At 30.3% G+C, this 69,622-nt stretch overlaps 8 protein-coding genes across 10 annotated transcripts; 4 read left to right on the forward strand and 4 right to left on the reverse strand.

Moving 5' to 3' along the window:
* The first annotated feature begins 5,065 nt into the window (after positions 1 to 5,065).
* Positions 5,066 to 7,174, forward strand: LOC129878049 (transcription factor JAMYB-like). The gene is made up of 3 exons (XM_055953434.1): positions 5,066 to 5,369; positions 6,040 to 6,169; positions 6,385 to 7,174. Exons 1-3 carry the CDS (start codon positions 5,162 to 5,164, stop codon positions 7,010 to 7,012), a joined length of 966 nt encoding a protein of 321 aa, XP_055809409.1. The 5' UTR covers positions 5,066 to 5,161; the 3' UTR covers positions 7,013 to 7,174.
* Positions 7,175 to 15,544: 8,370 nt separating this feature from the next.
* Positions 15,545 to 22,659, reverse strand: LOC129878065 (gibberellin 2-beta-dioxygenase 2-like). Its single transcript, XM_055953435.1, has 3 exons — positions 22,229 to 22,659; positions 18,329 to 18,707; positions 15,545 to 15,861 (listed from the first exon to the last, which is right to left on the reverse strand). The coding sequence occupies exons 1-3, from the start codon at positions 22,588 to 22,590 to the stop codon at positions 15,571 to 15,573; spliced, it is 1,032 nt and encodes a 343-aa protein (XP_055809410.1). The 5' UTR covers positions 22,591 to 22,659; the 3' UTR covers positions 15,545 to 15,570.
* Positions 22,660 to 30,849: 8,190 nt separating this feature from the next.
* Positions 30,850 to 33,757, forward strand: LOC129878081 (desiccation-related protein PCC13-62). Its single transcript, XM_055953436.1, has 4 exons — positions 30,850 to 31,172; positions 32,689 to 32,914; positions 33,193 to 33,424; positions 33,536 to 33,757. The coding sequence occupies exons 1-4, from the start codon at positions 30,850 to 30,852 to the stop codon at positions 33,670 to 33,672; spliced, it is 918 nt and encodes a 305-aa protein (XP_055809411.1). The 3' UTR covers positions 33,673 to 33,757.
* A 1,758-nt stretch (positions 33,758 to 35,515) lies between these two features.
* Positions 35,516 to 36,314, forward strand: LOC129880938 (cell wall / vacuolar inhibitor of fructosidase 1-like). Its single transcript, XM_055955211.1, has one exon. The coding sequence runs from the start codon at positions 35,646 to 35,648 to the stop codon at positions 36,153 to 36,155; it is 510 nt and encodes a 169-aa protein (XP_055811186.1). The 5' UTR covers positions 35,516 to 35,645; the 3' UTR covers positions 36,156 to 36,314.
* On the reverse strand, positions 35,764 to 40,593 carry LOC129880937 (uncharacterized). 3 transcript variants are annotated; one of them, XR_008765509.1, is made up of 5 exons: positions 40,486 to 40,593; positions 39,015 to 39,655; positions 38,663 to 38,804; positions 38,416 to 38,555; positions 35,764 to 35,898 (listed from the first exon to the last, which is right to left on the reverse strand). XR_008765509.1 is itself a non-coding variant. In XM_055955210.1 (4 exons), exons 2-4 carry the CDS (start codon positions 39,547 to 39,549, stop codon positions 38,517 to 38,519), a joined length of 711 nt encoding a protein of 236 aa, XP_055811185.1. In that variant the 5' UTR covers positions 39,550 to 39,655; positions 40,486 to 40,593; the 3' UTR covers positions 38,132 to 38,516. The 3 variants fall into 3 exon arrangements, 2 of the variants coding, with proteins under 2 accessions (XP_055811185.1, XP_055811184.1); XM_055955210.1 differs by lacking the exon at positions 35,764 to 35,898 and having other exon boundaries at positions 38,132 to 38,550; XM_055955209.1 differs by lacking the exon at positions 35,764 to 35,898 and having other exon boundaries at positions 38,132 to 38,555.
* Positions 40,594 to 47,892: 7,299 nt separating this feature from the next.
* Positions 47,893 to 50,272, forward strand: LOC129878092 (zinc transporter 6, chloroplastic). The gene is made up of 2 exons (XM_055953437.1): positions 47,893 to 48,888; positions 49,774 to 50,272. Exons 1-2 carry the CDS (start codon positions 48,217 to 48,219, stop codon positions 50,086 to 50,088), a joined length of 987 nt encoding a protein of 328 aa, XP_055809412.1. The 5' UTR covers positions 47,893 to 48,216; the 3' UTR covers positions 50,089 to 50,272.
* Positions 50,273 to 51,768: 1,496 nt separating this feature from the next.
* Positions 51,769 to 54,428, reverse strand: LOC129878108 (probable WRKY transcription factor 48). Its single transcript, XM_055953438.1, has 3 exons — positions 54,045 to 54,428; positions 53,052 to 53,195; positions 51,769 to 52,293 (listed from the first exon to the last, which is right to left on the reverse strand). The coding sequence occupies exons 1-3, from the start codon at positions 54,395 to 54,397 to the stop codon at positions 51,996 to 51,998; spliced, it is 795 nt and encodes a 264-aa protein (XP_055809413.1). The 5' UTR covers positions 54,398 to 54,428; the 3' UTR covers positions 51,769 to 51,995.
* Positions 54,429 to 58,867: 4,439 nt separating this feature from the next.
* On the reverse strand, positions 58,868 to 65,546 carry LOC129880939 (prefoldin subunit 3-like). The gene is made up of 6 exons (XM_055955212.1): positions 65,307 to 65,546; positions 63,457 to 63,514; positions 61,467 to 61,538; positions 60,716 to 60,835; positions 60,528 to 60,629; positions 58,868 to 59,290 (listed from the first exon to the last, which is right to left on the reverse strand). The coding sequence occupies exons 1-6, from the start codon at positions 65,441 to 65,443 to the stop codon at positions 59,213 to 59,215; spliced, it is 567 nt and encodes a 188-aa protein (XP_055811187.1). The 5' UTR covers positions 65,444 to 65,546; the 3' UTR covers positions 58,868 to 59,212.
* Between the last annotated feature and the right edge of the window lie 4,076 nt (positions 65,547 to 69,622).

Below are 69,622 nucleotides of genomic sequence, written 5' to 3' on the forward strand. Positions count from 1 at the left end.
GTTGATGTATGAGATTTGCTTTGATGGGATTGTGAGTGTTTCTGTATCCAGATTTGTGGGTTTGAAAAGATTGGCATATGTTTGGTTTTGTGTATTGGTCTTGAAATTTTCAGTATGTAATACTGTAGGTTGTGTGCTTAGTTTGTTGATTGTATTTTGGGTTACCGGAGGAGGTGGTCCTCCGGTTGGTTCGGCCATTCCGGCCAGTGGCTATTTTGTAGTATTGTTTAAGAGGGGGGAGAGAATATGTGACGGCTAGGGTTTAAATAAACTACACATTTGACCGCTCGATTGAAATTATTTATATCCACTTGTCAATACATAATATATATGTTATACATCTGTCTGCTAATCTATTTTTGGGCGAGTAATTATTTATGTCAATATTATTGATTTTATGCTATAATATCGAGTTGTGGCTAAAAATTTGATTCATAAAGTTATCAAAATATGGCTAGAATTTTATAGTTAAAGATTCTTGCAAATTTTGCATCATATAGCATTATATGAATAGTAAAACTTGATAGAATTAAATATAAGAATCTTCAATATATTTATAACTATTGAATAAAATCAGTGGGCGCACATATCCTTTATGGATAGCAGTGAGCAGATTCAACATATATAGTATAAGATAAAGTAAGGTAATTACATACTTGACCGATCGAGTATAATAATTATATTCGCTGATTAAATATATATAAAAAATATATTTATATATACTATTTTTTGTATATTATATATTAATATACAAAAAAAGTTACATTTAACTGTCTGTTATTTTGATGGAAGATTATTTATTTTAATTACTGTCTAATTATTATATTTTAGGGGGTAGTTTAGAGTTCAAGACAAAAAAGGGTCTACCTAGCTAGCTAGCTAGATAGTGTAATGAGTATTAATCAAGTTGATCCAAATCACACTAATTGAGAGACTTATAATTTAATAAAAATAAAATTCAAAGCGGTAAAGAACAAATAGAATTCACTATAAAAGCCGATAGAATAAAGACACGATGCTAACTAATGATGTTCAAAGTTCAAACTAATGGCTAAAGAAAGAAGAAAATTGGAAGATATATGGAATCATGGAGGGTTCCCTTCTCTTTCGTAGTATAAAGGCATTTGATACTTCGACTAATTAATATTTTATTTATTTTAATTTACGTGATATTATTTCTTTATTGATTCTATTTTTAAAAAGGAATTATAAAGTTTTATATATAGAAATGATGGATTTTACACATATTTCATTTTATTTTTAACAAGAACTTTTTATATTCAGACAAATCAATAATAAAAAAGATCTTGCTAATTTTTAACTTTGAATTGAGAATGATCACAAAGAAAGAAAAAGAAGAAGAATATGTTAATTAAGGAATGTCTAAAGCTATAAGATTCAAAAACTTTATAATCACATAAAGTCAAAGGTCTTATGATATGTTTGAAATTATATAAATATCAAAAATCTTTTTTTTTCTTTGTAAATTTATATGTCGATTCAAACTATATCACTACACTCCCAAATTAAGGTGAGACGTGATTGGCATACAACTTGTACCTACTCATCGAGTGAATCTTATTTTAATCGTCTGGTGGCTTATAGCATAACAATTGATCACACAATTAATATTTTTCTGAGCTATATATATAAATATGGATAGTAATCAACTCTATATTTTTGAAGTATTTCCTCCTTTATAACAAATGCTTTCGTTAGATGCTGCTGAAACTATATCATTGGATCGATTTCTCTTTGTATGGATGAACCATAAAATATATAAATAAAATTCTCCTGTTCCAAGCAACAACAAAAAAAGTATACTTCACTCAATTAAATTCTTTATACAATTTCAAGTAATTCTATAACATTTTAAAGAGACCAAAAGCTCCTCCAAATTATAGTCGGATTCTCAACTACATACTCATATTTCACGAGAGTTCTATTACCCCCCTGAACTTTTTAAAAGTATAATATATACCCCCTAAAAAACTCACATCCAGATTTGTATTAAAAAGTGATCTGCACATGCCCTGCCACGTAATATTATATTATTTTTTATAAAAAAATTATTATTTGTTGTCTTTATTCTATTTTTTCCTTTTATATATCCCTTTTTCGTTTTTTCTTTCTTTTTTTTTCTTTTCTTTCACAAGTTTTTTTTCTCCATTGATATGAAACCGGGGAGCACATTACCTTCTTCTCATCACTCCTTCTTTTTCTTTTTTTTCTTCTATTTTTTTTATTTACTTTTATATAATTTTAGTGAAGTTTCATCCAACAGGTAATGATAATATTGCTAAATCGAATTTGAGGCTGCCCAAAATGAATTTTTGATTTGCAGTATTGGTCACCGTCTACAAGAGGTGTTTTTTAGAATGAAACTAATTTGTCGGTCTCAATTTTAAATACTTCTTAATCTACTACTACTCAAAATTCAATAACAACAGACAATGATAGTTGGAGAATTTTTAGATCTGGGAAAAGAAGGTGAAGGTTTCGGCCTAGCAACGACAAAAATGGTGGTGTGAAAATGAAAAATAAATTTATTTTGAAAAAAGAAAGGAAGGAGATAACATTAGTGATAACTGAACGGTGAAGTGAGTTCGTCGTATTTTCGGCAACTTAAATTCGGCGAAGTGTTGAAGAGAAAAGAAAGAAGAGAAAGACAATAAAAAAGAAAATATAAATAAAAGTAAAATTTAACATAATCTTAAAAAAATCAGAAACTTAATATGAAAAGGAAAAATACTTATAAAGTTAAAGTTTGATAAAAATAAAATTGTCTCTCACTCTCTTTGAGAAAGTGAATACACTACACTCTCTTTGATGGATAAAGGAGTAACAGGACCCCCGTAAAATATTGATGGATAATTAAAAATTCGATAATAATAGTCATAAAGTAATAACTTTTTAAAAAAACTATCAGTGTAAATAACTTAAATTTGACTTTTATTAATGTAGCCTCTGCATGCTCTTATAGTCTTATTAATATGAATTAATGAAGGAAAAGTAGATAATTGTTGGCGCAAAGTGTCCTTGATAAATATTAGAGCATGTCAATATCGCAATGTTATTAGTGTGGTCGATTATTTATTTTCTATATTAGTAGGAGCCATCCCCTATATATATTAGCAATTAATAAAACCATAGAAAGAAATGTCATTCAATTTATGGCACAACTCAAATGAATGTAGGGATTTTTCAACAAAAAATCATCGAAAACGTTATCAATGAATCAAATTTAGACGAATTCTGTTTCGTTGGGAATTAGCAATTTTTTAGTAATGTAAGTGCAGTTGATAAGGATGTGGGCTTCGTCGCATTCATCGGTGAATTCACTAAATATTTATAAATATTTAACTCTGAATTCAATTGTTTTAATGTATATTAATTTAAGATTATTATAGAAATTAATAAACTTTAAATTTCAGATCAGTCTGTAATTTAGTCTCATATATTTCATATCTTTTCAAATTTCTTGATAGTTTTTTTAAATCAAATTCCAAAGGTTTTTTTTTGTTCTTTTTTAAAGGGCATAAAGTTGATCAACTTGCACATTTTTCAGTAACTATGTATTTACATTTTAAACTCCTATTTTATTTGTATTTTACTTCTTGCCAATGATCATAATTAATTCTAAGGCCTTAGACTAGAATAATTTGGGGTCAGACTATGCATAGAGTGAAATTTAATCAATTTATTGAACTATAAATATTCCACACTGGAAGGGGGATAAAGTACATTATTTTTGAGTACTTAAATTAATTTCCAAAGTCTTTATACTTCAATAGCATAGGCCTATTCAGATATCTCTTAAAATTAATTTGGAAGGTACACAAATAATAGTGGGCTAAACCTTTTAGTTCATTAATTAAAAACAAATTTAGTAAAGGGACTATTATTTTTGCTGGTAATATGACATTATTATATTTGATTAATATATAACAGTATTATAATATTATATATTTTTTCTATTTATTGGAAAATCATTTTGTGAATGTACATGGGTTGTCAATTTTTTCTATTTTAATTTGAAGGAGAAGATAGAAAGTCAAAAATTACGAGACAATTTGCATAAAAGAAAAGAAATGAAAATAAAGTATAGTTAAAGGAAAATTATGGAACAAGATTTATACTTCCTCCCTTCCATTTTAACGATCATTTAAGCTTTTTGGGGGGTCTATTTAAAAAAATTAGTATAATTTACTAAATTGATTTTTCTTCTTAAATATTATGTATGCACTTTAACATTAATGATATAATTGAATACAATTGTTAATATTAGTTTTGAATTTCTAAAGTAACAATTAGTTCCTTCGTTTTATTTTACTTAGCCTATGATAACTTGGTACACCCTTTAGGAAAATTGTTTATGAGGGGGTTATTTTACTAAATTTAGAAATTTAAATTTGAAAAATAATATTTTATATAGTTATTTAATGATAATGATAGTATTGAAATAAAATAAAGTTCTCTTGATTCGCTAAAATGGAGAAGTAAAATAAAAAGTTATTTTTTTATATAAGGATCAAGCAAAATGGAATGAAAAGAATATTTGGGATAATTTATTTTGAGATAAAAGTAACTATTAATTTGAAACGAGAAAGTACTCCCTCGGTTTACTTTTACTGTATTTCAAAATAAATTTTCACTTTTAATTTCATGTTCTATTCTCAACATTACTTACTTATTCTTCAAATTATTTTTCAATATCTTAGATTATACGTCAATTAAATAAATATTATAATAAAATTGTTATATAATTATTATTTTTTTAAAAGTGCGTAAAGTTTAAAATAAACAAGTAAAAAATAAATGAGCAGGTATTAAATATGGTGATGAAGTAGAAGTAAGAAAGTCAAAATCAAAGTGAAGCTTTAATTACTTTAATTGAACTTTGGAATTAAAAAGTTGAAAATTGAAGTGTTTCTCCTTATTGCGGCTTTGTGGTATACAACAGTTTTTTCAAACTTCTCCCCACTTTTTTTTTGTTTTTGGTATCTTTATAAAGTCCCATCAACTTCTATGTCCTCTTGTATTAATCCAATATTCATCTCTCTTCTTATATCATATCTCTCTCTCTCTTTCTCTATTTGTACCCTTTTGTATCAAATCAATTAGTTTCTCTATTTTGAGTTAAAAAATTAAATAAAATTAGATGGATCATCATCAGAAAATTGAAGTTGATTCAGGACGAGGACGAGGAAGAGGAGAAGGAGATTGTACAAAAATTAAAGAAATTAAGGAGGAAGATATTGGTATGGATCTTCGAAGGGGTCCATGGACCGTTGAAGAAGACTTTACACTTATTAATTTTATTGCTCATCATGGTGAAGGTCGTTGGAATTCCCTTGCACGTTGTGCTGGTAATTAACTCTATTTTTTATTTTTGTAGATTTTCTTTTGTTATCTTCACATGATATTTAAAATTTACTAGCATCTTTTTTTATTTGATCACTCGTGCGAGGTCAAACAATTTTTTAATAACATAAAGTCATTCAACTAATATATGTTCGCACTTGTGTAAGGCCTATTAACGGATAAGTGTTCACTATTGTTAACTTTTTTATTCTTAAAGTTTAAACTCCAAATTTCTAATAAAGGGATGATGTTCATCGAGTTAGTTGAATCAATAATCTTTCTTGAGAAAACTTTTTTTCTTTATTCCAACATATATTCCTTTTCTTTTTCTTTTGTATAATAAGACTATTTCTTCACGTAGATAAATATTCGTATGGATATGTTTGTTGTATAATTTCTTTCCGTACAAGGTAATTTCTTAAATGCTAAGCACTTGTCCATTCTGATAAATATAAAAGGAAAAAAAAAGTGTTTTTTTCTGGGGTGGGGTTTGGGTAGAAGTAGTAGTAATATTAAAATAGTATTTGTATGTTTTGAATATTTCGTGCATTATACTGTATTTTATTGGTATTTTTCTTTTTGAAACATGTTTGTTGAACTTAATTTAGTGTTAATTAGTTATAAGAAATTAAATTAATGCATAATTGAATTGCTTGGAATCAATTAATTAAACAGGTTTGAAGAGAACAGGAAAAAGTTGTCGATTACGATGGCTTAATTATCTTCGACCAGATGTTCGACGTGGCAATATTACTCTTGAAGAACAACTCTTGATTCTTGAATTGCATTCTCGCTGGGGCAATCGGTATGTTCACAATCTCAATGGTTTTATAGATAATTACGACTTTATTTTACATATGATCATTACACTTTATTTACTATATTATTAAGGACATCAAACTATTTGTCAAAACAAGTAACAATGAACTTTTACCATATTAAAACAACTAAACTATGTGTTAATTGCTACTAATAAATAATTACTATAGTATTTAATATGATTTTCATTTTTTTTTGTAGCTGGTCTAAAATTGCTCAACATCTACCCGGAAGAACAGACAACGAAATCAAGAATTACTGGCGAACTAGAGTGCAAAAACATGCAAAACAGCTCAAATGTGACGTGAACAGCAAGCAATTCAAAGATACCATGAAATATCTTTGGATGCCAAGGTTAGCCGAAAAAATTCAAGCCGCCGCCGCTACTTCCAACCCGATGGTGGCTTCTTCCTCCGGCCCCACTACAACCACTTACATCCAAAATCAAGAAATTCAACATCCACTACTAAATATGAATCATCATGTACCCGAATATATGCCTATTCAACTAATGAATATCGAAAAAACAAACAATCTTAATTATTCAGCAACTTCGGCTTCATCGGATAATTACTCATCCGACCTCACTGATGGTTGCTACAATTTCTCAATTAACCAAAGCAGTAATCAAGATTATTCTCAAGTTAATGAAAGTACTAATCAATTGTGCCATGGAGAATCCACAATTAACCCCATAGGTTATAATTTTCACCCTGGATTTCAAGGGTTCCAAGAAGTGGATCAACAAAACAGTACACAATGGATGGACAATGCATGGAATATTGAAGATGTGTGCTTCTTACAACAACAATTGAACAATGACATGTGATAAAAACATAGTATCCAAGGGTACCAAAAAAAAAAAGTTGGAGATTCATGGAGAAATATAGAGTCATCATTAGTCACCATAAAAGCATCTACATTTTTTTAAATTCTTATGCAACACAATTGTAGCTTTTGTATACCAAATTTCTATTTACTTAGTTTTATGTTTTTCTTTAAAAAATATATTTAGTACATTTATTTTATATTTTTTTCGATGAGTCTCTTAATATTATTGTTGTTGATTTTATGTGCTAGTAGAAAATGTAGAACTTCTAATGCTAGTAAAAGAAACTGAATTTTATAATATTGGATGGAGATGAGATTAAATGGAGTGCGACTCATGCGAGGATTGTGTGTTAAGAGTCATTGCCAGTTGTGGATGGGGTCTTTGATTTATTTATATATAGTCTTGGACAATTCTCACATCGTGAGTTAGCTGTTGAGGTTGAGTTAGACCCAAAGTCAATTTTTTTTTGCATATTATGTTATCAGAATTAGACTCATATCAACTCTTGTTTTATTTTATATTGGGCTCCCATATTATATTGTTCACGCTTCAGATGTCCAGATAATGAGAATGCATGTTAAAGTCCCAGATTGGTGTGGATGGGGTCCTTGGTCTTTTTCTATATGATTTTAGATAATTCTTTTCTCGTGAACTAACTTCTGAGATTGAATTAAATTCAAATTTCATTTCTTATATATCATAGTATTAGAGCCATATCAATCTCAACTATTGATTTACCCAATGTCCCGCTCTTATCTTATATTGTTCACGGTCCAGATATTTTATTGTGGTTGTGCAAATTCGTGTTAAACTCCCACATCGATTGTGGATAGAGTTTTTGGTCTTTTATATAATCTTGGACAATTATCTTCTATCTCATAATCTAGATTTTAAAATTAAGTTTACAAAGTCCAATTTTTATCACAAATTCACAATACTAAAAATTCAATTACAATCATACACAAATTATTCTTTGTTTTTTTTTGTTGCCTTTTCCTATATATGGAGTAATTTAACATACTTATGATGGAATTCTAAAAGGGAAACGTATTTTATAATGAGAGAGGGGAGTGCATAATTGGCTCCAATATTTTTAATAGTAAAACGTCTTTGTTGCTTGTTAATATAATAATCTTAGACCAAAGTCATGGAATTATTAAGAAAACAGTCTATGGGGTCTGAACCAAATTAAAAGACCATATTCCTCATTCTAGATTACTTAAATGGGAAAAAATACGTGGCATATTTTTAGTAACATGTATTTGTATATAGTTTAAACCTAGTTGCTGCAATTCTCTCTGTGTAAAGTTTCTCAATTCTATGACCAAATAATCATATAATAAAAAATATTTCGAGATGCATTTTTATGAAACTTCCTTTTCTTTTGTGAGAGCCGATAAATAAATTCTATTTTCGCTTTTGATATTAGCGCAAAATTAATCGTTTTAAGTTTAATGAAAAATAAATTAGGCTTGAATAGTCTTAAGTCTTAAATCGAGCGATAGAGGTGAAAAGAAGACGTCGATAAGGGAAATCAAATCGACGAATTATGGCATGCAAGTCATAATAGACAAATCAAGAGCCTGTTTGGATGAACTTATTTTAAGCAGTTTATAAGTTAAACAAAATAAGTTGGTGCAGCCCAACTTTTTTTGTTTGGACTTATAAGTTGTTTTCAATTTATAAGTTGTTTAAAATAAGTCCATCCAAAAAAGTCTAATTATTTATTGGGGTTTATTTTAAGCACAAAATAACTTTAAGTTGGCAATTCTAAACACTCAAAAAGTTGAAAATACCTTATAAGTCAATCTAAACGGACTCTTAAAGTCTTTAGACAACTTTTATTAGAATCGTATTTTGATCATAATAAAATTGTGTGCGATAGACAAAATACCTTACAAATCTTATAAAATACCTTTAGTTTTATTATAATTTTTTTTTAAAACAAATTAAAAAGATGATTAAATTAAAACGAGGGATAGAGTATGTGGAATGGAATACTTACGATGTGAAAGAGAGCGTGTGTATGGTGTTTTTGGTTGGAGCCATCACAAGTGGTCCAAAAGTTCAAAGTGTGTTAGTTAGTTTCCACGTGCCCCTTTGAAAGTTGTAAGTATTAGACTATTTAGTAATAGCCTTGTAGACTTCTTAGACTTGGAGCAATCCAAAGACTAATAAATTTCATTTTATGCCATATGTAATTGTTAAATTGTGTAATTATGTTAAGAATATCTTTTTCTGACTGTTTTAGTCAAAAATTGGTATCAGAATCAATGATTCGATAAAAATGAATATTATAGATATGACAGATATTTTCAGAATTTCTGAGAATATCTTCCGTTTTGAGTTGATCGTCTGATTAAAACAACTTTGCTACCTTGTAAAGATAGAGGTAAGATATGCATACGTCTTACATTCCTTTAACCCTATTTGGGTGACAACAATGAATATATGTTATTGTTGACGTGTTTTAAGTTGTTCACTATGAAAGAACATTTAAGATCATGAACATAGAAAAGTTTTTTTTCAATTATGACCTGAAAGTGTAATAGACATATTTTATTGTGTGTTCAAGAGCCTAATCGAAATAAATTATAGTTTGAATTTCTAAATAAATTGTTTTAATAAATTTAAAGCATTGTGTATATATTGTGTCTATTTTAAATAATTAACTTATCTATGCAATATACGTTTAAGAAACATGTTAAGCTTATTCAAAATTTGAGGCAAAAATATATAATAAAAAAGTTTAACCATGTATTTAGAGAATCAATAAAAATAAGTTAATCATTGATTAACTTTTATCATTATTAATTAACATATACTTTATTTTATTAAATTATTTAACTATAGTAAATTTACATGATTTGATTTACGTACATTCGATAGGAGTAAATATTTATCGATGGACTCCCTCCTAAATAGTAGCAAGCATCTAGCAGGACCACACAGCTGTAATGACTTTATTGGTCGGTTATCATATATCAAAAATTTCAACAAAATATTTTTGCAGCAGACTTTTCTACAAATCATAAGCATAATTGAACAGTTGTATTTTATTTTACCTTTTAATAGATTTTTTCTATTATAAAAAATTTGGCGTAAATTATTAATTTCGTTTTCAAATATTGATAAGTTTAAAAATAATTTTTTTCTTGACTAAATAAACTTAGATTCATCCCCGATCTGCCATAGACATAACAAGTGTTTTTTCAAACTCTTGTAGGACCATGAGATTCTTAATAAAAAGGTGAGAGAAGTGTTGAAAACACCTTAAACTTAGAGAGAATTTAGGTGTGTATTTCACTGTTGCAAGATCAGAAATATATTTAAGTTCAGTTAACCAAGTAAAGGGGCATTTTAAAGATGATTAATAGTTCGGGGAATGAAATTAATATTAATTTGCATCGAGTTTATGGGTGTTTTCAATACTTTTCTCCTCATTATATATGGGATCGGGAAAGGGAGAGGGACAACCAAAGATTGTGGTGGGATAATACGTAACCCTTCAACTTATTCTTTTTTTTTATATGCTAAATGATGAGTAAAAATAGAAATATATTTTTAATATAGTAGATAAATAAAAAATTATTTTTGAATTTGAATACATTTTTAGTTTTCGTATTAATTCTATTTCAAATGAGGTTCTCATAAATCATTACGTGAAGGTGTTTGTTAAAAGAGAGGTTAATTCGTTAAACATTAATTTAATTATTATTAAAACTCTCTAATCCACAAATTTGTCATCATATTCGAATTTTGGAAACTTTTATCACCACTCTTGTTCAACAGAAAATACTTTTCCAACACGTAATAAAGAAAGAATATGTGATTATCCTTGTATCCAACATTTTTATATTGGAAAAAAAAAAAGGAAACAGAAAACATTTTAATCAAACTTTTTCATGCTATTAAGCACTTCATAACTATTTCCTCCGTTCTTTTTTATTTCTTTATTATAAAAAAAATAGATGCTCATTTTACTTATTCAATTTTAAAAAATTAAGAAATTATTTACTATTTTATACCTATGTTACCTTTAGTATTACGACATTTCCAACATTAGATAACTTATAATAATTAAGATTGGTATAATAAAATTATTATTTTAAAAATATATCAAGTCAAATATAAACAAGTAAACGTCGGAGAGAGTAAAACATTTGCACATAAGAAGAATTATATGATGCAACTTAATTTTCTACTTCCATCAGGGAGGGTATTTTTCTTATTTTTTTTTATAAAAAAATATTTTCTTAAAAAAAATATTTTAAAAAAAACATTAATAAACCTATCATGAAAATTTTGGAAAATAATTTATACCAAACACAACCCTGTATAATATTTTGCAATTTAGGGTACTTAATTTGCGTGTGCTTAATTATCAAGTCTAAATACAATATTGGACCAAATATATTGATTGAGTATGTGCATTTATTTGTTACTTATAATAAAGTTTGTAATTAACTTCACTTTCCATTAGGAGCGAACATGTTGGATGCATTAAGTAAAAACGTGTTTAAATAAAATTAAAATGAATTAATTAGTTGAAAACTTATGTTAATGAGAATGGAATGAGGGAATTAAAAAAATAAAATTATATCGCCATATTGACCATAAGTTATTAAGCAAGAACAAAACAAAATTGATCAATGCTTTTAAATTGAAACTTAAAAGCCACCTTTACAAGTAGAAACATGAATGGTCGTGATAAAATGATAAATACTTTTTATTTTTAGCTAGAAGTTTGGCGCATGAGTTCTAAGAATGGAGTCTCCTTTAATAATAAGCGTTTTATTTTCACTAAAAAATTTTAACATGAATTTAAATTAGTCGGCCTCAAAACAATTGCCGAAATACCAAATATAAAATAAAAGAATTCCAATTTCCAAGAGCTAATAATAATAATAAATAACTAAATAACCGCTCACTCAATTGCTAAAATTATAAGTAACTGGTGAATACAGGATATGTTAATGACTATTTATAATTAATATATAATCTAAATATATCAGTTCGAAGAAGTAAATAATGAAATAAAGATCCCTCTCAAAATTTGGTGTTTGGAAACAAAAGTTTTAACAAAATACAATATAATTAGCAGCCTGAGATTACGATGTAACTTACATGACAAATCGTGTGAAATACACTCATCATACATGATAACTAATTTATTTTATGTCACGTAATTTTATATCCGTCACTAAGATAAATAAATCAAGACGGATGAAGTATTATTATTTTCAAATGGCTCATTATTTGTAAAATAATGAAAAAACATGGGTCAAATAACACATTTTAATTTATTATTATGACTAGAGTTTGGGAAATTTGGATGATATAAAATCATGGCTTACGTAATTTACTGAAATTGCTGTTCAACGTCTAGCCAAGCAATTACAAATATTCTTTAATTCTGTCAATTTGTTTGGTATCTTTTAAGCTGTAAAATTGCAAGTTGCAGAGCTTCTTCTATTTATTTTTTTCTTCTTCTTGCAATTCTCACATGGCATATTAATTAAGTTTCCACATTACATCCGTCACTCCAAAATACTTTCCCGTTTCAATTTATAAGTTATCGTAAACGCTAAACTATAATTTAATATTTTATCTATAAGACTGAGCAGTATTGTTAGACTGGAATCTAATATTATTTGAAAGAATAATTTTCCAAGCCAATATATAATTTTAAATTATGATTTTATGTCATAGGTCCAGACGTACCCTAAATAACGAACATTTGCGTAAATCATCCATATCCATCAACAACACACAAATGTAGATCCGACGTTATGTTAGACCGTGGGCTATTTCAACCCGACCCGTTAGTTGGGGGTAGTTGGGCTAGATATAGCCCATGCCAACTTGTACTGAGTTGGGCTTGCATTTTGCTGGCCTTTCAAATGATGGACTGGGTTAGGGTGGGTAATAAATTGGGCTGGGCCAGCCTATTTTGCAGGCCTACAATACTCTCGAGAATTGCAGCCCATATATATTGTATTTGATTGAAGAGCAAAACGTCTTGCTATACTTGGTTATTTACGATTCAAATACTACAATTAGTATAAAATATCTCCATTCTTTTATTAATCTTCGTGTAAAGTTAAACTAGGACAGATAAATTGAAACTGACGATGTATTAGGTATGGTTTATTCACATTTTTCATAAAAAAGTGAAAATACTTCTTGAGGTGTTCTCCAAAATCTCAAATACAACTTCAAGTTGTATTTGGTATATTTATGGCCAAACAAGAACTCCAAAATAAAGTGAAATTTTTTTATGACTAAACAATATCTAAAGTTCCTTAAAAATAAAAAAAATAAAAACACGTCCATCGTAAAAGTAAAAAAAACAAATTGAATAATATTGATATTGATTACGTCCTACTATCCTTAACACACCTCAACTTTACCCCAATTCCCGTATCTCTATCCCCACCACCCCTTCCCCTACCCTAACCCCTACCTCTCCTATTTGTCTAGATCATATACAGGTGTATTTTGAATAATATGTTTTGCTTACATACCGAGCATAAAAAAAAGAAAAAATAACTCATTTATTTTTCTAAGAAAAATATCATTATTTTATGTTAGAGATTTATTTTAAGTAGTTATTTTCATCCAAAGGATCCTTTCCTAGATATATAGGCTGTTCACCAGCTTAATTAATGTGTTGGCCAACTATAGTACTGTGTCAGGTACTACAGTTCAGTATATTATTATTGAAGTATAGAATTGGAATAGAAGATAAAGTTAAATTTAATTATAATTTTTATAAAAAATATTTAAAATAATATTCATGTTTTGAATGCTTTTAAATACGATTTCAAAAAATGAAAAATAATGAGTTGTTTTTAAATAAATCTCTAACATAAATGGAATTTAGATTTTTCATGATCACACATTAATTTTTAAATAAAATAAAAAAAATACTTCAATAATTTTAAAATAATTTTTATAATCAAACGGCTCCTTGGCAGGTACAGTCACTATTATTATACCATGTACCTTTTAATTCGTAGCATTTAAATGAAAATGAAATCTGAAGCTGTCCGACGCAGATATGTAATCCCAATAGAATATTAATGATATTGATATTTTCATAAACTCTTTTATTTTCATTTGATATATATAGTTTATCTTTTGAATGAAGCCTTGGAAAAATAATAAAATTATTTTTGTGTGATTTATATGTCATGGCCTTATGATTTTGAATGGTGAATATAATTATATTGCTTCTATTAGAGTAAGTTGTATACATCACACCTTGCTCTAATTTTATATAAACACAAAATATTTTTTTTACGAGACTATTTTTTAAAATAGTTTATGTTTTATGCATTAAAATGTCAGACGAGAACTATACATAGCAAGGAAAATAATATATAGTATTAGCTTTCATGGACCACACGTCCCAATATGATACTCCATTTCATATTCATCGTTCATTTTCATCTTTATACATCTTTTAATTAAGAAAATATACATAAAAAGATAATTTTACTAATTTATTTTTTAAGAATTTTTTTTGGAACTTTACAAAATTATTTGCACTTATAAAAAAGAAAAATTTCTATCTTAATTTTGTAAATTATCAAATAATTTGGGATAAATATTCTTAATAATGTGAACAATTAATATAAGGCAACAACAACAACAAACCTAGTATAATCCCACAATGTGGAGTTTGGGGAGGGTAGAGTGTACGCAGATCTAATCCTTACCTTGAAAGGTAAGGCGGCTATTTCCGGAAGACTCTCGGCAACTAATATAAGGCAAATGAACTAATATATATATATATATATATATATACAATTGCTTGTAATTGACCTCAAATATCCTATGGGAGAATCCAGACATGCATGGCATCTATCTAGAGTATTTTCTAGATTTTTATTAAGCTATTTACTTATGAGTTAATAGTTCATATGAAAGTATTATTTTTTTTTGCAAGGTTTACGGTCCAACTATTAATTATTTTCTCTTCTTTATCTGATTTATCACTATTTATCAAAGCACATTTCGAAGTTGATTAGGACAACTATCATTTAATTCCTTTTTCTATCTAAACTATTATCATCTACTCAAATAAATATATTTTAATACGTGATTTATAGGTAGTAAAAAGAAATAACTGATAGTTTAAATGTGAAAATGATAGTTCATATAGATTTTGACCATTATTTGTTTATTTATTTTCTAATTAACTTGCATGATATGCTAGTTATACTAGGATAATAATGGAAAAAATTATTCTTTCTAGAGTGAAACAAATAATATTCTGAAATGAATTGTTATAGACTTATAGCATACATTACTAAAGAAGATAAATATCCAAATATATGGTGAAATACTTAGACCATGTATTTGTATTAAGGGATCTCTAAAATATGTATAAAAATTTAATTGTGAACGCAAGAACTAAAATGAGCTATGAGTTCAATAACAAATTTCCACCAGTTGTTCAATATTCACACTGCATAACCTATTTTTGATGGTGACATCCGAAACAATATTTTTTTTCATTTTCAAAGTCTCGAACTCGAAACCTCTGATTATTCAATAGTTGTTGTTTCATCATTTTCTGATTGTATTCTGAAAAACTGATCAAGACGAGTGTCCCCAAGTCTCTTGGAATAAGTAGCTTTCTTGTACTCAGCCCAAGTGAATGGCCTATAGAGACGATAAGGTTTATGTGGTGTTGTTGTAGTGACCAATAATTCTGAGGGACAACAAATTCTAGCATAGGGTGATGGGGCACCAAAATACACCATTGACATCCTAGTTTTGCACGAATTCACCATTGCTCTATGTCTCACACTCTTAAACCTTCCATTTGTCAGAGCCTGCGTCAGTCAGACCTCGTTATAATAGTCATTCTTTATCACAATATTTCATAATAATGATCAAGTTTTTTTGTGGATTCTAATACTGATCATGTCAAATCAAAAATATCTAGACAAACGAAGTTATTATAAACGGACGACTCCAATGGTACAATGTACAATAATGTTAGTAGTAGTCCTTTTGCTCTTTGGAATATTTAGAGCATCAATATGCTCATTCGTATTTCTTTAACCCATAACATTGCAGTAATATACTGCTCAAAATACACAAACCGTGGTTCTTAGCAATTAGCTTAGTGTTTTTCCTTAATTAGCAATAAGTTATTTAGAGCATCAATAGATCTAAATACTGCTGAAATTTCCCTAATTGAATCCCTTGTTTGGTAAGTGTGTTCAACCAATATATAAGTTATAATTGTATTATTTATACATTCAATTCAATACTATTCTTTTTACTTAATAAATCATGACATTAGCAGTAAAAGGATTATTAATGCATAGATAAGCATGCATGATTAAGCACATAACTGTCCTTGAAATCTCTCAAAAAGTATATAAAGTTAAAAAATGTGGACAATATAAAAATAGTACTAAATAAAATGATGTAGTAATATTGGATTTCGTAATAATATAATTAATTATGTTGAGATTATTTTCACAATTTTATCTTTATAATGCTTATGCATGTATTGTTAATATATCATGGTTTGATATGTATTACAATAATATGTATAACTAACCATCCCACGTAATAATTATACATAAGCAAAAAAAATTCATGACTAATATATATATTAGATTTATATTATAATAACTAATATATGTATAGATTCTCTAATACAATGTACCTACCAAACGACGATCCTAACATTGAAAGTGATGAGCTATTATCAAGTCAATCTTAAATAGCAGCCAGTGGTTGGGCATCTAAAACCCAAAAGAACTGATACTGAACATTTGCAGTCAATCAGTTCAATTTTTAGCTCCCCAAAGCACCTGTAGCTTTCACTCATGTCTACTCAGATACTCCAGCATCTCTGTCCATTTCTTGCTTTTATTTTTGATTGAGAGGGTTGGGGTTATGATAACTATGCATGACTACTACTTCTACCTACTAGTACTAGCGTACCTTTCGTCTTAATTCATGTGACATCGTTTAAATTAATATAAAATTTAAAAAATAAGAAAGAACTTTTTAATATATATATAACTCTATTTGTATGATTATAAATTATTTCATTGAAACAAAGAGAGTATATTAAATGTCATATTGCTATTTAACTTTAAACGGAATCTAAAAATAAATAATGGGTACCACTCTAAATTCAACTTTGATTTGGTTGATTAAGGGGTCCGATTAGCTATGCTAGTTGGCTTTGTCGCTATCAAAACATAACATTCTATGAATTCCTTCTCACAACTAGAATTGATATGCCAACTAATGAGGATGAAGTTCAAATAAAACTACCTTAAGTGAAAATTTGAAACGATTGATGTTAATAAATAAGTGGATGAGTTGTGGACATGGCCAAAATGATGCTCGAACCTAAATCAACATTTTTTTTTAAAGAAAACTTAATGTTTTTTGATTTTACGATTTAGCAAAACCTAGAAAAAAATAAGAAAAGAATGATGTGAGTCAAACATACAAAATTATCCTTTTAAATTTCTCAAAAACATGATGTCATTAAAGATAAAATATTGTATTTAAATAAAAAAAAATTGAAATAAAAATAAATGACATAAATTAGGATGAAGGAGTATTATTAAACAAAATAGAAAGTGATAGGCATTATTTGAAGAAAGTATGGGCTCAACACCCTTGAAGAGTTGTGGAATCAGGACCACATTGTGTTACCTCAAATAAGTCAAGAATTATTATGATGTTGATAGGTTTATTTATTCGAGTTTTTTCTAGCACATTCTTAATACCAAAGTTCATTTAACAATATAAATTTTTAAATAAAATAATTATTTAATATAACATGATAGATAGCATAGTATTTCTATAGAGGAGCTAATAAAATTCTATAAAACAATTGAAGTCTTATTGAATTAATTATTAAAAAAAGATTAAATACTTGATCTCTATTTTACTCAAAAGGATTAATAACACTACTGATCTCTCAATTATTGATTGTGTCTTTATAATGCCTCACTAAATATATTTAATTTGATCTATGTGCATTTTGCATATATAAAAAGAATCAAATTATCCATTTCAATTAATTAAATATTAAATATGCTCAATCATATATTATAAGGATCAAAATCCAAATTAATCCATTACTGAGAAATAAAAAAAAAACACTATAATTCCTACTCAAAAAGTTTCATAAATATCATGGTATTTGTACCTAAACTTATAAAATACATTATTTTTGAAGAATTCAACATTTATTCAGCGATAATTTTGACATCTTGATTAAAAATAATTAAGATAGTATGGAGAAGAGAAATTACTGACCTGTAAAGTGTCGCCAACAAAGACGGAAAAAGCAGTATTCGGGTGAGGTGATACGGGGATCCATAATCCCTTTTGAGGTGATATTTGGAGGCCAGGAGCATCGTTTGATCTTAAGATGGTCAAGATCTGAGGGTCCGTATGCTCTCCGAATCCAATTTTACTTAAAGAGGTAGGTGACGTGTCACAATCCTGATGGAGATGATGTGGGGTCCAGTTGAATGGAGGGTAGTGATTGATGCGAAGTAGAGAATCAGAATGAAGGTCCATGAGAAGGTTACTGAAGACTGAAGTATGTGGGACCCTTAATCCTTGTGCCATCAATTCCAATATATTAGCTGCCAACTCCCTCAAGGATTCTACGTATCCCTTCACTGCACAACTGTCCCAATACAACATTTGTCATGTTAGCTTATTAGTGGTTGGGGAAAACCTATCATCTTAATTACGAGTTTGACAGAATTCAGTAATCAAATTTTATAATTTAGAATGCTAGTTCAAAGTCTTAAAGAGATCGTTTCGTAAGGCATACAAGAATAATGCTAAAATGTATTAATAATGTTGACACTAGTAATAGTATTGAGATTAGCTATGTCGATATTAGTATACTGAGATTAATTTTTATGCATTGTTTGATTTCAAGTATAAAAAATAACATACATTATATAAATCTATTATTTATGATTTTAAATATGTCATATGAAACTTTAAAATTAAAAAATTATTCGTTTTAAAACAAATTGGAAAAAATATGAAACAAATTATATCATAGGAAGAGTCCTACATACATAAATTAAGATAGAGGTAACCGTAGGCAACAGAGTTTGGTGTCAAACAATATTAGAGAGAGGTGATTAAACATGATATGACATAATTATAACTTATTAAAAACATGATCTTAGGTAGGAAATTAAAGACAAGAATTAAGGTAGAAGATTAGTAGATAAAAGTGTGGCCATACTAATAGATAGGAGTGCGTTGTCTTGTTGTCCTTGCTAGTAATCGTAGTATTACTCTTATAGTTTCTGTTTCTTCGACTCTTATTATAATCTATTATTTCATGTAGCTCGATTATAGTACTATCATTTTGTTGTACTATTATTATGTTATTATCTTTTGTCTCTTGTACTTCATTATTTTTTTTCTAGATTGATTTTGTATTGAGCTGAAACTCTATCGAAAATAATTTCTTTACTTCTAACGTAGAAGTAAGGTTTGCGTTACTTTATTCTCCCAAAATCCCATTTTATCAAACTACACTAAATATGTTATTATTATTGTACATGACATGCTTTAAGATAACATGATTAAAATGCATTTTGATATAAATAAATTGAAATAAAGAATAATATTGTTAATCAGATGAGTGATGTGATTGGATTTGAATTTGTTGATGGATGTGTAGTGAGTACTTGTCAATCATAATTAATAAAATGTTGTTTTCATGAGTACATTTTTTTACTGTGTAAATAGGGTATCATGCTATCACAGGCACATCATATCAATTTTATGATCTAGATTTTGCAGTTATGATTCTGTACTGCTATCTTATGGATAAACACCATATTATGCTCCTATATGCTAGGAGCCCAATTCACCAAATTACATTTTCATTTCTCTCTCCTTCTCATGGTTATTTTGGGGTGGCCATAGTAAGTTGATATATGGGATAAATTAAATTTGAGATAAAATTTATATTAAATTAATGGTATAAGTTTACTATTGAGATAATTTATATCCCAAGAAGTTTTTTGAAATTTGTATCTAAAACATGCAATAGACATTTCTGCTACTATAAAAATGTCATGTTTGACCCGTGCCCCGACCTATCATTTGGGCCTTGCCATAAGGCATAATTTTGGAGTTACTCAATAATAATTGACTCATGATGATCTTGACTCTGATATTGGTGAGAATCATGTGCTCATTACTATTCCAGAAGTTATATATGATAGCAAGTTAATTTTATTTTTTAACTAAATTCATCAATTAATCGTCATATTCAACTATGATTCAGACCTGTTCATCACCTTCAAAGACGCATTAGTATTTAAGTTTTATGAATTCAACCTTTAGGAGTTTTGGGTATACGGTATTAGAGAAAATAATGCATATATATTAACTTCGTTCTTATTTTATTCTTTATTTGATAGTGTTTTCAACCAATGTATAACTAATATATACATATAAATCCACTTTATTCAATATTTCTTTTATACATAGTAACCATGCCATGTACAGTACATGGTATTATTCTTATTCTAATTCACCCTATTCAGTACCAATTCTATTCTAATACACCCTGTTCATTTTAATACAACAAATTAAATTGTCGATAAAAAATAATGTTAGCAACTTAGGGTAACTAATTAGGGATAGCTAATCTTAAATCATTACTAATACACCCTATTCAATACTAATATACTCTAACTAATTCAACATGAAAAAATATGTTGTCTTTCCACATAACATGTTTAATTAAAACCAAAAGATTGAATGATGTTTTAATATACATTCTACATATCTTTGATTAAAGGCCACAAGATTCAAAAGTTCTCTTCACTCTCTTAAACTCCATATAAATTCACAATCAAACAAACAAATTAAAACAGATAGAGTAATTTTTTTTAACTTACCTACTGAATACAAGAAAATAAATATAAATCAAAACCTGTTTTTTTTTCCCTTTCTAAAGAACATTTCCCCCCTACCAAAAGACTTATATATTTCCTTAACATATGTTTAGATTTTTAAAGTAATATCATTGGAAATCCAGGTAGACTAGAGAGATGGAAGACAAGATTTATATGATGTTTTTGAAATTGAAGTGGATGTGTACCTAGTAGGATTCCCTTAAAAAGATCAAACATGAGGAGGCAGGTTCAAAGTTCTTACAGCTGGAACAACTATACAATTTCCAAACACAAACTAGAAGAAATTGACATATATATGTACTACTTACTATTCCATCCGTTCATTTTTATTCGTAAATATTGATAAATAATAGAGTTGATAATTCTGAAATAATTAATAACTATAAAGTGAGTGACTATCTGAAATATCGACTCACAAACAACATGAAACAAGTTAATGATCTTCACATCCTAATTCCCTTAAATTGCACAAGTAGCAACAATTTACCTTTGTTACGAAAGTTTATGAGTTAACTAGCGGACAATCAATCACACACAAACAGATAATAAAAATACAAAAAATTTAATCAGATTCAGCCAAGTATATATCATGGGAACAAAGACAGAGAGTTTTCCACTATGAATTAAAAAAGAATTAATATAAAAAATATCTAATTTAAGGTTCATGACAAGTACAAATAAAGCTTATGGCTAATTAGTTTACAAATCTGCTAATATCATACAATAGAAGTCTCATATACATGATCCACCTAAACCATATATTATATTACTTACATAATATCTTTGCAAAACATATATCTGTCTCTAACTCACATACATGAGATTTTACTCCAACCATATATGATGCTATTTGATTGCGCAGGATATTTTAGAAAGAAAAATTTTAAGACACATGTAAAACTTACATGATTTTCTTTTTAGAACAGACTACATAGAAAAAAAATGAAAAGTATAATATCAAAGAGTTCTCAATATGAAAAACGTGTTATTCTTTTTAGAACCGACTATATAGGAAGAAAAATAACTCTCATATTTTGGTTATTTAAGTTACATACATTATTAGTGCAAAAAAATTTCACACTATCAGGCCGTTATTTTTACTTGTTATATCATGTAACATGTCTTATTCTTAAATTACGAATCTCACAGTTTAATTAGGAAGATAGTATATATAAAATTTGTTATACTGATAGTATATATAACTTAAAACTCAAAATAAAACTGGAGTAATAACAAGTTAAGAAGGTACCTGAACATGAGTGGATCACTTGAAATATTTTTTGATGTTTGAGAGATAGACAAATTAGGATTGGCATGAAGTAACAAATATTCAACTTCTCCATTATCTCCATTGAATCCTATGTTTTTGCAACCATAGCCATATGGATTTGCTGGACCAGCACATTGTTTTTGGGAAAAAGGTTTGGAAAAAAAACTATAACTTTCATCTTCCATTCTTTTAATAACATTTGTGTCAACACCATGGTTAATAACTTTGAAGAAACCAACTTCTTCAGAGGCTTTCACTATGAGTTTTAATATTTGTGATTTCTCTAATGAAAGGTCAATGATTGGAAGCTTAATATTTTCTTGAATTTTTTCAGAGACCATGTTGAAAGTTGAGGAATTATAATTATGACAAGATGAAAGAGAAGAGGGACAAAAAGAGAATTATGAAGACCAAGGTGTTAAGGATGAGGAACAAATCATTATATATTTATATTATATATGGTACTAAATATATATGAGAAGAGAAGAGGGAACCTATATCTATATATATGAGAAGGGAAGATGATAGGCATTAAATAGGACAAGAGTTGTGTGTTCACTCATATCATTGTTTAGTCCATCTAGACTTAGCTCATCTTCATGATTTCAAATAATATTTGGATGGATTAGTGATCCACTTAATTATTTATTGATGGGTAATTTATAAGGTATTTGAACTTTTGATATCATTTGTTTTGTGGGTAAAATTTTAAATTTAAAAAGTTTCGACTTTTGATCTTAAAGATTTATTCATGGGTTCATAAGTTGCACCACTCATAGACAAAGTCTTTAAATGCGATTTTCTATTTAAATTATTAACTCAGTACATTTTAATATATTCAAATTCAGCTTAATCCATTTATTTGATATTCAAAAGTATATGGAGATAAATATTTTTGTGGGGGTGGGGGGCTCTAGCTATTCATTTCACTTAAAAAGAGGTTGACTTTTAACTTTCTAACTTGGTTGACCCTTTTAAAAAATATATATATCTTGGCTTTTTGCGAGTGATCTTTTATACTTTTCTTTTCTTTTATTGTTTTAGGTATTTGGCAATCTAAAATCCATATATCCAACATGTGATGTTTTCACTCGACATGAAATGATTTGTAATTTGTTTTATATAAAAATAAAATTAAGTTAAATGCATTGTCGATGTAAGAATTTTTTATATTATCAAGTCATTTTGACATGTTATAGCAGGCTTATATCTTCTTCTTTTTTTGTATCATTTCCTTTTTAATTTATTTTTAAAAAAGTATACTTTCTAGATTTAGCGAATTTTAATTCCAATATCCATGTGACTTTTTAAAATTGCAAAATTTAAAAATATTTTAATATATTACACAGTTCTTTATTAAGTCTATAATTAAGATTTAAAGTTTTTTTACTTTCTTAAACTACATGTAAAAATTAGACTAAGACAGGATAAAATGAAATGGACGAACTACAAGTTTTGTTCTTCAATTTAAAACTTTCACAAATGAGCATAAATATTTGGAAGAATTAACACAAGAGGGTCGAGACAATTACCAAATGGTGCATGTGTGCGACCTCTTTCGAACAATTTGATTGAGTCGTTTTTTTTAAAAAAAAATAGAATTGTCATTTATCTAGATATTTTTGATAAATATAAATTTATTCCAAAAAAATAACTTAGAGTGTGTTTGGTACGAAGGAATACATTTTTCAGAAAATGTTTTCCAATTTTCTCATGTTTTGTTGGTTTAAATGTTTTCAAAAATATTTTTCAAATCAACTTATTTTTCTCAAATTTAAGGAAAATGACTTCCCTCCAAAAATTAAGGAAAACATTTTCTATAACTCTCCTCTAACCTCAAATTACAATATTTTCTTCTTATCCCACCCCTACTACGACCTCTTCCCAAAAAAAAAATTAAAATTTCTTTTTAAAGAAAAAATTAAGAATTTATTTTTGAAAAATATTTCAAAATTGAAAATTTTCATTTTTTTTTACCCCACCCGCCCTCCCCCCTACCAGCCCTCATCCTCACCACTCCACAAAAGAAAATTTAAAAATTTATTTTTAAAAATATTTTAAATTTTAAATTTTTCTTTTTTTATTCCACCCTACCCCGACGCCCCCCCCCCCCCCCCAAAAAAAAAATATTTTTTTTTAAAATCAAATTATTTGAAAGTTAGGTTTGGAGTCAGGTGTGGTCAGATTTTAATTTAAAAATCGGGATCGAATCTAAATTTGAAAGTCGAATTTTGGGTTGAAAGTCGAGTTGGGTCCCACATCAGGTGTCGGGGTCAGATTCTGAGTCAATTATTAGGGTTGATTTTCATATCAGAAACTATTTTTCTAATAAATATTTTTTCACTAACCAAATAACAGAAAATATTTTCCGAAAGATATTTGTCACTCACCAATCAAACATGAAAAAATAAGTTAGAAACCAACTTATTTTTTTAAGAAAACATTTTCTAGAAAAATATTTTCCATGAAAAACATTTTTCTTCATACCAAACACACCCTTAATCGTTTCAATAGAATATTGAGAAGTATTGAGATAGTGGTTGGTTGTTAAAAAATGTCTGATTATCTATACTACCTTAAATGTATGATGTCCAAAACTTAAAAGTTAAATTACTAGAATACCCTTATTACTATTTACTTCAATTTTCTATTTATTTATTTATTTATTTTTGCAATACAATTGGAGTAACCGATAAAGTTGTTGTCATGTGACAGGATGTCACGGGTTCAAATCTTGAAAACAGCCTCTGGCAGAAATGCAAGGTAAGACTGCTTACAATAGACCCTTGTGGTCGGGCCCTTCTCCGAACCATGCGCATAGCGGGAACGTTAGTCCATCGGGCTGCCCTTTTACACTTGTTCAAACGCGTGACAAAATTGCTTCGTGTCGATTCTTAGAATTATAGCACTGTTGATTTTCTACTCATGAATCCAACATTCTTTCAGAATTTGGGGTTAACGACATTGTTGATCTTCTTGTTTCATTGACATGTGAGACTTCCTTTTTATGGTTTTATGCATCATTTTGCTTAATTAGTAAAAGAATTAAAAACTTTATACATTCAGTCTAAATCAATTAAGTTAATTAACACTCCATTTGTTTATTTTTACTTGTCTACTATTTCAAAATAGATTTTCACTTTTATTTATTATTTTTAATATATCAAGAAAAGACAATTTGTTTTCTTCATATTTTAACCCTAGCACTAATTGCTTGATTTCTAAATTATTTTTCAATATCTAATACTAAACATTAATTAATAAAGAGATTGTGATAAAATAGTTATGTCAACTATTATCGCTCATTTGTTCCGTCATCTTTCTCGACTAAGGTATGTTTTTGTCATTTTAAATTGTTTGATATTTATTTTTAATTATTTTTTTTCAAAGTCATAATTTATATTATGATGTGGTTTTTTTTTCTTGTTTTATTTATTACAAATTTTATTTTCTGATTTAGTTTAATGAATTTAATTTTTGATTTGATTGTATTCATTGTCAGAGGTACAAAAACATATAGTATTCTATTGGCACATTCATTTAAGGACTATTTTTGCTACATTATTTTCTTATTAGTTTTTAAAACTTATTGAAAAGTTGTCGGATGGAAATTATCGTAAAGAATTCACCAGGCACCAGCATTTATATTTCTTTGAATTTCCTTATAATCCTTTAAAGCAATCTAGGCAGCCAATTGTTTTTTAAATCCATCTTATGAATAATTAAGGGGTCATTTGATAGGGTGTACAAGAATATGATGAATAAAGTGTATTATTAATACTGAAATTATAATGTCGGTATTAGTTATACTGACATTATGTATGCTAAGATTATTTCTAATCACTATTTGATTTGATATATTAAAACTAACATGCATTATATAGTATTTAAAGAAAAAAAATTATTTACACAAATATCATCCACAATTATGATGAAAAGAATGTGAAAAAGATTTTGACAAGCAATTGTGCTTTAATCATGTTAATGTTGTTAAGTAACAAAAACATATAATTAATATAAGGCGTATTACATAACAAGACCTAACCTATCCAATCACCTTGACTTTGAGACATAAGTCATCACTTCATGCTTAACAATAATGATTCAAAGAAATTTGTATTTTATTTTAAGGTAAAATTATTTATCCAAAATTATATTTAATGATATTAATATTAGTTTACAATATCATATATTCTCCATTTCGTTTTAGTTGTCATACTTTTCTTTTGGAGAATCAACAAATATGAAATTTGACTATTATTTTAAGATGTTTTTTTTAAATTATATTGGTATAAAAAAATTTACAACTTAGAGTACTTTTCTTATAATTTTTGAATATTTAATTTTTTGATTTGAAAATATTAAATTAATGTAATTTAATTTAGTTTTGAAAGTTAGTCAAATTGACTCTCAAAAAGCGCAACATGATAAATAAAAAGGAATGGAGGGAGTACTACAGAACTCATAATTCACGTGCAACGCATGTGCCCGAAGAACTAATAGAAAGAGTGTATTCTCCATATAATGGCCAATAATTGCATACTAAAAATGTTTCCCTAATTGTTCTAAGGCACAATTATAGACGGGTTACATTATTACTCATTTTCACATCGCTCAAATTTAATTCAATCCGTTCATTTATACATAATGCTACCAGTGGGCATTTGCCAGGCTGATACACTTATACCTTTATTCTAATTGTAGAAATAATAGAAAGAGTCTTATGGTATTTCCTCCTTGCAGCTGGCGTTTTTTGCTTTTTTTGTTAGTATATCAGCATGAATTCCAGCTGAGCAAATTACACAATCGTAGGGGTGTCAAATAGACGGATTAAATTAAATTTGAACGAGTTAAAATTTTAGAAATTACACTATAATAAGATACATAGAATGAGGTTAGTATCAGCATACCAATCCAACATCAAAGGCGAAGATAAAATTTGAAGTTTATGGGTTCTGAACTTGTAATCAAAATCATAGTTCGTTTTAGTAACTGAGTTGTCAACTAAACGTTTTTACATATATAATGAATTTATTAATGTAAAATACGTGATTTAATCAAAGCTATTAAATTCTTCTGAACCTGTAGATAATGTATTGGCCCCGCCCCCTGTTAAATACTACTTTCGAATAATTTAATAAGACAAATACAATAAAGATAATACAAAGCCTTGCCAATCGTGAAAAAAATTGTGAATAATTGAACAACCCAACAAGTATTCTCATCACAATAGGGTGGGCTAGCTCAATATATTCTTACGGGCTATAGAATACAATAGCCAGCCTAAGGATGATCGTTAAGCGGATTGGGTTAAATTTGAATGGATCGAGACAATAAATGGATCAAGATTCATTCCTATCACAATTTGTTTGGGTTAAAACAAGTTAGGTAGTGGGTCATAATCCAATCCGTCAATTTTTATTAAGTTTTAATTATTTTATTGCCGTAATGACCTCGGATGCCCTTATACTTGGCTCCATTTGTCACATAGATTCTTCTACTCACGTGAACCCTCAAACCTACTGAAACACAACATTTTAAACACTTTTTTGAACCACTATGTGGTGCGTGACTTACAAACGAGTACACTTAAATTTCCACATCATTTAAAATTTCCACATAGGAAATGACAGTTTAAAACTTTATAATTTCCTTTCTCTTTCAAACCTTTCATTTTTCGTTTCCTTTCTTTTTCAATAAGACCTTCTTACTCCTCTATAGTTCTGATTTTCCATCTTGAGCACCTCTATTTTTTTTTGATTTTCAGAGCTTTTGAGTTCATATTTCACTTTGTAGTTGTAAGTTTGTCAATTTATATTCTTTGTTTCTTTGCTTTGAAGTTGTTCTTGGTGTTTGATTTTGGATTTTGTTGTATATTAGGTTTTAGATACTTAGCAGAAGTTATGACCTTGAATTTGATCTAGGACCCGATCTTCAACTTTTGATTCGGGACCCAACTTTTGAATCAGGACCCGATCATAAAATTTGACTTTCGAACTAGGATCTGATCCCGTTATTTGACCCCGACGATCGATTAAGGACCCATTTCGATACTTGATCTGGGACTCGACCTCGACTCTCTATCTGAAACCCAACACGAAACTCCATCCTGACACCTAACTCGGGGCCCAATCCTGACACCCTGAAATTTTACCTCAATTTCTAACTCGGAATCCGACACTCAAATTAAGATCCGACCCGATCCGACGCGGGATCCAAGAGTTGGTCTTGAATTATCTTGAATTTAGGAAAAAAGATTAATGACGGAAGGTTGTATCTCATTAAATTGTTGATTGAACATTGCTTTTAATGAAAGACTATTATAGATAAAATTATCATTTACTATTTTTCTACAATAAATAAAATTGTCATTTACTATTTTCTTTAAATTATTGTTATTTAATTATTATGTAAATATGTAGGACTTTAAAATTAATTAAAGTTATAACTATTAAATATGTACTCCTTAAGGATATAAAAGTCGTTCAAAATTTAATGGATATTTTGGTCGACCAATATTATTAAACGTTTTCTACTCATAGTTTATTTGAAATAGATTTAATGTTAAGCTCTTAGTATTAATAGGATAATATGTATCCTACAATAAACTTAATTCTAATAGAAATATGTTCTATTTAGTCCTAGTACAAAATTACATTTATAACCATTACTAATTTTTTAGATGGAGAAAATTTTAATTCGTGCTTTTATAATAACTAGTATCTATGAACGTGATTTGCACGTTATTCCCTATAAATTATCATACAAAAAATATTTCGATGACCAATCTAGAGTCCCATCTTGACACCTAACTTGGGCTCGACCCCGACATCCGACACCTGAATCGGGACTCAATTTTCGAATCAAGAGTCGATCTCGACTCCCGATCCAAGATTTGATTCAATACTTGTCCTAGGACACGATCCAAGATCCGGCTTCTGATCCGAAATTCAATCTCGACATTCAATCCTGGATCCGACTCAAAACTCGACACCAACATTCGACCTTTACACATGACACCCGACATGGTTCAGGACCCGATTTTTGACACCAACTCACGACCTAGGACTAGATCTGAATCCCGGATCGGGATCTGACTTACTACCCGAGATTCGACCCTGCACCTGACTTCTAAATCGAAATTTGACCTCACCCGATTCTGACATCCGACACAAGACCCGACCCAAATTTTCGACTCTTGATCTAGCCCAACTTTCAATTCGAGACCCAACTCTGACATCATCCGATCTCGAATTAGGACACCTAGCTAATACTTTTTATTTGAATTTCAAACCTCTAGCCTGCCCATTTTGGAGATTGTTGTTTACTTAAGTATTTAAATTTTTCTTATTATTGAGTCTAACGATGATGAGAGCAATAACAGGCTATATATTATTATATTCTATAGAAAAAACAATTACCGAACGAAAAAAGAAAGAACTATATAATTTACTTAAGAGGTATTGTTGGTACACACATATTCTAAACTTAAAAGAAAATAAGTCATAATTAGTGGCAAAAACTTTTTATAAGTTTTAACGTTAATCTGTAGCTTTTATTCAGCTTAAAAATAATAATAATCGGTTATCTTAGAATATATATGGCATATTGCACATAGAAGTATTATAAAACGTGTAAAAATTTTCTATTCATAATTTACTTGAAATAGATTTAATGTTTAGCTCCTAATATTAATAGTAAAATATGTATCCTGCAATAAATTTAGTCCTAATAAAAATATGATTTGTTTAGTCCTAGTACAAAATTACATTTATACCTATTAGTAATTTTTTAGATAGCGAAAATTTTAACTTAAAAGGGCAAATAAGTAAATAATCTTTTAGAGGATAGTTTGGTCAACCAACATTTATATTCATGCTTTTATAATAATATAGATATAGATATAGATAGATATATTTTTAAACTAGAGTTAATTTCGTTGAAACTTTTATCATGATTTAGTTTATATTTTATGTTTGGACATCTATTGATATACAGATCTATTGATATACTTTTAAATTTTATTTTATTTTTTAAAAATTACGACTTAAATTAAAAAGTATATTTAAGAGATTCAATTCCTTGTATATAATATTTATTTTTTAGCATATAAATATAACTTTGATTATTTTACTAATTATATACATAACTGAATAATCGAACCTGAAAAAACCAAAGCAAACCATTTTTTTAATTCGAATTGAGTTACACTTTTCAAAATCAAAAAATAAATAAAAAACACATTAAAATATTAAATGCACACCCCTAAATTTAACTAAAACAACGCAAATTGTACAGTAGCTCCGCCCCTAGAAATAGCGGTATCGGTAGAAGTCGGCATGGCTTACATTTGTAATTACGTAAACAAAACAAAAGGATAAAAATAGAACAGAAAACTCCAAATTATAAAATTAACTTTTGACCCAAAACTTTCTAACTAACTCTTTCCCATCTAGATTTTTTTTAGAAACTTTAATTTAAAACTCTCTCTATTCTTTCTCCATCTGTCAATTAACACATTACACGTATGACTAATAAAATTTCATCATAAAGAAATAAATAGTTTCCTTTCTTCTTCTTTCATTAATTAAGCTTCAAAAATGATGCTTGTTTATTTCGTACTACTTATTTTGCATCTATTCAGTTCAAGTTGTGATGGTTATTTTATAAATGATACTAACAATTATGTTGGTCATCCTAACTTGTCTAAATTGGATGTGGATTTAATAGAATTTCCACTGAATTTAGAGTATATGGAAGCTGAATATTTCTTATGGGGTTCTTTTGGGCATGGTTTGGATAAGTTTGCACCTGAACTTGCTGATGGTGGGCCAAAGCCTATTGGTGTTAGAATTGCAAAACTTAGCCCTCTTATAAGAGATGTCATTGCTCAATTTGGGTATCAAGAAGTTGGTCATGTTAGGTGAATTTCCATATACTTAACCTTATTATAGTAGTCTATTTCTTTATGTTACTTTAATCGGTTTCAATTTATTTGTCTGATTTTGATTTGATTCAAAATTTAAGAAAGTTGAGAAAAGAGACTTTTGAATCTTGTGGTCTTAAACTAAAGATATGTTAGATGTACTACTGAGAAAACTTTCATCTTCTGATCTTAAACATGTCGTAAGGAAAAAAATATTCTTTTTGAAATAGATTTTTTTTAAAAAAAAAACAAGACAAACAGACAGAAACGAAGGAAGTATATAAATTGAGTGAAAAATAGTCATTGGTATTCTTTAAGGGATTTAATTGAATTTACAAAGCTTTGTGTTTCTTGTAGTTGATCCGTCATGTTTCTCTTCATTTGTTTGCCTCTTTTCTGCTCAGAATGTCTAATGTCTATTATTTAGTTCTAGAAGCTAACATTCATAAGCTCACCCTTAAAAGCTTTAGCGTTGCGCAGGAGGTGTTTTGAATGGGTGCAAATTTTGGAAAAGAAAATAGTTCCATCACGGGCATTTCGCGCTGATTGTCTCCTTCCTATCCCCAATATTCCACTAGGGAGGACAATGGGGCGGGGCAGATTTAGAGTTATGCGGGCCTGAGCGGATGTGGAGCGGGTTAAAGTAATTATTATCAAAATTAATGTAGGGCGGGGCAGGTTGCATAGTTATGCGAGTTTTAAGGTATCAAATAGGAACTCGAAGAAAATTAAATCTTGTAATTAGTAAAAATCAAAGATATAATTTTTTTATATTAAACTTTGACTTTAATTTTAACTTTTTTAAAAAAAAAATTAAACTAGACAAATGTTAATTAGAGTTAATTAACGATTAATAAACAATTGTTGAAATGTTAACTAGAAACAATTAATTAGTTGTTAAGATGTTAATTAGTGAAAACTGAAAAAAATAATATGAATTTTATTTTTCATATTAAATTCAATTAAAAAAAACATAAAAATTTATGCGGGATGGGTTGAAAACGAAAATAATTGTTATGCGGGGCGGGGTGGGGTGGGGCAGAGCGGTTTAAAGAATTTGTGGGTCGAGCTCAACTCGCCCCACCCACCCCATTGCCAACCCTATATCCCACCCCATCCCTTCACCCTTACCCTTACCCTTACTCCTCGTCCCACCCCACATTCTAAGTCCGATAATATTTTCTTAAATTATATATTTTTGGAATAATATATGGCTTTATTATTTATTAAATATTAAAAAATAAGTAAGACTATCACTTATTTTTCGCTCATCTCTCTCATACGCCGTGCTTATGTTATAGGAATTGTTCATTCCATCAACTAATCTTGTCTATTTCTTATGGTATACTCCATTCGTCTCATTTTATATGAAAGTGTTTGACTGATCACAAAAAATTGTTTCATCATCTAAAACATATCATATTTTTGTAACTATAAAATTATATCATTAAGGGTGGAACAATAATATATATGGTTCTTATTAAAACAGACTAAAACAAACAATTTGATGCAGGGCAATCAAGGATACAGTAAGAGGATTTCCAAGGCCACTCCTAAATCTAAGCAGAGAATCATTTGCAACAGTGATGAATGATGCATTTGGACATCCATTAGAACCACTTTTTGATCCTTATGCTAATGACATCAACTATCTCCTTGCCTCTTATGTCATTCCTTATGTTGGACTCACTGGATATGTTGGAGCCAACCCTAAACTCCACAGCCCTACTGCCAAAAGAGTAATGTTTTTTATTTTCAAGATTTCAAATTTCGCATTTTAAAAATATTTATTTGATAGATAGTTTGTGGATGACTTGATAGATTAAGAAATTGTTTACACTGATGGTATATAAAACTTAAACTCTTTCTTATTTGAGTTTAAGTTATTATATACACTCACAAAAATTATAGGAAGTTTGTTATCATTTTGACTAGATTATTTATAATATTTTTCAAGAAATTTATCGATAATCGTGTAATGATAAATGATCTAATTGTATAAATATTTCAATGACAGCTAGTAGCAGGATTACTAGGAGTAGAATCAGGTCAAGATGCAGTTCTAAGAGCTTTGTTGTATGAGCGAGGAAGAGAGAATGTGGAACCTTATGGGATAACGGTAACAGAGTTCACGAACCAAATATCAGAGCTGAGGAACAAGTTGGGACGCCATGGAATTAAAGATGAAGGACTTAGAGTGAAACCAAAAATAGGTGCTGAAGGGAGTATAAGGGGGAACATACTTGCAGGTAGTAACGAACCTAGAAATTTTATTTTATATATATATATATATATACACGATATGTTCTTTTAAATAAAAAATGTTCAACTGATCATTCATCCATCGTAACTACTTGCAGGGGACAAGTACTCGCTTTCCTATGACAGAACACCGGAGGAAATACTCCGGATAGTGTACGGGAGCGGGCAGGAGAGTAAACCGGGTGGGTTTTACCCGAATGGAGCGGAAGGTCGGATAGCCAAATCATATCTTTGAGTTCAATGGCAGTAGCTAATAATCAGAAATATGTAATAATATTGCTTCGTACCTAATGAACGTGTAATAATAAAGTGGGTAAAAGTGATGTTGGGTACTATAATTTTTGTGTTTTAATGTTAATTTATCCCCCATTTTTTCCTTCATTTTACTAGTTAAGTTTAAAATTTCATAATAATAAATAAATTTTAATTATAAAAATGTTAATGGAAAAAGGATCTGATATATCTCTCAACTTTGTCATTTAGAGCTAATTTATTTCTCGTTATAAAAATAACTCATATATACATCTACTGTTACACAAATGACACACATGTACTTTTTTTCTCTAACGTAAGTGAAACAATTAATTTTCAATTTTTTTACTAAAAATATAATTCTTGTAGAGATATATTTGATCCATCTCATACATGTTTTTTTAACTTCTTTGTTTCAACGATTAATTTGGATTTATTATTTTGATGGTCAAATTAATTTTTTCACTAATTTTCTTGTAAAACTAATTATAGATGCCATAATTATTTTTTTTACAGATACAAAAACTAAATTACAATATAGCCACAAAAAAAAAAATTTTTTTGCTTTTTTTTTTCTCTTTTTCCATTTACACTTATTTCATTTTATTTCTCATATTTTTACTCTAAATAATGAAAGTAAGAATAAGAAACTCAAAAAATAATTCATGAGTGAAAAGAATCAAATATACCTCTAATTTTCCTAGAAGAATCATATATACCCCTACATAAATATTTTAAAAATTAAAAATCAAAAAAAATAATTTAAAATTATTTTTTTTCACTTCAAATAGATGAAAAAGATATATGTCAGTCACTTTTATAATTGTAGAAATATGTATGAACTATTTTTATAACGACGAAGGTATATATAAGTCACTTGAAATTGAGGGATATATTAAGCCTTCTCTCCAATTTTTAAAAAGTAATTACCCCACTAAATTAGTCATTTCATATAGAAAATGAAATATGCATATGTCTAACTCATGGAATATTCTCGTCTATCCCATTTCGATAATGTCGAAAACAGAAAAATAACGCCTACCAGCCTATAGTATACGTAAGCCTTTACTCAATCAATTTCATTTTATATTAACCTAAGAATATAATAAAAATTGTAAGTACATATCAAAACTATTGTTATTGAACTTGTGATCTTGAACGTTCCATGACATTTATGTTTAGCATTAAACGTAAATATGTGTGTCAAGTGCCATATAAAAAAAAAAGTTTGTGTTCTTGCTTTTTTGAGCCAAGGTATTCCAGAAACATCATCGGCCAAGGTAGAGATAAGGTGTGTACACTCTATCAATTTTAGACCTCACTTATGAAATTATACTAAGTATGACAATAATATACCCAATAAAACCCCACCGATGGGGTCTAGATAGAATAGAATGTACACAGACTATATCCCTTCCTTGTGGAGGTAAGAAAACTGTTTTCGAAGGATCCTCGGCTCGAATATAACATATCAAAATAATTAAAAAAAACAAAGCAACTAATAAGAAAATAATAATAACCACACAATAATGTGATAACCTAGACAGAGTCAACAACAAGTGATGGTGGAATCAAAAGCAAAACACTATTCTCTCTAGTCTATATTAACCGAATTTTTGGGACTATTTTCATAGTTCAAAATAAGTGAATTGTTCGAGGTTCAAGATAAGTGTTTGAACTTTTTTCATTTTTGCACTTCATATACATTTTGTAGGTGATTAATTCAAGAGAGTTAATTGCTCATACTTACGATTTTACTTTGAATTATTTCTATTTTCAAGAATAGTTTGAGAATAACTAAAAGTGATAGTTCAATTTTATGTCCTTAATAGGTGTGCATTTGCCGACAATTAGACAGAGTATAAGAAAACGACTAAACCCCTGGAAAATCAACAGCTCCATTCAACATATGAACTTGCCAACCTCTCAGATTTCAGCTTCTTTTTGAACTCCAAAATGAAGATTGTTGTGATATATCTAGTTATGCTATTGACCTCAACACAGAAAACAAGCAGCAGCAGCAACAATCTAGTAGAGACTACATGCAAGAACACACCAAACTACAATCTCTGTATAAAAACTCTGCGCCATGACGAACGCAGCGCCAGCAGCGACATCACGACGTTGGCGCTGATCGTGGTGGACGCCATTAAAGCGAAGGCAAATCAAGGAGCAGAAATCATCTCGACACTCCTTGCTTCGAATCCTCCTGAAGAATGGAGAGTTCCATTAAAAGAGTGTGCTTTCTCATATAAGGTAATTTTGACAATAAGTTTGCCTGAAGCAATTGAAGCCTTAACTAAAGGGAACCCAAAATTTGCTGAAGATAGCATGGTTGTATGTTTTGGAGATTCTCAGGATTGTGAGGAGAATTTCAAGAGTAGTATTTCACCTCTTACTGGTTTGAACAATGCAGTACATGAGCTTTCTGGTGTGGGCAGAGCAATTATTAGAAATTTATTATGATGTAATTTTCGTTTTCACTTTGTTTTCTTGTATTTTAGTGCTATTATTTTGCGAATCGAAAGTCTTATCTCTCCAGCTCATGAATAAATCAACCGCCAGCCGAATAGCCAGAATTAGAATGAAGGAATGATTCAATCCTCACGCTCCTCCTTTTTTGTCTTTCTATCTATACTTATTTTTTCTTTTGGGAATTAGGGATTGCAAGGCTCAAAAATAATACTTGAAGGGCTTGTTTGGTTGGAACAAGTTATTCCACGATTTTATCCCAATCAAACATGGGATAACCTCATCCTAATCAGTCATCCCTTCTCCCTTGTATCAAACGAGCCCGAAGCATATAAATTATCCAGAAAAAATTTCAGTAGAAGGTGAATAAGACAGTAAGGGGTCGTTTGGTATGGGGGATAAGGGTTAATAATTTGGCGATAAATGCAGGATTATTTTATCCTGCGTTTGGTTAGAGACAATAATTAGTCTTGAGATTATTTATTTCGCCATTTTTAATAAAATGATGGGATTGATAACGAATCTCATAAGATATCCCAATCCATAATATAACTTTTTAAAGATATTCAAAAAAAAAAAAGACTTTATTCAAACAAGGAAACAAAGGACAAATTTATACCTGGATTATCTGAAATAGAGCAACTTTGCCCTCCATTTAACTTTTGATCTTATATTATATCTGTTAGGGAATAATATATTTCGGAAACAACCTTTCTACCTCCACGAGGTAGTGATAAGGTCCGCGTACACCAGATCCCACTTAGTGGGATTTCACTCGGTATGTTGTGGATGTTGTATTATATCTATTAGGAACAAGTCTCATTTTTGCCTTTAATCCCTAATAGAGCTTGCATCCAAAGGTAGTTTTAAACCATAGCCAAAAGAGAGGTAAATGCGAGCCTTCTTTCTCGAAGATTATGGACGCATATAGTGCTGGAGCTCCGTTAGTGATAAGGGCAAATATGAGATGATTTGTTGATTACAAAGGCATAAGTAGACCAAAAGTGTAACGGAGGGCAAACTTGAGCCATTACTGAATACTAAAAGGTTAAATTTGGATGTTTTACCTTCGCACAGTTACTTTTTCGTAAGAAGCAGAAAACTGCAAGCTCCAAATTCAATAGAAAATTGTAAGGGAAAAGTGTCCAACATGCCAACCATAACACTCCCAAGTCTCAACCTTGCCTTGTCTTTGTGAATTGTGATAACTGATATATAACATTACTTATTTTAAAGAAAGAGCAGCAACCTTTTCTTAAGAGAAGAGTCACTACTTTCAAATTCTCCAGTTATATTTATTGTTTTTTGGCCTAAGAAAGAGTTTTTTTTCTTTTTTGGATGACCGGGAAATTTGTCTGAGGCCAACACTTAGGACCTACCATAGCCTTCTGAAGTCGGGGATAATGGACTTTCTACCTCTACCCTTCATCACTTAAATGCTAGGCTTAGTTTGCATGGCGCAAAGCTCCTAGAACCTTTGACCTAAGTCACAAGTCTCTCAACCTTTGCTACTTGAACTAAGCCCCGGGGCAGTATTTCCAAAAGATACTTGAGTCATGAATCCTGATAATCTTAAAAGTTATTAACCATTAAATTTTAGGCTTTGGAGCATGGTAATGCAGCAAGTACAGTGTGTCTTTATTTAAATTCCAGGCTAGTTTGCAAGGCACAAGGCTCCTCAAACCTCTGACGTAAGTAAGAGGTCCCTCAACCTTTGCCACTTGAACTAAGCCCCAGGGGCAGTATTTCCGAAAGATACTTAAGTCATGAATCCCGATGATACTAAAGGTTATTTACCGTTAACTTTAGGCTTTGGAGCATGCTAATGCAGCAAAGTACAGTAAGTCTTTAAATCAGAAAACAAAAGCATATTCAATTCCATGAAAATGCAAACAAGTCTGATCTTAGGCACTTCTCAAGCGCAGTTCTAGGCAATCAATACATAACTAATGCAAGCAAGTCAAACGAGATACGGTTAGTAAACAAGTTAAAATGGTTGATCCGAAATTACAGGGTTCTTGTTGTGAGTGTACTATGCACTATTTAACTAGTCCAGATATCATAACATTTGTCTTCTCAGAACATTCATGGAAATTATGCTTAGAAAGTTATTTTACAATATGAGGCTCTCTAGTGAATTGGCAATTTCGAGTCATCCTTAGAGTGCTATGCCAGTGGTTATTCATCTCAATCAACCAGTATCAATCACTGTACAGGTATACAAATTAGGCAAGTCATGTGCCGAGTCACTTACATAGATGATAGAACTCCTTCAGGCAAAACATAGAGGCAATCGTGGTCATATTTGAATAGTTCCACCCTGTTACTGAATTTCAGCTTGTGATACTTTTCAGACTATTTCCATGAATTAAACCAGAAGCTTGCTCCACTTTACTATGAATTAAGAAGCAAATGAAAACTTAGCCGACTAGAATCATCTATAAGCACAGAATGTAAAGCAGCATTTTCAGATGATTATAGATTTATAGGATAGTACATACTCAGAAGAGCCAGAGCCCACGACGATGGCAGTACTGGTGGATAAATTAGAGTCTTCCTGTACAATAATGAACCTATTCTCCCTTACCCTGCCAGATTGGACTGAATCATAAAAGTTCATAGTTGAACTTCTATAAGATATCCCTGCATACAATATTGTAAACACCAAATCATCAGAAACTTTGCACCTTGAAACAAAATCTTGGTTCAACAGTACGAAAAAAAGGGGAGGGGGGAGAAAATAAAAGGAGAAGAAAGAGAACAAAGGGTTGAGTCAATTGCAAAAATGTGCTGATATATTTCCACTCAAAAATAGGACATAGGAAACCCAAACTAACAAATCGAGATCTTTACCTTGAAACAATAGCACAAAAAAGAAGAAAATAGTAAAGAGCAACGCAAGGGAACTGCCATTCAATGCTGATGATGGCGGCGATGCTTTTGCTGCTTTCATTTTCTTCAAAGCCTTCATTCTCTCAGTCCGTGCACGTTTAATCATAGCGAGTTCCGCAATCTCTTTAATCAATTTATGGTCAGCAGCATCCAATGACAATCCTCTGGGAGGTCTAGGAGGTTTGGGAGGCTTCTTAGCACTCGTGGATTTACGTTTTTCTTTGCTCTTCTTCTTCTCTGCTAAACTTGCCTCGTCTATAAATACACTAACACTCCCCCGAGTAAGCTCATCCCCATCCTGTGTATAGCTGTTCATATTCAATCCATTTTCAGCTTTAGAAAGTTCTTCACCATCACCATTAAAGACACTAGTGAAAAGTACATTCCCTGCTTTAGCATCCAAAGTAGAATTATTATTTCCGGCTTCTCCACTCGTACTCCTAGAGCTCTCAAGATCAACCTCAAAATCGCTCTCTCTAGATAAGATATGATCCATAAAAACTTCACTCAAAAAATCTCAATCTTGTTACACTTAAACTAAACCAAACTCTTAATCGAGGGATGCAGCCAGCAAATATCCGCTATCTTCTTCAAAATACCATCTGAAGTGAAAATAAATGAATTCTCAAATGGTGTTAAATTCCAAAGGTTAGTAACAAATGCACCAAATTTACGATTTGAAAAATATCCTATGAGCTTCTACTGCTAAATAGGCAGGGCAAGTGTATCAATTCTCTAATGTTCTTTCTTTTTTATTGAAGTGCAATCTACTCAGTCTAGGTACTAGTCAGGGGCGTAGCAAGTAACCGTGGTGTTTGAACTAATACCACGGGATACCTGCCACTTCCTTTCAACAACAGGTATCAAGTAACACTAACCACTAAGGCTAGGACAAATGGAAAGAAATCACCTAGTGCTGTTCGTCTCCGCTAGAATTTAAACCTAATCTCATGATTCTCAACCAACCTCATTAACCACTAAGCCACAACCTTGGTTGCTCAAACTCCATATCTATATTAAGAAATTCACTAAATATATACAAAAATTAAGTCCTAAAACCAGTTACTACTAACACTTAATGTTGCTATTCTAGAATTTAGAACCCATAAAGTTCAAATCTTGGTTTCGCCTCTAGTACTAGTACTTCAGAATTCAGTACAATTAACAACTCATAGATTCACTACTGTAGGTTAAAAAAAAGAGTACTAAATTGCAAAAGAAACAGGTAAAAATTTAAACTTTATACACAAATGAATCCAACAAAAGTAGCTCAATATAAACAAATCATGAAGAAAAACAAACCCCAACAGCTAAAGAATGAACAAAACAAACTTATCTATCAAATCAAATCAAATCATCATCATTCTAAATCCTCTTCAATGAATGAAGAAAAAAATTATTGCTTGACACCCACTAGGAAAAAAGAGAGTACCTTGAAGACAGAATGAGAAAAAGAAGACAAGAGGCAGATAGTGAAGGGGCATGGAACAACTTTAAAATACTTAGAGGAGCCTTTGTGTGTACTACTAAAATATATGAGATCTCAAATAGTACAGGTTACATTAAAGTGGGTGCTTTGATTCTTTAATGAATGATAGGTGACAACAAAATAATGTTTTTTTCTTTTATTCAAATGGGGGGGGGGGGGGGGGGGTAAAAAAAAAAAAAAAAAAAATTATAAAATATTGATATCTCATTTGCTTCAAATATTTTTTTTTTTGGAAAACGCTTAAATATGTCATTAAACTTTGAGAAAAAACTTATCTATGTTATCCGTTAAAAGTTTGGCTCATTTATGTTATTTTCGTTTGAGAAAAAGTTCATTCGTATTAACTTAAATGGCATAAATGAATCAAACTTTTAACGGATGACATAAATGACCCTTTTCTCAAAGTTTGATGGCATATGTGAACCTTTTCCATTTTAAACAATAATTTAATTAATGACATGGCCGAATCATAATTGACCACGTGTACAAAATAATTTTGCAAAACGGAAAATATTTTCAGTTTACAAATAATGGCATAGATACCCTTTTCTCAGACGGAAATGACATAAATAAATCAAACTTTTAATGGATGACATAAATAAATCTTTTTTCAAAGTTCAATAACATATTTGAGTCTTTTTTCTTTTTTTTTATTTGAATAATAATGATATTTCCGATAGCAAAAAAACATTTCATAGTGGAAATGTATCTTTTTTATTTGAATAATAATAATTATAATCTATTTTTTCCGTCTTTTTATGGTACAGCTATGTCCTAAAAATCTTAGAAAATCTTACAATAAGGAAGACAAGAAGAAGAAACTGAATATTAACTTGTTTGGCTAAACTTCTCTAAAGCCTCTAAAGAAGAGATAAATGAAGAACGTTAAAGCTTATAAAAATGCATTCAAAATCAATTGTTAAAGCCTTTTTTTGGATTAAAAATCAAAGGACAAATTTATGTGAGCGCAGGACTAAACAGATAATAACTTAACAGTTAGATTAACAAGAATACTTTACAAAAATACACTTAGAAATTATTTTTAAAAAGCTAGTTCAAACATTAATTGTTGATCAAAAGTATTTTTCAAATTGATAAGTCAAACACAAAACTGATCAAAATACATTTTTTGATAAAGCAATTTTCAAAATTAATTAATTTTAGAAGTTTGGTCAAATATCCATAACCCCTTAAACTTGCCTTTAAATTTCATTTAGACTATTGAATTATAGTTTGTTTCAATTAAATATGAACGTATGATAAATTATTTCTATTAGGCATTTTCGCTTTAATTTTAAAAAAATGAGTATGTTCTCAAATATCCATTACGCAGTCACATAAATATTACTTGCTTAAACTATACACATTATCAAGTGGAACATGTTGAAGCTTTATTACGGCTTATTGAAGTTTTTTTTTTTATATATATATATATATATATATATATATATATTTGAAAAATATAAAATATTTCAAATGATTAACTTATCTATATGATGAATAATTAAAAACACAAAAGAAAAACTTTTAAAATTTTTAATTGACAATATCTAATAGAAATATTTTTATCTTGTTCAAATATAATTTGCTGATGAATTTAAATCACAATCACTACCAATTTAAGTTATTCTTTAACAATCTATATGAGATTTGAGAAACGTTTTAACGCTAATTATTTGATTAGTGAAATGAATTTCAACGTTTAAGGAACATATTAATGAATCATTACCTTAATTACAATGGTTTCAAATTTCACTTAATATGGAATAGTACCATTCCTAGCGGTAGACAGCCTAATTAACGTTGAACCAATTAACTAAATAATTCTCAAATTATAATTAAGGAGTTTCTTAATTATTTAGTTTAAGTTAATTAAACTAAATAATTTCTTAGAGATATTAAACATATTCTAGCCAAATAAGTACTTTTTAAGATTATAATTATATGAGTTAATGGTCAAAAACACACCACTTTTTTTTTAATTTTTTGGTCCGAGAACACACCTAAACATTCTTTACACCTAAGCGTTCTTTCATCCTTCGCATTTTTTTTCCTGCGAGTTGCATATCTCTACTATCTATTGTTCCTTCTTCCTCCTGTTTTTGTTAACTTAATTTATTTCATACTTCTAATTTAAGTGACCTTCTTATGTATGAAATACGTCAATTATAGTTAATGATTTGTCTAATTTAATTTATTATAATTAATTAATTATTATTAATTAAAATTATATAAATCAATGCTATTAAATACAATTACCTTCCCTTACACTTTAAATAACATGTTTGTGTACCAGATACATCAAATCTTCTTGTAGTAGGAAAATGACGAGACATTTATTCAATATGACAAATCTAGTTTTAGAAGACATTATATTAATTCCTACTTATATTTATTTAGGTGTGCAAATTTACACAGAGAAAGAATCAGATCTTAATTATGTAACGTCAGGACACAAGAAAAATATTGATTTATGGGATATTACTGAAGAGAACAAACTTAAAAAGTATCATAACGAAGGGACTTATATTGAGATGCTACCTAATGAGGACTATGCACTTGTTTGTGCAGATTTGTGTAAGGATCGTGGATTGGGCGTCGACCAGAAGAAAATCCATCTTCGTGGGTAAGCTATCGAACAATCTACTTACCATCCCTCTGACCAACTGACGATACTAACGATTTCTCTAACGAAAATGAAACATTCAGTGGCGGAATTAGCTCGCGATAACGCTCAGCCACCCGCGCTGATGAGATTGGACTGTATTGAGATCCTAGGTCTTCGGATTTTAAATTCAAGTTAAGTCGCAAGATTCATGTTTCATGAAACCTTGTAATGATTTTTTTGAAAGAAAATTGAAAGGTTGCAATATTTATGTATTATTCTGATCTTAATTTTACTACAGATTTTCAGCACGATTGTGTTTCTTTAGTTGAATTTTATCAAAGCAAGATTGGTCAAGAATTGGATGTTAAATCCGACCATAAAAGGCAATATCAAATCCTTGTTTTTAAAATGTTATTACAAGTGTCCAGATAAAAGAAAATAAAGAGTAGATTCATGAAATATCTTCAGGTATATCCTTCATTTTATTCTTTTACATTTGAATTTATTTTCCATGTGATATTTCAAGGATATGCTTGTAAGAGTCATACTTATTTTGCTAGAAGATTTACTTGTCCACTAATGTTACCTTCTCTAAAATTATTTTAGTTGATCATTTCATTCCCTAACAACTTTATTTCAGTGTCTGACTTTGTCTAAATCATCAAACTTTAGTAAAGTGAGAAAAAAAAAGTTGTTGAAACTATAAAGGAATGGCAATAGTGACCAATTTTCTATGAACAAAATTTCACGTATAAGTTAAATTCCAACAAAATGATTCATACGTAATATGGCACTCAGTGCTTGAATTATGTCAAGAGTGAGTCATGTTACACCTTGGCCTATTATGTCATTGGGTGAAGGTAAAAAAGATGAATTCAAATTTCATCGAATTAAGAGGGTAAGATATCGAATTAAAGTCTCGATGCATCATGATATTATAAGATATTGAGTTCAAATCTAATTAATTTATGGCCTAAAACTTTTTTATATGGATAAGACGTTGGGTTTAGGTAGTAATGCACCATAGTATGATATGATGATGACTAACACAAGATAATATACGTTTGACTAAAAGTCATTAAATCCGTCCAATTGATTTGCTCCATTCTCTTATGTGAATGTTGTTGGGCTATGGCTCATGTTCCATTACAAAGGGCATATGGTGCCACCATGTGTTGTATTAGTTAAAATAGTTATGGAGAAATTATTAAGTAGAATTTATATGATAATATAAGTATATAATACTACTCCATTTACTGTGATTTATGTTTTTGTTTAGTTCATTTAAAAAAATGTCACTTTCTCCGTGTTGAAGAGAAAAACTAAATTATTATATCGGTGATGGCTATCTTCTTCCTTTTGTATTTGTTTTTTGGGATATGAGTTAAATTCAAAATTTAATTTAACATAATACTAATTACTCAAAACCTAATTAGTTTTGACTGTACTTAGATTAATGATTTCTTTTTTGAATAGTTTAAATCTTATATTACTAATTTACTTATTTTTTTCCATAGTTTAGTTCACATAAAACAATACTAGTAAATCCTCATAATCAATTAGATTGTTTTTCTTCTTTTTTTTAATCTGTTTAAAAAATAATGTCTCTTCTTTTATATATAATCATTTTTGATAATTTTTAAGTGACTTATTTTAGATCATAAGAGTAAATAACATTTTGATATATTCTCATATATTTTAGTTAGAACCACAAAATTCATTTTTTTTTATCTTTTCAAATTCCATATCAAATCAATTTAATGCCAAATTAGCAGGGGGAACTATTTCCTGGCAATTTAGACTACTGAAGTTCGATATCCACCACAGAAGCCGAATATATTGCTATCACTAAAGGAGACTGAGAATTACTTTGGATGAAGGAATTTATGAAAGATCTTGACTTTGAGCAGTCAAGATTCGTCTTATTCTGTGATAATCAGAGTGTTATTTATGTCACCAAGCACTCCCCTTTCATTCTAAGTCCAAGCATATTAGTAGAAAGTATCATTGGATTAGAATGGTCATGGAAGAGAAATTATTTGAGATTGAGAAGATACACACTGATGACAATCTTTCAGATATGCTTACAAAAGTGGTGATCGCAGAAAAAATAAGAGTTTTGTAGAACAACGACAGGCATGAAGCCTGTCAAGAATTCCTCCACTTGAAATCCATTTGCCCCCTTGGCTGGAGGGGGTGTTTGTTGGGCTATAGCTCATGTTCCAGCCAAAGGCCCATAGCCTAATCCTATTTGTAAAATAATTGGAATAAATCTCCTAATTTGGTTCCCAATTCTATTTGGAAAAGGATTGGAATTATAATTCTATTTGGAGTTGGTTTTGGCTTTAGAAAAAAGTATCACTCTATAAATATGATGATTTGAGAGAATTATGCAATTGCTCATTGATATTTTCTTTGAGAGACATTAGACACATAAGAGAGGTTTTTGAGAGAGTTTTCAACAAGAGAGAAGAAAATGGTGTTTTCCGCAATAATTTTGTCTCTCACTAGCAACCTTCAAATTGTGTTTGCCAATTCATTAACCGTTGGATCGGGATGAAATATTTATTGAGTGTTTCTAACATCTTAATGTTTGATTTGAACGGTGAAGATCGGATTTGGAGGTCATAAATATCTTGTTTTAGGTCTCGGACAGTAATTGTGTTTTGGGTGGGTTTTTTTCTTCCCATTACTTTTGTTGGTGTAGCTATTGTTTCTCCTTGCTTGACAATTGTTGTGTAGCCATTTAGGAGAATATTTGTAACCCTCGTATTATTATAGTGGAGTAATTTGGATCTCAAAGATTCCGTGGTTGTTACCTTCGATTTGAAGGATTTTCCCACATTAAATTTGGTGTTATTTATTTTCTCTGTTTTCGGGGTTGCGTCTTTCCGTCATAACAAATGTGACAGCATTGCATAATATGTCTGAAATATGACAAGTGGTTGAATGTATGAATATTGGTGGTCATCACTGTGATAACTAAAAGGAAGAACATTATGGGTCATCACTCTAAATTTTATTGATAATGTTTTGAAACTCTAAATTTTAAAGTTTTTTTATTAAAAAGTAATCCATATATTTTTCGATTCAACGGCTAATTTGAATTTATTATTTTATGGGTCAAATTTATTTTTCTCACTACTTTTATTATCAAATTTATTATACATGCCCCAGTTTTTTTATAGATACAAAAATTAAATTATAATATAGCAGTAAAAATTAGTTTTAAATTATAATATAGCAACAACAAAAAATGGTTTTAATTTTTCTTTTACTGTTTTCTCTTTTTCCATTTCACACTTCTTTCTTTTTATTATTCTTATTTTTACACCAAAGACTGAAAGAAAAAATGAAATAAGAATAAGAAATTCAAATAATGATAATTAAATAAGTCAAAAAATAATTCATACGTGAAAAAAAAAATTATATATACTCCTAAACTTTCCTAGAAAAAAATTCCATCTATGGGTATATTTTTTTATTTTGTTTTTTTACTTTCTCAAAAAATATATATACCCCTACATGATTTTTTTAAAAATCAAAGAATAAAATAAAAAATTCACCTTAGATGAAAAGGGTATATGTGAGTCACTTTTGTCACGGTAAAAGTATATGTAAGCCATTTTTATAACCGAGGGGGGAGGAGTATATGTGAACCACTTTTGTAAGGATAAGAATATATATGAGTCACTTTTATAATGAGTGATATATCGATCTAACTAACAAAGTTAAGGAATATATTAGGACCTTTTCCTATGAAAATTTAACCTTAGGATAAATATTTGATGTGATTATAGGCTTATATTAACGCTTACGAATTAATGAATCAAAACCTCAAATATAATTTAGTTCGATTATATTCAATATATTATAACGATAAAAAAAAGGGCAGCCCGGTGCACTTAAGCTCCCGCTATGCGCAGGGTCCGGGGAAGGGCCCGACCACAAGGGTCTATTGTACGCAGCCTTACCTTGCATTTCTGCCAGAGGCTGTTTCCAAGGCTTGAACCCGTGACCTCCTGGTCACATGGCAGCAACTCTACCAGTTACTCCAAGGCTCCCCTTCAATATATTATAACGATAGATTTTACAAAATAAAAATAAAAAATGGACACACCTACTTCGAAGGACAAGAAGGTAATTAGATTCCCTATTTTGCCATCATGTAATGAAAGTCACTCCAATAAAAGGCTTAATACATCGACAATTTAATTTACCAGCAAATTTTATTTAGAAATTTAAATTATGGCTTATTCCAATTAAACACTTAAAAACATGACGATAAAGTATTTTTATTAGAAATTTTTAATTCTATTTCAAAAAGAATTATGCGTGTTTTTTAATGACAATAATCCAAATAAATTAATCACTTAAAATATGTTACTTTATTTTAATTATATAGAAAAAGGGGCCATGTCACTCTCAAAAAAATAAAATACATCTCATCATACTTTTTCAACAAAATTGCTGTTGCCATTCATTTTTCGACACATATTTATCCCTTATATCATTAATTTCTCTATTTTCACATTTATTATCTTACGTGGTAAATACATGTAATTCTTTTTCTGCCAATTTCAAATCCAGTCACAATTAAAACCCAATCCACAAGATATCCGACCCAATAAACAAATACTAAAACAAATTGAGTGTGTTCTCAAATGACAATTGTATAGACATATTAATCTCAATAAATCATGAAACTTCACACATATTTCATAATTCGAAAGTTTAAATAAAATTGGGCGATTTGCTTTAGCAAATCTAGTCACAAATGCTAACAATGGAAATCACACACAAATACCACTAAATTCCACAAAAGCACCACAAGTAGTCCTAATGCTAACTTGACAAAACAAAACACTTATTTGTGTTCTCCACTTTCTTTACGATCCTAAAAAAAGGTCATTTCTCATTATCTCGTTTACTATTTTTAGTACTACTGCTACGAGATCAGAACAACAAACTTTGAACAAGTCCAATCAAACAAACTAAAAACTATAGTAAAACTTCAAATTTTGAATCTCACCTTCTTCTTTTTTCGTGACGAAGTAGTAACAAATATGGCTTTGTGCGTGATGGATACAGCGCGAGCTTTAGCCTGTAGAGACGGAAACGCAGCAACAAATCTCAAACTCATTTCGATATTCGTAATCTTCTTCACTAGTGTAATCGGCATAACGTTGCCCGTTTTTTTAGCCCGGTTTTTATTTCACGGCAAACCGGTTCACGATAAGGCGATTTTAATAATCAAATGCTTCGCCGCCGGCGTGATTCTCTCCACCTCGCTCGTTCACGTTCTTCCCGATGCTTTCGGTGCACTTTCCGATTGTCAAGTTTCTTCCCGTCATCCATGGAAGGATTTTCCGTTTTCCGGTCTGGTAACTTTGATCGGCGTATTAACGGCGTTATTAGTCGATTTGACGGCAACTTCTCATGTGGAAAGTCATCAGAATCAGGCCGAAGGATATGCAAAAATTGGAACGAGTGAAGAATTAGGGATTGTGAGTAAGAAAATTGATGTAGAACAGCAACAGAGAGAAGCAGAGGAATTGGTGAAATTGAAGCAGAGATTGGTATCGCAAGTTTTGGAAATTGGGATAATTTTTCATTCTGTTATAATTGGAGTCACTTTGGGGATGTCGCAGAATCAGTGTACAATTAGACCTCTTGTGGCTGCACTGTCCTTTCATCAAATTTTTGAAGGGATGGGCCTCGGAGGTTGCATTGCCCAGGTAATTAACGTAACTGATAAAGTTATTATTTATGTAATCAACAGATTACATATTCGAAATGTAAAAATAGCATCTTACAGAAAAGCATAAAGTTATTGTTTATGTAATCAGCAGATTACATATTCGAGATGTAAAAATAACATCTTATAGAAATGCAGGATAACATATATGCAATAAACTCTTATCGTATAATCCTTCTCGTAACTCACATAGCAAAAGTTTAATATATTTTTTAAAATTTTTTAAAAATAAATAATCGAACAATAAAAAGATGAACAAAGTCATTTTGTCACTAGTACGATACTTATAGCATAGAATTTAATAGTATCAAAATTTCATCAATATCAATTAATACTATAGGTTAATAAAATGATCATCTAGATACTTCAACGTCGGATATTCACAAGACACAGTAAAAATAAATTGAGATGTTTAGATATATACTTTTAAAATTGAAGTGTTTTACTGTTACGTTGAGGTCAGGTGTGAGTATCAGTCTCTATATATTATTCTAGCTTTATATAGTAAGTAATGATTGGCAAGCTAAAAAATTTGGCAAGTAACTTGTTATATATAGCAAATGAAATTATACTATTAGCTTGGTTGGCTCAGCTAATTAAAAGTAGATAATAATTATTGGGCATAAGTGTTGGGAAAAAAACATTAAGTACTAAAGTTGATTTTGAAAAAGTAATAGTTGTGTGTTTGAATAGAAGTGTTGAAACTGTCAATAATGAGTTCACGTGTTTGGTAAAAATATGTTGATAACGATTTCTTTTGCTATATAACATGTTGTTATAAAGAATATATAATATAACATGTTATAGAGAACGGTTATTATAGGGAGGTCTGATTGTATTATTGATTTATAAATGTTTATTACAGGCGGGATTTAGCTTTGGAACAACAGCGTATATGAGCTTCATGTTCTCAGTGACAACACCAATGGGTATAGTATTGGGGATGATAGTTTTCTCAATAACAGGATATGATGATACAAGTCCAAATGCATTAATCCTTGAAGGTTTATTGGGATCTTTATCTTCTGGTATACTCATATACATGGCCCTAGTTGATCTTATTGCTCTTGATTTCTTTCACAACAAATTGATGAGTAGCCAACCATTCTTGAAAAAAGTATCTTTTATAGCTCTTGTTCTTGGATCTACATCTATGTCAATCCTTGCTCTTTGGGCTTGAAAATAGTACATTAATAAACTTGTGTACCCTTTGCTACTTATTAGAACTATAGACACTTAGTTTTTGTCATTAATTTTGTCCTTTGTATTTTCATAGACAAACATAGATATATACCTCAGCAACAACAAATCTAGTGGGATCTGCTGAGGGCAGAACAAACACATATCTTATTTCTATCTCTTAGAGATACAGAGATTGTTTTCAATAGATTCTTGACATAAAATATAGCATTTTCAAGTAGTTTGAAAAAAAGTGTCATGTGCACATTAAGTAATATATTGACACACACAAGAAAAAAAGGTTTTGTAGGTAGTCCCCCATCTCAGAGTTAACTACATGGTTGAAATATGGTGGTAGGGGGTACCATCCACATTTCTAGGTACTTGGAATTTACTACATAATTTCAACTAAGTAACACAGACTAAATTCAATAAAAGTGAAAAAGGAATATAGCATGTTTGGCTAAACTTTTACATTTTACTTATTGTTAAAAATATATCTTTTGTTTTTCGAAAAAGTATTATACACCAAACAATTTGACATAGATGGCTCATACTGGAAAAGTAAAGTCCTCATAAGCTTTCCGCTTGTGGAAATTTACCTTTAAAATTAGAGTATTCTTCACAACTTTTCATCTTTGGCAAGCATATATTTGGACTAGGATATATAAGAGATTGGTGATAAAGATCAATTGTTTATTTCTTCCCAAGAAGATGAAATATTTTTTGGACAAAAAGAACTATGGTAAGATATGAATTTCAACAAGTATACAAGGAAGCTAGATAAAAAATTGTTACACTTGATAAGGAAACAAATCTAAGCATAGTCGTTCATGGGTGCATATATACCCCAGAGGCAAGTTGAAATCAGAACTTTAAGTTCTGAATTGTATAACTATGATTTCAAGTGTTTTATAACTGAGTTTTAAACTTAATATTTGTACATATTTAATAAACTTCTTAATACAAATACACTATGTGAACAAAAGTTATTGGGTTTGATTGAATTTGTACTCGAGCTTCTAGCTCCGACCAGACCCTGCATAAATCTATCCATATTGCACAATGTTTACGTCAAAATCGATTTCCTTAGCTCACTTATATAGGAAACCGACAACATATATATATGTACTTTTTTCTTTTGATTTTCATTAGGTGTTTGGTGTATGTTTTGAAACTTGACTAATTCGATATGAGCAAATAAGATATAAAACATGTCATAAACGTAACGTTGATTTCCAAAAAAAAAAGAAAGTAAAAGCCAAAGAAGAAAAGACAAATAAGGCCACGACAAAAAAAAAACAGCGGTAGTACTAAGGTGCATGTTAGGGGAATGTAATAACAATAATAATTCCACATGAAGCTTCTTATATAGAACGTCGAAAAGATCAATAAATTCGAGAAGCATGGAGAGGCCAAAGATTTATACAAGAGCACAAAGAGACATATCGAGAAGTCCTATTAGGCCATTTCAATTAATGACGACTTCAATTCAGGATTCGAATTCAAGATCTTAGATTAAAAATGAATAGTATATATTTATTTGCTTACAGTATATATGGTTAACATAATCACACTATGGCAAGAAGAACTATATATATGCAGCTCAAGAGGTGCTCATAAATGAGTAAAATGAGATTAATTTGATGAAAGACAAAACTAGCCAGGAAGCCAAATGATATACAAAAACCAAAATCTTCGAAAACTACAAAGAATTCTCAACATGAAAAAATAACACCATTTAATAAAAGAACTTGCTACCATTAATTAAGCTAAAAACTAGTCATTATACAACAACAATTACTATGCAATTCAGTCTCAAATAAATTGAGATCGACTATATAAATCTCTCTCTTTTCCTACTCTTCTATAAGATCGATCTCTTCTCATATTTGATGACACCATATCTTAAAGAAGTCCATGATCATATTTAGCCAAAGAGGAATTAGAAGAATTCCAAAACTTTCTTTCTTGATTAGTTGAAAATAAGGAAGGGGAATCACCATAATAACTTCTTCCTCCACCGCCAACGGCACCACCATAGGTGGTGGTTACCGGCTGAACTCCGACCCACCCGCGAGGCATTACGGGGCACGGATGTGTGTGTACACCTTCATAAGTTGTAACAACTATTGAAGGATCTTGAATTGATCTTTCCACTCTCTTCTTCACACCACATGATGTTGTTGTGCAACGATAGTAGCTCCTACATCCACAAGAATTTATATATATGCATCTCACACTTACATTTTATTAGTAGTAACAAAAAATAGATTAGCTACCTTAAAAAAGTATAAAAGAAAAAGTTAAGTTCTGGTGATTCAACTAATAGTTATTATCTCGGAATAAAGTTACATTTCCTTTGGATTTCAATTAGAAAATGACTTTGTGAGATCATAACTATTAGTTGAACGACGATCTGAGAAATTAATCCCAAAAAAAAGTATTCCAAAGCAGTGTGAAAGAAAACCTTCCAATTAAAAGATAAATTATACTCACTCCATTTAATTGGGTAAGGAGGCGTATGTTTATGAAAGATATAAGATTTTTTGCACATACAAAACATGTCAAAAAATTGTGATTCTAAGGCTATATCAATAAGCAAAATAAAAAGTTTGAATTTCAAGAACTTTGAATATAAAAATGTTTAATTTTTTTTTAACAAGATTAAGCAGGAAAGAATATTATATCAAATGAAAAAGAGTTTTTTTTTTTTACATCGTCAAGTTATATGTACCTGTTATCTCAACATAACATGTTCCAATTTTAGCATTACAAACATCACATTTTAAGGAGGTTGTCACACATAAATATCTTTTGATGATAAAAAATATATTTACATTAATTATACTGACAACAACGTATATAAGTTAAAAAAATAAAATCTATGTATAAATTGACTTGCTTAGAGCCTAATTATATATATATATATATATATATATATATATGTAGGTGTGAATATACCTTGGAAAGGGGCTGTCTTTTACTGCTTTTTGGCCATATTTCCTCCATCTAAAACCATCATCCAGGTGATCAATTTCACTCTTTGTCATGAATGCAAATCTTGGCTCTCTTTTCCCCTTTTGGTTATTCTTATTAGGTTTTAACCTAAGCCAACAAAAACTCATATCACTTTTTGCCTAAAGGGAAAACCTTCAAATAAACAAGAAACTACTAAAGGGGAACACCAAAAAGCAATTTACATAATCAAATGATGCATATATTATATATTAGAAATGATTATGATCACTCAACTAATTGTCTTTTTTTTAAAACTCACTTTCTTATTGAAGAATGACTGAAATAAAAAAAGAAAGATAACTTTCTAAGAAAAGAACAATAAGTTGAGTGATCATCAAAGAAATAAGCTTGTTAAAACTATTAAAGATATAATTAAGGAAAAATACGTTTTATTTTATATTTTTAAGTATAAGCTTTTTGGTATCAATATTGTATCAGAGCAAATAGAGATTTTAGTTCAACTCAAACCACACCTTTCATTAAACATAACTTTTATATATTTGACCCATAAAAAAAAATCAACATGTGTAAGATTTAAGGATTATCTTAAAAACATGAATATTATGATTTAATATGGCTATAAAAACTTATGATTAAGCATAATATTCATTTGATTCATACATTTAGAAAGTATTCATTTTTTGGAAAGAAAAAAAAAAGAGGCCTTATTAAAAATAGGGTAACTTAAACTCCAGCAAACGGGGTAATTAAGACATATAGTAAAAAGAAATATATATATTCCCTTTCTTGGGCAATTTACATGACTCACTTTCTTTTTTAATCAGTTTAGAAAAAAATGACACATTTCTATTTAGTAACAATTTAATTTTAAAATATTCACTTTACAAATGGTTTTGTTTATAGTCAGACAAACATACTTATTGAGACGGAGAAAGTGTGTGTATATATATATATATATATATATATATTGCTTACTGTTTCTTATACTTGTCTTCATGATCTTGCTGTTTGTTTACTGTTTTGGGAGTCACTGGGAAATTAATGAAGTGATGATCAGATATTGATGATGATTCTGGAGGTGATGAACAAGTAATAATACGATGTTGTTGTTGCTGCTGCAGTTGATGATGAGATGGAATCATTAGTAAATCACAATCTTGATGTTCATCAACACCAAACATAGATTCTAATAAATAACTTAATGAATAATCTTTTTCAATATCAAACATTGTGTTGGAGCTTATTTGATTATTCATGAGAAATGTAGTGGAATTTCCATTTCCAATTGAAGTAATCATATCTCTTTTTACATTATTTTCCTTCTCCATGGAGACAAATAATGTAGAGGGGTTTTTAGGATTTGTTTTCTTTTTCAAGTGTGAAGAAGACTCTCTGTTTATATTGTTGTAGTTTTTCCACATAGGAGATCGAGGTTGACTGAAAAATATCTACCTGTGTCGTTTTTAAAAAAAAAAATATTTTCAATGTGAAAAAATATGAGATTTGAAAATTGAAGTTGTATTTAATATAAATTTTAAGTTGTTTTAAAATTTTTGTAAGTAATTTAGAGTAGAAAAAATGAATTTTTTTTTTGGGTGTTTCTCAAATTTCTAAAAATTTCCGAATTCAATTTCAAGTGAAATTGTCAAACATGTTTTTCAGAGTTCAACGATCTGAATAAAGTAAAATAAAAATTCATTGTCAAACGCATCCTAAATGTAAAATTTAGCATATGAAATTCACTATAGCTTATTTCAATTGAGCAATTAAACGCATAATAAAATATTTCTATTAGATACTCCCAATTCAAATAAGTGTTATCTTGCTTTACCAAATAAAATCAGCTTATATTGAAATTTTTTAAAATACATTTTAATAAGAAGCAATTTATGTTAGATCAATAAATTTGAACACCAATTAGTATAATATTCAACCAAATTTGTTAAAATCACTTCTAAGTTCTAAGTGTATTTTCTCTAAAATAGTTTTTTCTCAAAAGTTTTTTTTTGAAAGAAAAACTATTATTTTTAACTTTTAAAAAATAACTTCTTCTACTACTCCGGAAAAGTATTTATTTCTTCACAAGAGTTTAATCAAATACTTTATTTTATTAAAATAAATATATTTAACATCCCAAAAACTTGACAAAATAGACTTTAATAAATTTTGAAGAATAATGAGAGAGAAGTGTTGGCAAGCATTTTCTCACGCGTTGTTGTTGACCGGCTACCGGAAATATTCCCAGTTCCCTCTCTTTCCTAAGTTGTTATACTCCCTCCGTCCATTTCTACTTATTCAGTACTCTTTCTATTATATATTAATTGAATTATTGGACCTTTTTTTAATATTCAAAATTCAAGAAAATTGTTAGAAAAAAAAATTATCCTTATTTATATTTTTTAAGTGATAATTTTAAAAAGTTAATTCTTCATATTTCTAATTTTACTTTGAATTATTTATATTTCTAAGAATAGTTTGAGAATAAAAGGGCAGCCCGGTGCCCTTTTATTTATTTTTTTAGTTTGAGAATAACTAAAAGGGCAAAAGTGAAAAGTGGCGTTCAATTTATGCCCTAATTTTTTTTCTTAACAGGTGTGCATTGCCTCACAAATTCAATTAATATGGAATAGAGGAAGTATTAGTTTGATAATATTTTTAAAAAGTAATAAATAAAATAATAATATTATTATATCACAGATGTGAATATAATAAATAAATTCAATCTATTGAAAAATAACTATAGTTAACAATAAGAGTAAATTAAGAACTAATTTAGGGTGTGCTTGGTACGAAGGAGAATATCTTTTAATAGAAAACTTTTCTTGGAAAATAATTTGATTTTTTACTTATTTTTTAGTATTTGGTAAGTGCGTAAATAAATATAATCTCAAGAGATATTTATATGTAATCTAACGGTAGGGATTGGAGAGGGTGGGGAGTAGGGCCTCGAGCAGAGGCGGAGCCAGGATTAGAAGTTTGATAGTTCTAAAGAAGAGAAGAATATTGCAAAGCATGCTTCTTAATTAAAAAAGAAGAATTTTTTTTTATGATAGTGGGTTCAAACCTACAACTTTAGTGTGGAAAAACATTTCCATGGCCCCTTCCTTACTTATGAGCCATCAGTTAATTAGTTTTGTTAGGAGGTTCACAATATATATACACACACACATATATAATTTTCTAATACAAATGCAGCGTCTACGGAAAAGCTATTGAGTTCGTCTAAACCCCCAATTAGTTTCGCTCCTGGCCTCGAGGGTGCGTGGTCAAAAGGTAGGGGTTGAGGGCGTTTGGTGGGTGGCCGGGAGGGTACAATAACCATAGAATGTCACTTATAAAATTTATTTAATTTTTCCTACTTTTATAAGAAAATCATTTTCCTCTTTTTTACGAAACTTATTTTCTAAAGAAATTTTTTTTCAAAATTTTGTCCAATCAAACATGAAAAAATAATAAAAGAATTTATCAAACAAATTCTAATTAATAAATTATCTCTTAATTTTTCAAACTGAATAAATAAAAATGGACAGAGGAAGTACTACCTCAGTTTACTTTTATTCTCATGAATCCTGATGTTTAATTTTAACAAAAATGAAAAAGACCAAAGCACTCAACACGTTATTATGATTATATGCTAGCAACAGCTAATACTTAACTAGTTTCAACACCATGCAATGCATGAACAACTTGAGTTTCACGTATTTTATCCTCTATATATATTTAATAAATTTATTAAGATAAATATAAAATTATTGAATTCGATCAAATTGATAATTTATATTGTAGCTAGCTCCGCCCCTGTTTCACGTACATTTGAAAGTCTTCTCGAAATTAAAATGAACGAGTAAAAATAAAAATATATTTTTGATATAATAAATAAATTAAAATGAATATTAAGAACATGTTTGTAATTTTAAGAGACAAGAGCACATGCTAAACTTAACGCGTTTTCTAGATTTAGTTGTATTCATGTGACAATAATTTATAGTCCAGGTTTTACTTGCATTTAACGCATTATTATTTATTCATTTTCCCACCTTTTCACTGATTTATCCAATATTTGTCTTCTTTTTTCTGATCATGGTGATGGGCCATATGGCATTTTTTTAATCGAATCTACTGACTCCGTTTCAATTTGCTTGGTTGATTTTGATTTGATATGAAATTTAAGTAAAAAAAAATTTTGAATTTTATAATCTTAAACACGTCATGTTAAAAGTGAAAAATTAAAAGAATGTCAAAAAAGAAAAGTAATTCTTTTTTTAAACGAACTAAAAAGAAATATAAGACAAATAACTTAAAATGGACGGAGTAGTACTTTCTCTTTAAATCAATGTGGCAATATTGTAACAATGTTCATGACAATTCTTTATTACTGTAATATATAATACTATGATTCTTTAACTGGTAAAGTTGCTGCCATGTGACCAGGAGGTCACGGGTTCAAGCCTTGGAAACAGCCTCTGGCAGAAATGCAAGGCAAGGCTGCGTACAATAGACCCTTGTGGTCAGGCCCTTCCCCGGACCCCGCGCATAGCGGGAGCTTTAGTGCACCGGGCTGCCCTTTTTTTTTTATTCTTTAAAATACAAATTAGTAAACTGTTACCCTAATAGGTTCTACGTTAACTTGCTTCCTTTTAGACTATGGTCAAAAAACAGTCATTGCATGTGTCCAAAGAATTCAAGTTTTGATACAAAATAGTTTCTTTGTCAATTAAATTTGTCAACACGTAGTTTTGAAATACTACAAAGAACCACCACACACAACACATACAAACAAACACCACACTGAGGAGACAATTACTTTGTCCAAAATGGCATCAATTCTGCTCCCTTTTCTATAATCATACCCCACCCTAGCGGCGGAGCGATACTATTTTAGGATGGTCAATTGAATCTCCTTCGTTAGAAAGATTATAAGTACAACTTTTGTAATTTCATGGTACACCCATAAATTGTCTAGTTTTTATTTGAAAAGTTGCAATTTTGTAACTGTCGTGATTTTTATTCCTGCTAATAGATATAGTTTAGCATATTCGTTGTTATTATTATGAAATTCTGAAGTACAAGAAGATTTTACTTGTTGGTGTCAATTGAGAAGTCTGTAGACTTTTGTTGCTCTCCATGGAGCTTTTGGCCTAATAGGTTTCATATTACGTAAATACAAGCTTGCTCGATCTATTCAATTGAGACCTTATAATCCAATCATATTCTCTGATCCAATTGATATTTTTGTTTGCCTTTCTGATTTATCCACTAGGTCAATTCAGTTAATTCTTTGCACCTAATTTTAATATAACAGCTATATTTTCATTAATCCTATCTTTTCAAGGTTTCATGCATAGTATAACACTAAGTTTGAGGGTAGTGACAGTAAGGGTTTAAAAAATGTTTAACTAACTTATTCTAAACCCAATAAGTTGTTATGTTTTAGATTTCCTAACCCATAAATTTAGTGTGCGTTTGGCCATATATTTCAAATATTTCACTTTACTTGAAATTTATGAAGAAAAAAGAGTTGAAAATGAAATTATATTTGGTTATAAGAAAAAATATTTGAAATAATGTTCATGGTTGAATATAATTAACCTGTTTTCCAAATTTGAAATTTTCATGATCAAACATTGAGTTTCAAATAAAGTAAAAAAAAAAATCCAAAAAATATATAAATACTGTAAATATTATGGCCATACGGATCCTTAAAATCTTGAATCCACATCTATCTGTCAGTAACCCTGATTCCCAATGACAGAAGACGCGTTTCTGATCATTCAGTAAAGCCATACATAAATTAGATGTTTGTGAAGCAAACCACAATGAATATTGACCTAATGTGTGAACTCAAACGAGTACATACGGCTACTACATTGTATTTAGGAAACAACAAAACAACATGATAACAGGTCAGATACTCTTGTCTCTTACCTCACAAATAAGTAAATCTTAGAAAAAAACATCATGTAAGGGACAATGTCTTAGAAAATTTGCTACACATTGAACCCATTAATGATGGCAAAACCAAACCAAACCAATTCATGATCTTTGCAAGAACAGTTCAAAAGTTTAACCTACAAAGATGAACCAAAAAGTACTCTGTGATGCAATGTCTAGTACCACCTCTATCAATGAAAGATGAGTTGTTCTCATGATTCTTTGGGAGTAGTAGCTTGTCGAAGTCGACGTTGATGTACATCCCAGTTGTATACACGAGCAGTTGTGACCTGAGACATAGAAGCTAAAAGAATAAATGGAGAAGCAACTACTAGCAACAAGTAGCACGCCAGTTTTTTCTAAAGATGAAGTTTTAGTAATTAACAGCAATTAGCTAAATATTTGAGAAATTGCTCCAAATTCCACCAGTAGTACCATTCACCAAATACATTAGCAAATTAGTTGTGGTGAATTCCCAACAAATGCAACATTAGTAAGAAGTAACTAAAAAAAAACTTATATTCCCTCGGTTTCATTTTATGTGTCTTAATTCATCTGGATACGAAGTTTGAGAAAGTAAACTAGACTTTTGAATCTTGTGTTTTTAAACAAATGGGCTGTATGACCATGCAATTTGGACTTCAAATTTGAAGTTTTTATTTGAAATTTGTGTTTGTTTATGACATTTGAACAAAACTTCAACTTCAATTTAAAATTTTGATTTCAAATCTGAAATTCACCTAAAACGTAGAATTTCAATTCCAAGTTGGTGATTTCAATCTTTTTAAAGTTTAAAAACTTCACCCATAAGTTTATATTTTGCCAAAAAAAAAGATTCATATTTTAAATTTTGCAAAAACGGACTCATGCTAGCTCGGTGTGGAGATATTGTTTGTGCCATATGGGAGGATTATATTTAAAAAGAGCTAGTTACTACTATTGTTGAAATATTGGACCAATGGATTTTCATAAAATCATTTGTATATGAAAGTTTGTAATAGCATGTAATCACAAGCATTTGTTTTAAGAAGGAACATGGGGATATGAGATTTATCAATTAGTGTGGCACCTTAGGATATTCTGATACCTTATTTATGAGTTCTGGTTTGCTCATTTCATAAGATTGTACAAGAATTGGGATGTTTTGATAGTATTCACAAACTGTGGGATTTTCATGTTTACAAGAAAAAGTACCACTTTTGAAATCCAAGTTGCATATCCAAACAAATTTCTACTTCAAACCAACACCTGCCCAAATTAATGATTCCAAATTCATGTCCAAACGCATACTAAAGATGTGTATATTGAACCAAAATACCTTTTGAATCTTGTGCTCTTAAACATGTCATTTACGACATAGGAATTAAAAATTACTAGGTATAGAATATGACTTTTTTTTTAAAACAGACTAAAAAGGAAAGCAAGACATAACTTGAAACAGATGGAGAAGACAAAAGATTGCAAGCCAATAGCACTTCATTACAAGATAAGTTCTTAGTCCTGGATGAAAGTTAATGCAAAACCGACCTGAGTAATTGTCACTTGATCCCTCAAAAATTGTAGATCAGCCACAAGAACCTCTAAACTGGCTTTTGCATTTTCCAAGTTTGTTTGAAGAAGGGCAGTAGCCTATACAGTGAACAAAATGTCAAGACCAATACTTCAAATATCCAAGAATGTATGCTTCTGAAATCTTCCAATAGCTAGTTACATACCTCTTCGCATGAATACTGTAGCATGACATTTGCCCCTAGCCATAGACACACAGATTCATTATCTTCAATCCTAGCCCGGGAATAAATACCTTCTGACACTTCAAAATCAGCGACTAGTGCCTGCAACCAACGTGAGCCAGACCAGAAACAAGTTAACATGGCAGATTAATATCAAAAGACAGAACAAAACAAAAGACTGGGGGTGAACAATGGGTGGAAGTTATTAATGAAGTAAATCAGGGGTAGATAGAAATGATCAAAACCTTGCCTGACTTCTGTTTAAGCCATTACCCATTTAAAAGTCAACAATTCAACTATTAAGGTAATGAAGTGTAAGCAATGGGCCATCCAATTCTTACCCATCAATTTTAAACTTTAACCAACAATTGAACTGCTTTGAGTTCTATATTTTCCTTTCCATACTTGATTTTATTATGTTTTACTTGAGCCGAAGGTATATCGAAAACAGCCTCTCTACCTTCACAAGGTGGGGACTTAGCCAATAGTGGTCTCCCACGGTAAATCTCAGTTTCAAGAAAGTACTCAATTTCTGAACTCCTTCACCACTATATCATATATATATACGACTTTTGAATTGAAAACGTCATGCTTCCTCACAGTCAAATTACAGACCTAAATAAATAAAATTAGAAAGTAGTCTACTAAATCAAGAATTAACCAAAATGAAATTGTCTAACGGTTCTTCAAAAAAGTTCCATTCATAGGAAAAACATGTAGCACTGGGACAAACCTCACTGCAATCCTTCTTAGCTTGCAAAGTAGCAACTATATCCAAGCATTTTTCTATGTCAGGAATCTTTGCCTGTGTAGAGTGAAGGAGGAGAAGTCAATTGTTCACTTGTTAGCAAAGATAACAATATAATAGCATCAAACAGTTAAAGAGAGAAACTTTCAGAATGACTTAGACTGATCATAGAAAAGATGTCAAACATGTAAAACTCAACGCATTTAAGCAAGCAATACAGCATCTAAACAGAAACTTTTAAATGGTGGAAACAACATCAACAATATACCCAGTGTAATCCCACAAGTGGGGTTTGAGGAGGGTAGGATGTACACAAACCTTATCAATACCTCATGGAAATAGAGAGGTTGTTTCCAAAAAACCCTCGGCTCAAAAGTCACATTCTCAAGTAAGAGAGAAAAACAATATATATAGTATAATGACAAAAAAACAAAAAGCAGTGCAAATTTTACAAGACAAGAACAATAACGATAGCAAAGTAATGTGCTACTCAAAGGCAATACCAACACAACTATACAGGCACACCTAGACCTACGACCACCCTAAAACGACACACGGCAAAACACCACTCTATCCCTACTAGTCTTCTACCCTAATCCGCGACCTCCACTCCTTTCTATCTAAGGTCATGTCCTCGGTGATATGGAGTAGCGTCATATCTTGTCTAATCATCTCTCTCCAATACTTTTTCGGTCTACCCCTACCCCTCCGCATAACCCCCAAATCCAACCGCTCACACCTCCTAACTGAGGCGTCAACACCCCTCCTCTGCACATGCCCAAACCATCTCAGTCTCGCTTCTCTCATCTTGTCTGCCATAGATGTCACTCCCACCTTCTCCCGAATAACCTCATTCTTAATCCCATCACTCCTAGTGTGTCCACACATCTATCTCAGCATCCTCATCTACGCAACATGCATCTTCTGAGCATGAGAGAAATGGTGGAAACAAAAATTGCAAAAACTGTACGAGGCAATCTATATTTAGCAGGCTGGATAAAGAGGACAGTGCCAAATTCTATATTATTCTATGCATAAGATGTAATGGTTTCTTTACACCATTATAGTTGGAAACTGTTCGTTATGCATGTTTGGTGCATTCAGACAAAGAGAAAGGGACAGCACTTTCAGAGGAAAGGCAACTTCCCGATTTTAAATCTTGGATTTGTTTGGTAGATCAATAATCCTTCATATGTGGCCATGGTGATTTTTAAATATTTGGATTGAACTTCTTCTGTATACATTAACCTAACCTGTCCATATTTCAATGGTCTTTTTGTATTGGGCAGGTAGTCCCCCCTCTGGAGCAATCTTATGATATGAATATTGAATTCAACCTCTACATGTCAACAAACAAATTCCCTTCTGTTATCAAATTATAAACATGAATCAAGAGTTACGTAAAAGAGTCCATACAGGTTTTAAATGTGGAAAAATCTATATATAAAAAAGGAAATTGTAAAAAGGCATTAGTCTTCTATATTTTGAGGATCCATGGAGTTGACCCCAACGAGCTAGGGATTGAGGAATTGTTTCTGTAAAAAGTCATTAACCTGAAGAGTGGCGAAACTGTAACCCTCACATGTTAAATCCATTACAACTAAGTTTGGGCATGTGCTAAAGATTTGTATCCTATATATAGCTTCTGCATGGAGCAATAGATTCCAAATGCACATTCTTTATGTAAATTCTATTTTGATCTTTCTTTCAATGACATGAGAGGACGATCTCAGCTTTAAGACTTTTCATCTCTGGAATCGGCAGCACTAGATGCAAAGACTAAAGTACAATTCTCTAACTTCCGTACACCTTCCAGAAGAATCAACAAAAGGCCAGAGCAAGACATGAACATTTTCTCTTTTGAATTGAATTATGGCCCTCACAATTCAAAGAATGAGTCAAACCTGAGAACTAAATATTAGGAATTACTTAAATAGAGATGAATACTGTGAAATTAGACAAAAAAAAAATGTACCTGAAGCTCCCTCTGTTGGGCCAAAAGTTTCATTTCAACCACTCGATACTGCTGAAGTCTGCAAACAAACGACATATATATTCAGAAAACAAAAGGAGACATAAGAAAGTAACCACTGATTAGAATTTTTAAGGCAGGACTAATTAGTCTGTTCTCGTATAATGGATCCTAATCTGGAGCTTATGTTTATTAGTAACAGAAATAGTTAACAGCCTGCATGAGATAGGTATTCATAAAGCTTTGGTACATGCATTCTATGGTTCGATTGTATTATAGGCCAAAAATGATAGGATTGAAACAGAAGAAGAGTTTCATTTCCTTTTTTGGGGTAAAAAGATAAAGCTGCTTTGATATGTCTTTTCTAAAAGAGAAGTAGAGCACAACTTGCAATGATGCAAAATATGTACTAATTGATCAACCGAATTCAGAGGTCTCTTTAGTCAACTTCTGTCGCCTGCTTTTAGTGAAATTTTACGCAATTAAGAGCAAGCACTCTGTGCAACTTTTGTTTTTCGACGCTTTATAGATGATACAAGAAAGTGTAAGCAAATTCCAAAGCGAAAAGAAGTAATAAGTTCAGACTACCAAAATTTGGGAAGGGATTCAAGAGACTCAGTAGAACGATAAAAGGACGTAAAGACTATGGGACTTTGACAATAGAACAACGCAGATACTGAAGAACCACAAATTCCAGTCATTGCAAACAGAAGTACACACACTTTTCATGTTCCTAGTCATACTGGTTTTATTTAGTCACAAATGATTTTAAGGATCTGATTGCATAATATCCTATTGTCCCTTTCTTTCTCTCTCCTCATTTCCTTCTCTGCTTCTTGTCCTCTTTATTCCGTCACACTTAAATAAGACCTCCCCCTACTTATAAGTGTAATAGTATTTCCAAGGCCTAATCAGTTTTTTCTTTTTTCATTATCCTTTAACAAAACTTACACAACCAAAGAGTCGAAAGTCATTCCATTCAATTTCATGGCAACTATTATCAAATCCAAACATGCTCATTCAAGTTTGATCTCCAAAAATTCATATTGCTCTATATTTCTTAGCAGCCCCACGTACAAGGACATCAGAATTTAGTGAGAGATTGACAGAGAGCAGAGAGAATTTATCGATAAAGGTCCGACTAACCATTTGCTATAATGCTTTCTCTAAAAGGAGTTAACATAACATATACACCTGTTGATTCTTTGGGTACGTTCTGCGTGCACACTATCCTACCCAGACCCCACTTGTGTGATTACACTGGGTATATTGTTGTTGTTGAGTTAATATAACATCTAAGCTCCCACATGAACAACGTCACTAAAGGTCTAATCTTCGCCTTTTATTTCACCTTCAATTTAGATAAAAGTTACATATCTGAAAGGTTCAACATTCATAGAATAACAAAACTCCCCAGTAATTACAATTTCCCTTAAGACTGAAACTTTACTTGACAGTGAACAACCAATTTCCATCTAATTAATGGTTTTCTCGATATATATATATAACTAAAAAATGTGCTTCAATATATGATGACTGATGACGTACTCAAGGATGTGGCCCAGTGGTCAATAAAGTGAGTTCAACACCATGAGGTCTTAAGGTTCAAATCAAACACTAGTTACTTGGTATCTAGGTGTGAGCAAGATGGCCCGGGCATTTCCTACCAGCAACAATTACTATGCCTAAATCCTAAATAAGTTAGGATCGGCTATATGAATCCTCGATTCTTCACTTAAGCTCGTAAAATATCACTAGAACAGTGGCATTATACTCAATGAAACTCCTAGTACGAGTATTAGATATCAATTAAGTATTTTATACACACCGAAAAAAAATCGAAAAAAAAAGACCTTTCTTGTAGGAAGGCAAGAGCAGAGTTAACATCGAGACCAGATTGGCTGAGATAGGACTGAACGTCTTGTACGAATGACGCCGCCGGTATACCTCTTCTCTCCGTGACTTCACTTGTGTATGACGAACACGCCATCGCCCCCGTCCAAGCTGCTTTACTCTGATAGATTTGGAAAAAAATTCTTTTTTTTTTCGCTTCAGTAGTGAAGAAGAAAGCATAATACGAAAACGACGTCGTTATATTCGGCTAACTGACAGAACGCCATCGTATGTGGTAATTGAACAAATTTTGACCCAATGGTAATTTTTCCACACAATAAGGTGAACATACGGTCATGATTTCAAATCATCCTTTAAACATGTGATTTTTAAAAACTCTCTAAAAAAAATGTGATTTGAAATTTTAAATCATAATTTTTTTAAAAAATAATATAAATTTGACTTATAAGTTTATTTTTAAAAAAAAAAAATTATCATTTTAAATATTGCAAAAAAAATTCATGCTCAGTGTAAAGAGATTGTCCATACCACGTAAAAAGATTATATTGAAGAATAACTAATTAATACTATTATTAACTAATGAATTTTTATAAAATTATGTGTATTTGAAGTTTATAATCACAAATATTTTCTTTATAAGAGAAACATGAAAATATGTGATTTATCAATGTCTTACCTAGGGGTGGGCATAAAATACCGGAAACCGAATTACCGAACCGAACCGGCTATTTCGGTATTTCGGTATTCGGTATTCGGTAATTCGGTTCGGTATTCGGTACCAAAAGTTAACATTTCGGTATTTCGGTTTCGGTTTCGGTATTTATTTTTTTCCCGTTCGGTAGTTCGGTAAATACCGAATACCGAAATTAATATGGCTAGTGGACCACTATTGTATGTCTGTTGGGCCTAAGCCCTTTAGGAATTCTTTTAAGGCGGCCCAAATCCCTAACCCAATAGACAATAACCCACTCTAACAACATTACAATAGCCCATTCTTAAATGTTAATTTTAAAAAAATCCATTTAGGGCTAGGTTATCTAATCTTTCATTCTTTCTGACTTTCTGTTTCTCTACTTCTCTCGTTCTTCACTTCTTCAGTTCTTCTTCTTCTTCACTTCTTCACTTCTTCACTTCTTCTTCACTTCTTCTCAGTTTCTCACTTCTCAGTTCTCGTCATCACGAGCCTGAAATTTGGAGTGACAAATCAGCAGGTTCGGGCCATTAAGCTGATTCAGACGAGCTGAATTTTTTTGAAGCTCAGGCCATTAAAGTTGTTTTAATGTTTTGTGTGATTTGAAGGTCATGCGTGAAAAAAGGATACATGAAAGATGATTATGTTCATCTATTTGTTAAAAAGCAGTTGAGGCGAGCTCCGATTATTAATCGTGGTATGGTATCACTTTTCTTTGCTTCTTAATTCATGTTGGTGATGTGCTTCGTGTTTATTATTGGGGATTATTTTTGTTGATATGCAACTTAATTGTTAGGTTATTTTGCCCGCTGGGCTGCTCTTCGAAAGATGCTCAATCAATTTCTTGATTGTGAACCGAATGCTGATGGAAATGGAAATGAAAATATCAGGAAGCAGATACTGTCACTTAGAGCTGGCTTCGACACAATGTTTTTTCAGTTGCAGGTGCTTCAGTTTTCTTGTGGATTGTTTTCATATCTTCAAAAATAATTGAAAATTTTACAAAATTTATGCCAAGATTTCACCTTCTGTTTTTTTTTTTAAAAAATTCCTTTTGTAGTCAGTCTCATGGCCCGACCCCAACTAGTTTGGGAGTTGGGACTAAAGCAAGCTGACAGTATGCGTCTAGTTGCAGTTCTGGAGCTTTACAATGCTCTTGTTTACTGTGTCTATTTATATGTATCAATATTCCTCCCTTTCTAAGGGACCCTTAGATGATGTTGGTATTATACTATATCACAAATGAGATCTGTTTTATTTTTATGTGGCTGTGACATCCTTTGCTTTTTGCAACATTATTTTTATGTGGCTATTTAGCTGGATTGTTTTATTCAAAGTTGATAAGGAGAGTGTTGATTGTTGCTCCCAAAACGTTGTTGCCCCATTGGATCAAGGAATTAACTGCTGTAGGGCTTTCTCAGAAAATAAGGGAGTAAGGCGTCTTGTTTTTATGTTAGTCTTATTGATTTCAACTTTTCCTTCAACAGGTGTAGTGTTGCATCTTATGTTTTTGTTGTTGTTGTGTGTTGCAGCTGAAGCACTTTGTTGCTGTTGTTGCCTTTTAGTTTTAGGTTTTATTTTAAGATGGTTTGTGGCTACTTATCTTGTAAAAAAAAGTGCTTGCATTTGTGTTGATCTTATAAGATGCGGAAATTTGGGTATTACCGAATACCGTACCGAACCGAATTTTTATTTACCGATTACCGAATTACCGAACCGAAGTTTGAAAGTTCGGTATTTGGTATATACTTTGAATTACCGAATTATCGAATCTAAATTTTGAAATACCGAATCGAATACCGAACGCCCACCCCTAGTCTTACCTCAGTATATTCTAATATATTGTTAATGAAATATGATTTGTTCTATCGGGTGAGATTGCCTAAGAATTGAAAAAAATTACATTTTAAAAGGTAAAAACATTTCTTATTTTAAAGCAACTTGATACCCTAACCAGAGCTAGATTCCTGTTAGAGACTACTAATATTGATATAGAGACTAGTACAGTATAATGAGCAAGCAAAAATAGAGGGAATCTATGTTTACAACTAATTTATACATGTATTAATCTAAACCCATGGCGAGCTCCATGATTTGTTCATCAGAAAATGAAGTCAACATTTCATAAGATACATAAAGAACTGATTTTGGAGGTTGTTTGTCCAACCAATCCAAACAGGGGAATCTGTTTTTTTTTCTTTCTTAATAAGTCGAAGAACCGGTCCTACTGCCCATTGCTTCTTGTATCCAAGCAAGTCAATAGAAGTATTAGAACCTTCCATAACTTGGCATGTAATTGACAAGTCAATCCCACTACAGGGGATATGTGATCACTAAACATACCAAAAACCGAAATTACGGGGATAAAGATGTAGGACTCTGCAATAAGAGTTGGCAGAGGAACCGGAACTTATCGGTATCGGTACCGGTCCATTCCGGTCCGGATCCAATTCCGTCTCAGTCCGGTAAGTTTCGATAGGAGTTAGGGGTAGAGGGTCCGGTAGGGGGAACGGGATGGGTGGACATGGAATTACCGATCCGTTCCGATCCGATTTGTGTCGGTATCAGATCCGGTTCATTAAATTCCGTCTGAAAATTTTTAAAAAAATAAAAATTGGCCGCTATATAGCCGTTGGGAGGGCCCACCCCAACGGCTCTATCAGCCCACAAGCCATCTAAACACCCCTCCCCCCAATTCCTAATTTTTTATAATACCCTAAAAAAAATTAAAAATACAATTAGGTCCTATTTTTTAACTATAAAAACCTTCCACCCGTTTACAATTTTTTCACACTACTTTCTACTCTCTCAACTCTCAACTCTTTCAAGTTTCATTACTTCTAAAATGTTTTTTTAAGTGTTCTTAAATTCTGTTAGTTGGAAGAAAAAAAATTGGTAGATTATTTTAGAGCATCTTCAAGCTTCAACTTCATCAATTTTTGGCTTTTACGTCTGCTTTTATGCAGACGTTTGGTACATTTGTTCCAACTTACAATTTTCATCTATTTAGTCTTTATTAATTTACTTATTTATTTGTTTGTATTTAATTTACATATTATATTTAATTTGCCTATTTCTATAATTTTAATAGTTCACTTATTTAGTCTTCACTAGTTTACTTATTTATTTGTTTTGTCTTTAATTTTTGTATTATATTTAATTTGCCTATTTGTAAAATTTTAATATGGATTTCGGAGATAAAAATATTTCAAGAAAAGGTAAAAAATCAATTTTGGATAGTGTTACTAATGTTTTAACCGAAAAACCAAATTTGGTGGTAGTTTTCTAAATTTGCATTATCAAAAGATGAAATATCTTGAACATTATATGACATTAAACAATCATGAATCAACACAAGTCGTCTTGATTTAGACGAAATATCACGTAAGAAGGAAGTAATGGACTCGCGTAGACGCATGCAAACATTGCAAAATGAATGGAAATGTTTAGGTACTTCGCTTGGGATATTAAGATCGAGTGGAGTAGTAGTCATTTGGAGGTCATGAAAATGAATTTTGGCTAAGTCGAAAGGATTTAACGCGGCGGCACGAGTCCTAGTGTCATGATTGTAATTGGGTAGGCTAAGATAATGAACAGAGAGACCATAAGAAGATATTAAGCAGG

The sequence above is a fragment of the Solanum dulcamara genome, chromosome 2 (genome assembly GCF_947179165.1).
Source record: "Solanum dulcamara chromosome 2, daSolDulc1.2, whole genome shotgun sequence".
Classification (NCBI taxonomy): Eukaryota; Viridiplantae; Streptophyta; class Magnoliopsida; order Solanales; family Solanaceae; genus Solanum; species Solanum dulcamara.

Excerpts from the sequence above, each read along its gene's own strand:
- LOC129878065 (XM_055953435.1), bottom strand. The coding sequence starts at position 22,590 with ATGGTCTCTGAAAAAATTCAAGAAAATATTAAGCTTCCAATCATTGAC. Across the intron at positions 18,708-22,228 it reads AGTGATCCACTCATGTTCAG|TTGTGCAGTGAAGGGATACG; the intron begins GTACCTTCTTAA and ends GTATTGGGACAG. Across the intron at positions 15,862-18,328 it reads TTGTTGGCGACACTTTACAG|GCTCTGACAAATGGAAGGTT; the intron begins GTCAGTAATTTC and ends TGACTGACGCAG.
- LOC129878108 (XM_055953438.1), bottom strand. The coding sequence starts at position 54,397 with ATGGAGAAGGAAAATAATGTAAAAAGAGATATGATTACTTCAATTGGA. Across the intron at positions 53,196-54,044 it reads GAAGACAAGTATAAGAAACA|GTTAAAACCTAATAAGAATA; the intron begins GTAAGCAATATA and ends TTGTTGGCTTAG. Across the intron at positions 52,294-53,051 it reads AAAGACAGCCCCTTTCCAAG|GAGCTACTATCGTTGCACAA; the intron begins GTATATTCACAC and ends TTGTGGATGTAG.
- LOC129878081 (XM_055953436.1), top strand. The coding sequence starts at position 30,850 with ATGATGCTTGTTTATTTCGTACTACTTATTTTGCATCTATTCAGTTCA. Across the intron at positions 31,173-32,688 it reads CAAGAAGTTGGTCATGTTAG|GGCAATCAAGGATACAGTAA; the intron begins GTGAATTTCCAT and ends AATTTGATGCAG. Across the intron at positions 33,425-33,535 it reads AAGGGGGAACATACTTGCAG|GGGACAAGTACTCGCTTTCC; the intron begins GTAGTAACGAAC and ends AACTACTTGCAG.
- LOC129880938 (XM_055955211.1), top strand. The coding sequence starts at position 35,646 with ATGAAGATTGTTGTGATATATCTAGTTATGCTATTGACCTCAACACAG.
- LOC129880939 (XM_055955212.1), bottom strand. The coding sequence starts at position 65,443 with ATGGCGTGTTCGTCATACACAAGTGAAGTCACGGAGAGAAGAGGTATA. Across the intron at positions 63,515-65,306 it reads CTTGCCTTCCTACAAGAAAG|ACTTCAGCAGTATCGAGTGG; the intron begins GTCTTTTTTTTT and ends GTTTGTTTGCAG. Across the intron at positions 61,539-63,456 it reads CCCAACAGAGGGAGCTTCAG|GCAAAGATTCCTGACATAGA; the intron begins GTACATTTTTTT and ends CACTCTACACAG.
- LOC129878092 (XM_055953437.1), top strand. The coding sequence starts at position 48,217 with ATGGCTTTGTGCGTGATGGATACAGCGCGAGCTTTAGCCTGTAGAGAC. Across the intron at positions 48,889-49,773 it reads TCGGAGGTTGCATTGCCCAG|GCGGGATTTAGCTTTGGAAC; the intron begins GTAATTAACGTA and ends TGTTTATTACAG.
- LOC129880937 (XM_055955209.1), bottom strand. The coding sequence starts at position 39,549 with ATGGATCATATCTTATCTAGAGAGAGCGATTTTGAGGTTGATCTTGAG. Across the intron at positions 38,805-39,014 it reads TTTTGTGCTATTGTTTCAAG|GGATATCTTATAGAAGTTCA; the intron begins GTAAAGATCTCG and ends TATTGTATGCAG. Across the intron at positions 38,556-38,662 it reads GTGGGCTCTGGCTCTTCTGA|TAAAGTGGAGCAAGCTTCTG; the intron begins GTATGTACTATC and ends CTTAATTCATAG.
- LOC129878049 (XM_055953434.1), top strand. The coding sequence starts at position 5,162 with ATGGATCATCATCAGAAAATTGAAGTTGATTCAGGACGAGGACGAGGA. Across the intron at positions 5,370-6,039 it reads TTCCCTTGCACGTTGTGCTG|GTTTGAAGAGAACAGGAAAA; the intron begins GTAATTAACTCT and ends TTAATTAAACAG. Across the intron at positions 6,170-6,384 it reads CATTCTCGCTGGGGCAATCG|CTGGTCTAAAATTGCTCAAC; the intron begins GTATGTTCACAA and ends TTTTTTTTGTAG.